General features: G+C 42.1%; 1 protein-coding gene and 1 long non-coding RNA gene across 3 annotated transcripts; both read right to left on the reverse strand.

The window, feature by feature from the left end:
* Positions 1–10848: 10848 nt before the first annotated feature.
* Positions 10849–39115, reverse strand: MYB (MYB proto-oncogene, transcription factor). Of its 2 annotated transcripts, XM_066179133.1 has the most exons (16): positions 38951–39024; positions 35225–35342; positions 33530–33601; positions 32786–32878; positions 32174–32394; positions 30416–30653; positions 29540–29620; positions 29035–29139; positions 27458–27715; positions 26050–26415; positions 24383–24525; positions 23651–23765; positions 23439–23564; positions 22654–22764; positions 21944–22051; positions 10849–12290 (listed from the first exon to the last, which is right to left on the reverse strand). In XM_066179133.1, exons 1-16 carry the CDS (start codon positions 38971–38973, stop codon positions 12174–12176), a joined length of 2295 nt encoding a protein of 764 aa, XP_066035230.1. In that variant the 5' UTR covers positions 38974–39024; the 3' UTR covers positions 10849–12173. The 2 variants fall into 2 exon arrangements, with proteins under 2 accessions (XP_066035230.1, XP_066035231.1); XM_066179134.1 differs by lacking the exon at positions 26050–26415 and having other exon boundaries at positions 38951–39115.
* A 5738-nt stretch (positions 39116–44853) lies between these two features.
* Positions 44854–54755, reverse strand: LOC136287731 (uncharacterized). Its single transcript, XR_010720284.1, has 3 exons — positions 54515–54755; positions 53618–53754; positions 44854–47364 (listed from the first exon to the last, which is right to left on the reverse strand). It is a non-coding gene; the product is annotated as an uncharacterized lncRNA (long non-coding RNA).
* Between the last annotated feature and the right edge of the window lie 1784 nt (positions 54756–56539).

The raw sequence follows: 56539 nt of genomic DNA on the forward strand, positions 1-56539 counted from the left end.
TGACATGAACAGATGCTTAATTTAGGTTGTTTTCTCAGGTTGTTGTTTTACATCGCTTCTCTACAAGCCCATGCCTTCAAAGTGCCATTAAAAAAAAAAAAGAAAAAAGAAAAAAAAAAAGAGGAAAAACCCCAGAAGTTGCTAAATGGAGATCAGTGAGTTACAGCAGCTGAAATTAACCCACATGCATATTGCAATGAAGTGTGTGGGGACTTTGGAGGAGGTAGCTGGGTTGGGTTTGTGTAATTTTATTTTGAGCTGCCTATGACCTTGTAATGCTAATCTATCTTTAAACAGTGTATATTTATGTGTATAACTTGGATAGCTGGCTACAAAATAACACTTGGTATTAAGAAAGATTAACCAAGTCTCACACGTCAGGGCATGCAGTACCCCAAAAAGAATGTCTTTGCCTCTTCTCTACCACTGCGGAAAATACTAACCTGGTTTGCAGATAGTTCTCTGCCTGTCCCTACAGCAGCAGGTACCACCACCTGTGGTGTGTGTGAGGCAGAACAGGATAATAGCTGGATGGAGGATCTTACCTGCCCTGGTACACGCACAGTGTGCTGCTGTTCCTGTGTGCAGTTTGGCCTTTCTGCCGTGCGGTGTCAATGCCACCCTTAACTTTGTGTAGGAGATCCCGCCAGTGCTCGTTTTGCACCACCACTGCCACGTGCAGTCATGGGACAACACTCTGTCCCACGTGTGCCATGCAATTAGTGAATGATCCTGTACCTGTGATTACCCAAAGGTGCAAGTGAGGTTATGCTTTCTGCTGCAGAGAAAATCAAAGTCTGTAATATCTTTGCATTAGCACAACCATTGATCTAAGAAGCTGTATCAGGTAGTCTAATAAAAATATTGCTCTCCTTGTAAACCTTGTCTGACTCTGTAGTAAATGAGTTACCTTTCCTGATAGCTGATGAGAATTTGCTTGGTGCTTGGATGGATTTCTGAACTTTCAATCCACGCCACGGAGTTTTATCTTATGTTTGGCAGAATATTGACATCATTAAGATAAATGACTCACTGTTTCACTTTGGTAGGGAGAGTTACATAAAGCACTTATTATCCTATTCATATTCCTCATTTTACATCCAGATGCATTAGGAATAGTTGATTTTGTCTTACAGAGGGTGGATTTAAGGTTATGTTTAGACTCTGCATTTTTTACCAGAGGTGCTATTTGTAAATAGGCAATTGTATGCTGTTGTGAGCTCATATTTGATATGAGTTGGATGCTATGTTGTTTTGCTGTCAGCCTTTCCCTTGGCAAAGCTTTGGGTTTGCCCATGTTGACTGGGCTTCTGTGTGGGATGGGCTGGGAATGGCATCTAAAGGCATTTGTTTTTTAGTGTGAATACAGAAATGTTCTTGGCAAGCAGGTGGTACTAGACATATCTGATGATGAGGAGAGGTTACATTATCGGATTCTCTAGTTCAGCCCTTTTTACTTTACACATTTTAGTCTCTCCTATGAAATATTAAGGTTTGTTTCTAGGCAAAAATCCTGGAACTACTAGTGTCATCCTTGCCACCCTGAGAAATGAAACCTGACCATTCATTCTTGGGTCCCAGAAGAAACTTACACAAGACATTATGTGTCATGAAATAGCTGGTTACCATACTGCAACAAAACTGTGTTCAACAGTAATAACCAAATCCACAGGAATGCACAATGCTGATTTTCAAAAGTAGAAATTACGTAATGAATCTTGACATTGACTTAACATAAACGGACTGCCATAACTTTTTGAATCCTATAATAATATCAAATGGAGGTGTCATATCACTTTCCCAGCCAAAGGTTTGTTTTGACTGTCAGAAGACAGTAGTGAACAACTATTACTTTTTTTCTTTAACTCTACTCACCTCTGAGGCTTTCCTTCATGTGGAAAAGGTGTGTGTGTCTAAGTGATAGAAACTGTATTTTCTTTCAGTCCCAAAGTACAGAGGTTTCTGAAGTACTGAAACAGTATAGAAGTGCTGAAACAGCATAAGTGTTTCTGAAGAGGTTTCAGAGATTTCATCCCTATCTTTGCTCTAGCTGCAGTTTTCTTGTAATGCTATTGAACTATTCCAGTAGCCTTAATATGATCAGATATGAATATGAGGAATAAATGCTGATCTTCATGATGAACAAGTGCCTAAAATATAAATAAATGTGGTTAGTGAAGCTTTGCCTATATTAATATGCTTGTTCACTTTACCTTAATGCAGATGGGCATTCTGCATATCTGTTCAGTAAAGGCATTTGCATCTTTTCAATTACTTTTCTTAAATGTAAACTATTGGTGTCAAATGTTGCCCATCTTTTGAATAACCAAAAGGTAAAAGTTATCATTTAAAGTATAAATTAAAAGATCATTAAGGCTTGGGAGTGCAATACTTCAAAGTTAGGGGAGTCAGAACTGAGGTTTGACACGCAATTAATTCACCCTCCCCTCACTCCCCACTTTTCTGTATATTCATTACAATACTAATCTTAATTACACAGTCACATTTATGTGTGTGTACACACTCATGCACATATTTACATCTGGCTCGTAGCCAGTAATTCCCATTGCTTCCAGCTTGCCTTTACACCCACCTTACCCTCCAACTCGTGTTGGGTAACCTTGTTCTTCCCATGCAGCAGGCACAGTGTGGAGCAGCAGGAGGGACCAAGGCAGCTCAGCTGAGCCCAGTGTCACATTTCATCGGCCCTTACAGCACAGAGCAGGGTGGCGGATGGCCAAGGGCAGCTCCTTACCCCCAGAGAGGTAGTCTGTCCTGCCCAGGAGGGGAACTGCCTAACAGAGGTGAGCCCCTGGTGCTCCTGTGCTGAGTGAAATGCTCAGAGGGCATGACTTGGTCAAGTTTATATGAATCCTCATAGGAACAAGAGTCACAAATTACACTCCTGCCTAAAATTTTGAGTTCCTGATCCACAGCAGAAAGGCAGGAGTTTTTCTTAATTGAAACCAATATAAGAATATTTAAATTGGTTAATATGGTTTGAAACCAAATGACAGTGGGGAGCCTAAATGGGTTTTTAATCACAGTATATGCAATGCAAAACAAAAAGTCAGTTAAAGTTCACAGACTCATGCTATGCTAACTAGGCCTACCAGGCAAGGAAAAACGAGTTTTCCTCAACCTTGTTCTCAGAAAGAGCTGAACTGTTTTTGCTACAACTTTTTTTTTCCTTCGACATTTCTCTTTATTTGTGTTCCGTTCTAGAGTGTGTGCTCTAGTCATTCTCCTACCTGTGGTTAGTGCTATTCAAAGAAGACACACTGTAACTGAAACTCTGAGTTCCCTCCAGCTAGTCCAGTACCACCTCCATTGTCTGAGAATCCTGAAAATAGTTAAAAATAAACATGTTTTTCAAAGTGGACAGGGCTGCCTCTCTAAAATAAGAGCAGAAATAATCTTAGCTAACAAGAGTTTGGGTTTTCATCAGAACCATGTATATGACCAACTACCCTGAAATGTGGTGATAATGCATGTAAATCTTTTTCTGCTGAAGAACATTCACCAGGTACATTTTTGGCTGAATATCAGCAATTTTGTGGTGAGGGATGATTGTGCAAGGCATATGAAGATGCAAATGGTTCAGCCTTCCCTGTGTGTAGAAGAAATATCTGACTGAAGTGTCATGTCTGGAGTACAAGTCCTGATTTTTAAAAAATCTTTAGCAGTAACTTGCTCAAGCCTAAAGTAATCAGGGCTCAGACTACTCATGTTTTGCAATATTTTTAGCAGCCAATAAGTAATCGGTGTGTCTTTTTTCACACAACCTTGGTGAACAATTCTGAAAAATAAAGCTGTGTCATAGATTACACCAGTCCCAATGAGAATGCAGCAGTTGTGCAGCCCTGAAAGCTGTGGATTGTCTGAAACTCAAACCACAGTGGGAGGCTAGACATTCACAGGATGTCCTGGAGCTTGTGATTTTTTCAGTCAAACTTTCTAAGTCCTCCTGAAGAAGATGGCTGCGACACAAGTTGACCAAGCATGTTGTCCGATCAGCATGGACAGCTGTGGCTTTAAACAATGACAGCCATTGTTAGGTCAATTTTAAAGGAGGTCCTTAAAGTTAATGTGATTATGCAAATGTTGCCCTAACTACCATGGCTGTCTTATATCCTTCACAAATGAGTGCATTGTCACTTTTCATTATGTGCATACAGTCCTGGTGGTTTGGTGGTATCATTGTATCTCTTGGAAATGGACCATGTAAAGGCCATTCACTGTTGGCACTGCATTGTGCTTTTCCCCAAGCAGACCAACCTTGACCCACAAATGAGGGTGGTAGAGATTTTCAGGCTGAAACCTGCGTGTGTTATTCACATGATTACTCCCATTGACTTGGCTGGAAACTCTTGCAGCAGGCATGGAAGAATTAGGTTAAAATAGGGTTGTGAAATCCAGTCCAGTCCACTCTAAACCCCAACGTATCTGAACCAACCTCTGACAACCTAACTTCTAAGATAAAGGTTTTGTGTTAAATCATTTGCAGCATAAATTGAAAAATTAACACATTATTCTTCGGGGGAAAACAACCCCAAACATGTCAGACAATTTCTGCGTATGATTTTTTCCGTGGTGTCTTTATGATTATTATTATTACTATTAATATGATTTTAATCATAAAATACTCTTCTACAGAAATCTGTGATCACAAATGAGGAAGCTGAGAAATCTCAGGATCTGTGTGATCTGGAAGGCGGCGGATTTCAGACGACTCATCAGTTGGGGGACATGACTGATTTCAGACTCTTGGTTGCATTGCTTTCAATGAAAACCAGTGACTTGCAGTTTCAGTTCTCATCACAGAAGATGTTCTCACAGCAATCTCTTGTTTGGATGGTTTTCTCTTTTTCTGGGTGTGGAGTCTGGTGTTTGTCTGAGTTCTGTCCTTTGCGAGCTTTTGTTCTGGTAGACAACAGACTCCATAAAGCAGGCACATGATACACAGCCTATAATAGATTCAGACTGCTGGTTGGGATTGGGGCCTGCTCAGTAAAATATCCTTCCTTTATTTCTAACAAAATACCCTATATATATATATATATAATAGAGAGATAGACAGAGAGAGAGAAAGATTTGCATGCACTTACTTAATATGAGAAAAGGTAAGGGAAAATCATCACCTCCCAGGGATGTCCTTTGCTGACTTGCAGCAGCTGCCATATGAACATAAACTTCCTCAGCAGATTCAAGGGCTTGGAAACTGCAAGGGCAGCACACTTGGTTGCTTGGTTGTGTTATTCTACATGCAACTTCTCAAAACATCCTCATCACTTTAACACTTGAACATTGCTGCAGAACTAGGGTGTCTTTGGCCATCCTGTGTGTTCAGCCAAGAGAAATCTGGTCAGTCCAAACCTATAAATGTAGCAGTTGGGCTCTCCTTCTTTCACAGAGCCTGGTTTTACTGGCAAGGTTGGATTAGGGTGTGGAAACCTGCTTTGGTGGAGCAAAAGCAGGTGAACCTGAAGCACCCTCAGCATGGTCTTCCAGAGAGTACAGGGCTGCCTTTGGGACATTAAGCCCTCTGGAAAAGTTCCTGTGCTCTAGACAAAAGTGGATTTCTGTTATTGGAATCCTTTGGAAAAAGTTAGTTATGGATGTTAAAGAGGAAAGAATAAAAGCTTGTATCACTAACAGGAAGGCAAACAAAGGTATCAAATAAATTTCCACATTCACACTGCTCAATTTGTCACATAAAAACCAAGTTGCTTCATTGATCAACTTCCAGAGAGGATGGTAATAAGTGTTTTTTGGATGTCGGACAGACAGCACAGCAAAACTTGGTAGTGACAAAAAGGAGGGTCTACTGCTGGAAGAATCCAGCATCTTATTTTAATCATCATGCCTGTTGCTTTGTGATTTCTGAGGCGAAATCGTGGTGCAGGTGTGTGTTGGGTTCAGTCCTCCCTGACCACGCTGGGTCTGGCTTTGAGATCTGAAGAGTAGCTACTGCAGCTGGCTGCAATGAAGGTTGGTACCAGAAAGCTCTGGGTTTCAGGGCAGTGATAGAGGAGTGACTATCACATCAGTTCTGTAGCTTATGACCATACAAACTGTATTTGTATTTGTTATGGGGTTTCTGTTAAAGGATATGGCCACAAATCAGAGGTTGACAAGAAAAGGATTACCGCAACCTCTTTGATTAAAGAAAAATAAGAGTGTTTCTGTGTTGATGATAGTTCAGGAGGGGAGCCTGTGTGTTGCTGCTCCTGGACTGGCACTGTGGGACCTTCACGTGGCAGCAGGAGAACTCGCCCCCTTCCTGGGCAGGTGGGAAGCTGCTATTCCTGGTGGGCCTTCCAGCCAGGAGCATATCACCTCCAGTGAAAGGCTTTTGTGTACCTCTCTGACTGGAGGATGTTACTCGAGTTACAATCAGAGGTTGCTTTTCAGAGAAGATGATCCTGAAGCTGGGGATACTGAGAGAACCATTGCGTGCGTGTGGGACTTCTGCTGAGTGGGATTGGCAGGAGCACATCAGCCATGGGCAGGGAAATGATCCATGTCTTTAGTCCTGGCCTAGTATGGGCTTGGGTTCATTGCTGTTATGGAGCCCAGAAACTTTTATCAATCCTTTTGCAGCAGTGTTTGGGCCTGAACCTCATCCAGGAGTGTGTGCCTTGGTGAAACAGAGATGTAGTGGGTAGGGGTGCAACAGGATGGCCAGTAAGAGCAGAGCAGAGCAGAAAAGGAAAGCAAAGTATTATCTCTTTATTATTTCACTGAAAGGTATTTTAGGCGTTTGACTACAGCAAACCACACCTGTTTCTTAGTTTCTTTGGTGCAAGAAGGCTTGGCTGAGCAGGTAGGAGCTCTAATCTCTTGCAGATTTCCATTTCCTAGCCAGCAGCACAGGCTACCAGCACCTTTATCTGTACAGGAAGGCTGAGCCAGCACCTCAGAGGTCTCTGCCTTAAGCTGGTAGGAACACAGATAGCAAAAACCCATCACTGAAATAGTGAGATCCTCCCTGCACCTTCAGATAACTCCTGTGCTGATGTACACTGATGAGAGAGTTAATGAAACATGAGAGAGGCAGCAGGCAGGAAAGCACACCTGCAGGCACCCTTTCAAGGCTCTCTGGGGGCTGACTGTATTGGGAGGGCCACGGCAGGCTTGCAGCTGGGCTGGCAGGAACTGGGAGATGCAGAGGTGGTCTCTATGGTTAGTGTAGAAACCTGTCTGGGGAGAGCTTCCTGAAACTTTCTTCTTCGTCCTCTACGCTTCTCTGACAGATGTGTGCACCGAGCACGTTTTGGAGCTGTGCTGATGGGTAGCGATTGAATCAAGGGGTAAAAGTTGTTTTCCCCATGAAATGAAATTTCCTTTCCTGTGAATCGAGCTAGGCTGTAAATGTGCATCTGTGCAGTCTGAGAAGTGGAGGCTGTTTTACAAAACAATTAAAAAGTCAGAAATCATTCTGGTACTCAAATGGGTTGGAAAAACGCCTTCTAGAAATGTTGTGTATCAAGAGGGATTGTAAAAAAACAAAAACAAACCCAACAACCTGGTCACCAATAATTTATGGAAAAATAATAGCAGAGGAATATATTTTGCAGCCCTTAACAATGAGCTGTTTAACCACTGCCAGCTTGCAAACACAGCTGAGGGCAGAATTTGGACCTCCCTGGTCTATCTTCATTATCTCACCTCCATCAGTCACTGAGAGCAAAAAAGTCACAAACAAGTTTATGCTGGTAGCAGGGTCTTCAGTGAAAACTGCTGAGACATCAAAGTCAAGTTCAAAGAAAAGAGGCAAACAAAGGGAACAAGTGCATTTGGTCAGGAAACATGACTTCCTTTTGAATTAAGACATTAAACTGGAGATTGAAAGATGTGACCAGTGCGTTACCTTGGCCACCCAGGCAGAACTCCACCATTGCTCCTGAGCAACGTCTGCTCTCATGACTGACTCCAGCCGTGCTAGGAAACAAGGACACAGGCAAAATGCAGATCAGTGCCTCAAAACCATTCTTTCCCAAATTGAAATATTTTTAACATGCTTCTTAAACGCAGAACAAATCAACAACCAAGAGTAAACCCCAAACCCCGACATATTTTAAATAGGTTTCTAGGAACAAGTCTTTTGTTCTGTGCTTTGCCATCACACCTGTCTCAGATCAGGAATGCGGTACAAATACAATTATATGTGGCAGGAGTAAGAGGAGGTTATGGTTATGATGTTCCCGTCACAATGTTACAGAAACATCCTTTGCCTATGTGCCTGCCTGTGTGGGCTTGAGGGAGGGCTGATTGCCATTGACTTCGCTGGCATGGATCAGAACCAAGATTGTGAATACAGAGAAAAAAACCTGGCTCTTTTGAAGGATCACTTTATGCTACAGAATATTCAATAGTGTGCTTGCTCTCTGCTTTACCTTCAGTGGATTTATTTTGGCTCCTAACTACAAAGTCTGGCTCTTTCATTCAAGCTCTATTTTTTCCCAAACCAATTCAATTTCTGGGCCTTTTTCAGTTTAGGTTTATAGCTGTCACATGGGTCAGACCTGTGGGATTTGAACCCCCAGGATTCCTTGCATAGAAGGCTGAAGAATGACAGGGAATCAGCAGGGAAACACCTCACACTCTGGTACTTTATTTTTTGCCCTGGTTCCTTTGCCTCTTCATTTTTACTTAGTGGCACATGCTGAAACGATAATTTAAATTCTTTTCAGAAATCAAAAGAATTCCCACTGACAACATTATTAAGTCATAATTACAGAAGATAAAAGGTTAATAGGAATTTGAGCCAAATATCTACTCTCCATTAAATAAGAACTTGACTGAACCTGCTTTCCTTTCATTCTGGTAGGTTACTCTAGGTTTAAATGGGTCCAGGATGGCCATCCACCTGTGTAAAGGGCCACTGCTAGATCAGGTAGCTGCCACCAAGACCATTTACATGGACCTGTCTCAGGACAGCTCTAGCCTGACTGGCTCAAGATGGAATTTGCCGGAGAGGTGGGACTCCTCTTGGGCCTCTGAAAGATGTGTATTTCACACAGAAGAAAGACAGACAGAAATGTGTACTTCAGACAGAGTAGAGCAGAGTCACACAGGGATATTTTGTGTGAGAAAGGCGTGTGGGAGGTGGCACTTTGCTGCAAAGGAAATGTAGCCACTATTGGTGGAAGGAAAATAATCAGCTTCCTGGGTCTAGCATCCAAAGAAAGCCTCTTCCTTCACCCGTGCTGGGCACCACACATATGCAGAAACACACACAAACCGGCCTGAACCTACGGAGCGTTTTGCATTTTCAGTGAAATGAGAAACGGGGAAAAGAAACATCTTCCTCTGTATTAGCTCTAAGTATGACCATCAAGAAGACAATTATTGTAGTAGTTATAAGTGTTTAAAATGGATTTTAAAGCAACTGAGGGTGCAGGGGAAAAAATGCCCACTCCTTTTTCTGGGCACCTGCAGGCTGAGCTTCCATAGTTCCCAGCACTGGGATAATGGTCTCTTTAAACTCAGCCAGGATCTGCACAGTAACCACTGGAGCCACACAAGGCAGGAGTTTTGCCTTGAAGTCCCGTTGAAAACTTGGCATTCCTTTTTCCTTTTCTTTCTTTAAAAGCTGTAGTGCATTGCCTAAGCTGTGTGGCATGCCTCAAGGCAGGCCTTTCCCTCTCCCCAGGTTGCACACCACCGAGCCCTGCAGGGCTCTCACATCTTGCACAAGCATTTTCACGGGCTGAGCCTGGCAGCCCTGGCACAGGCAGGGGATCCTGCAGACTTCCCCTTCTCCGCAATCCCCGGGGTCCTGCCTGTGGTAACCACTGAGAAGCTGCCTCGGGGCTGGCTCTCCCTGGCCCCCAGCACTGGGCGGAGAGCCCAAACCGCCCAGGAGGGGTGGATGTGAAGCACACCAAACAACTTGGAGGGGGCTACTGCAAGCACTCGTCCCTTCTCACACTGAAAGCCAAAAGCACACGAGCAGGCAACTGTGCAGAGGGTAAAAAAGGCCTTGTTGTTCCTCCTGTACTGTGCAGTGCATGGTTTGAGGGACAGCATGTGGCTTCAGCCTGGGAGGACCAGGCAGGTGCTGGGTAAGAAGCAAAAAGGACTGGAAGGCACCTTTGAGGCTCAGCACATACATGGCTGCTCTTTCACCATGGAGCTCAAGTCTGCTGTCATAAATATCAGTATGACTTTGAAGCATTTGCATCAACTTACATTTCAGCAATTTATTTTCAAGCTACTCAATAAGATGCCTTTTTTTTTTTTTCTGATAGGATGCCTTTTATTTGTTTGTTTGTTTTGTCAGGAATTGCTTTTATCTCTAACCTTCCTAGGGCTGAAAGTCCCTCAGCACGTCAGCTGTGTGAGGCTCTCGCAGGTCTGTCCAATTATTTGCTGTGAAGCACAATGCACCAGGGTTTCAAAGTAGATTCTCACCTTTGTTTTCTTAAGACAAGCATGAAAAAGGCCTGTTCTACAGTCATAAGAACTCCAGAATATTTTTCTCTTGTTCAGTTAGTTCCTGACCTGATTGTCCTTAGATGAAAAAATAAATTAGCCAGCGTTGTGTGATAAGGGCAGTTTTGCACAAAAGGTGCAGCGAGTCTCCTGCTGACTGAAGCTGACCTGGACTTTGGTGTCAATAGAGATGTGCCCTGAGACCACAACATGCTCAGTACTCACTGTTTTGTGCTGTGTTCCTTCTACTTCCTTAACAATCAATGAGAACCAAGGATTTTGAGGCTATGGTGTGCAAAACTCTATTCCTTGCTTATCTAAGTGTTCCGGGAAAAACCTTCTTGGCTTGATTATTGCCTTTAACACCACCGCCAAAAAACTGAAGACAAACAAGATTAGGAGGCCATGCAGGTTTAAGTAAAAAAGAACACACTTTATTTATCTACAAGGCAGTACATTGTTGTATAAAAAATTAAGTGCAGATAAAGCTGCACCAAATGCTATTAAGGCAGCAAAGTCAGAGGCTGTTATAAAAACACACAAAAATAAAAAAATAAAATAAAATCAGTGTTTTGCCATATCAATAAAGATCATTGTATGGCAGTACAAAGAACCATGTATTTCTAAGAATTTGATTCAGTACACAAGACCCAAGTTAGGGAACAACTAGCTAGACATGGAACAAAAGAGACAACATGAACAAGACAGTGTTCTCCCAAACGTATGAAGGTGCAATGCATGCTGTTACAAACCAATGAGAAACAAAAAAACACATCCACACAAATAAAAATCTCCCAAGAACAGTGTTCAAAAATATTGCTTATAAAAAAAAGGGGAAAAAATATAAATGATGTAAAAAAAAATTAAAACAAAAAGGTCTGAAATGCTAGTGCATAGTCAATTAGCTAACATCAACATTTGTTTTTTTTCCATATAAAGCTCTACTGCTCCTTTTACACTAGCAGCATGTCTACATGCTAAGGTCTGTAGCAGCAAAACACAGTATTCATTTGGCATTTACAAAATTAAATTACTGAATAAAAATATAATTTTTCTCATAAATCTATGTTTCATACAGTAATAATTTTTAAAGCAAGCTAATTACCCACCCCTCCAACACACAATGTATAATGGCCTAGAACCAAAACAGAAAGGAGTATTTCAAGAGGCATGGATGTTTGAGCATTCACGATCTTGATCAGCTTTCCCCTTTTGCACAGACAAGCGTTTGTAGTAATGCTTTTCACTTCAGTATTTTACACCAATTCATTTTGTTCAGTGATTTAAAATATATCTGTTTGAGTACCTGCTCTTTTATTATTAAAAAACAAAATAATAATAAAAAAAAGAAACAAACTAAACCCCACCCCTGGCTAGCACATCACTGAAATAACAATACTGGTGTATTAAGTCTGCATGATCTCAAAAAGTACAAGAAAAATTATCTTTATTATAAGACTGCACTTAAGATCATTAATTACTGATTCAAACTCAATACCTAATAATTTAGGCAAGTATCATTAAAAAAACACAAACTCTTAAGTTGGATGAAATCCAACAAGAATATATATGCTGAGTGACTAAATGCACTTTGTGCTGCTCCCAACTGTTGTACCACAACAAAGATAGGCTCTTCTCCCATTCATGAAAAGTTCTCATGCAGAGGAACAGGAATTTCCCAGAGGAGATGAAGTGTTCTCAAAACCATAATGCTTCTCTGTGTGTCGACCCTTTCACATCACCAGAGTCCGGGTGGGGAAGGTGGCCATGTATTTGCGTGCTTGATCTGGCAGAGCCATCTGATCCTCGATCTTCCCGCAGGACACTGACTCCCAGGTGTTGTTCAGATGCTAAATTAGGAGAGAGAAAGAGGTTTAGTTTGCATGCTGTGTGATTTATCCATAGTCCCAGCCAATGCTGAGCCTGCTCATAGTTAATTGTTCCATGAACAAGCAGTGGGACGTTGTCCTGTCCCCCAAGAAATTGAAATCTCAACACAATAGGCAAAAAAATGTTACCCTGACTTCTCAGTTAGTGACCACAGCAGCAGATAGACCAGATGACCTGCAGAGGGGACACCACAAGAGATCCAAACTTTCCTGCTTCTCTCTCAGACAGTGTGTTTTCTATAAGGCCATATCTATAGCCTTGCCTTTAACCCTTTAGGAAGGTCTAAACCAGAACATACTTGGCAGGCGAACTTTATGGTCAACAGAGCACAGACAGGCTACAGCCCATAGTTGAAATATTCAGTGTTGTGACCATGCACAAATTCCTGCTGAACCTCCACTCTAAAAATGCAGCTTCTCTGTCCTGGAGTTCCCTAATGGAACCTGACATCCTTGACACCACCAGCCTGACCACCGTTGCCGAGGATTCCCGCAGTCAAAGCTGCTTCCACCTGTGTGCAGCGATCAGCACCCGCCTAATAGCTCAGCTCCTCTGGCAAAGGAGAAGGAAGGGGGGCTTGACTCTCAGCAGAAACAGCTTTTTAATTATCATGTAAGCCATTTCACTTTCTGTGGTATTTATGGAGGTTGCAGACACCATTTAGTATAATGCTGAAATGAGATAAACCTATCTACAGAGGGCCGTGTGTGCTGTATTTATTTACTCACTACACATGTGAGACATTTCTCATTGCCTTGAGCTATAAACAGCAATGAAATTTCAAAGCTCCTGGAATTTACCAGGATACAAACTTTAATTTTTTTCTGTTGAACTCTCTCACTTACCCAGTGTATCTGCCTTTCCACACTGAAATTTTCCCTAAGACCTGAATAAAACTTCTATTAACATGTAGTTAGCTGTAGAAATACTCTGCATTCCAAAAATGCACACAATTGTGCTTGTGTTTCCACAAAGGGATCCCTTTTCAGTACTGCTGAATATTGAAAAGGTGTATGCTCAGGATCCACCAGTTAAGACAAGTCAGGAGAAACCTTTCTCTGTTCTCCATTGCATTCAAAAAGGATCATCTTTGCAGTGCAACCATTACATTGCTCAAAGAGATGTCCAAAGCCTTCCCAACCTCAAGGACACTGGGTGAATCATGATGAGTGGACTGCAAACCATCTGCTAAGAGCGGAACTGTCCTGGCGTGCCCGAGGCTCTTTCTGCCAACTTCTAGTTGCTAACTTCATCTTCTAGCTGTTAACTTTGCAAAAGGATCCTTACACTATTCTCTGGCCTAAATGTTTACAGAATGCCCTTCTGACTGTAAACAGTGTTATCTAAGACATACAGATAGTAAAAGGCTGGGCAACTATGAAATACAGATAATTTCACATAACATGCCCTAATCAGGGCACCAGCACAAACACAGGGACTGAGTTTCCTGCCTTGGAGGGCTTACAGTCTAAAAGGGACAAACCCAGTGAATAACTAAAGCAAGCGTGTTAGCCCTCTGCAAACTTCTGCTGGGCTTCCCCAGACATGGCTTTCTCTTCTCTGTAGAGAAGTTCCAAATGTTGCCTCTTCTCCTGGATGCCATTTTGCAAGCAAAACTGCTGAGCTTCAGTAGGAGTTCCCTTTCTGAAGGAGAAGCAGGTCAGGCCCCAAATCATTAAGTTTCTACAGTTTTTGTGGGAAAGCTGTATTTGTGAAGTGAGCAGACATGCCATACACCTCTTTTCTAGAGCTGTGTACCTTGTGCTGTGGCTCAGCTGAGGGCACATGGCAGAAAGCAGGTGTGACACACTTTCTGTGTGCCACAGACCGGCATGCAACACACCACAGCTCCTTTTACGTTTTGGTTAAACAACTTCCAGGGTAACTTTTTCAAAGACACTTACACAAGCTGGGAACCTACAAGTCCCTATTGTTCCTCAGTGGGACTCAGGCACCTGTGCTTGTGTTCTCCTGCTATTTTAGAGGTATTTGCATGAGGAACCAAATCAATGCTTGGTATAATGCCATCAGTTTTACTTAGAAGTTGGATTTGCTCTGTACGCCTCAAAAGCAGCTGATAGCTCCCGAATATCTGTAATTTCCAAAGACAAATATGCATCTAACCAGTATTTCCCTGTGATCCCCCAAAGCTTCAATGTAACAGTCAAGAAATAAGAGACCAGCAGTCCCTTAAATAACTGAAAATATGTAAGGAAAAGTCCATTTGTCACAGTATGTCAATTTCTGAAAAATACAAGTAACTTCAGGTAAGGATTGTCCCTATTTCATAAATTAGGCTTAATTGTTAGTATCTACACTGAGCTCTTTGTATTAACAGCCATGTGCTTACTAGAAAAAAAAATCTCTATCCTGATATCACCAACATCTCAGCAGGCTGCTACATGTCACTCATTCCACAGAAAGCCTGGTCTTCATCTTTAACCTGATGTCAATGTGGCAGAAGCTGCTCAGGCAGGCAGTAACCCTCTGGCCTCCCACTGGGCTTGGCTGCCCCAGGGAGCACTGGGCAGCAGATACAGCAAGCACAGGAGGACCAGCTCCACCCCTCACTTGAGCCTGCTTGAAACAACTTCAGCTTTGCTGTAGGGACAGAAAAGTTTTCATCCATGTATTATTTTTCCCAGAAAATTACACTATTTACACTTTCCCCCCCCCCTCCCTATTGTGACAAACTTATAAAAAGAGGCTAACTTTCCATCTCGGTGATGATGGTGAGAGCTCTGCTCCAGTGAAGAAAGAGGAATTGGACCCAAAGTAGTATGTTTTCTGATGCAGCATATTTACTAACACAGTTTTCCATTCTACCCTTGGGGAACTCAGATAAGATAACATTTGAGTGGGTATTTTTAATAAACATTTTCTGTCTGAAGCCCTGCCTCTCGGCAGCCAACACAAAACAAAGCACAATGCCTGTGCCTTGCCAGTCCCGCAGCGCCGTGCCAGAGGCACGTGTGAAAGTCACGCTGATATGAGCAGCTTTCCTTTCCTCCTCGGCAGGGAGTGCTGGGTCCTACAACCCAGGCAGAGTGCCTTGCCAGGCCTGGTCACACACAGCTATGGGATGTCTTGGTAAAAAGGGAAAAAAGGGATGCCACAATGCCTCCTTCCACACCAGCATGGCAGCAAGTACTGACAGGGCTCTGTTACAGGACAGTGGCAGTACCCCACAGGCAGCGGTGCTCAACAAATGTATCAAATGAAAAGAGACCCAGGCAGAAGGCTATGGGCATGCAGGAAAACAGCACAGGAACCCCAGCCAGAACACTCCTGTTGCAGAATGCTCATTGCATCCTTCTGAGCACTTGAAGGTCTAACTCTGCAAATCAATGGATGGAAAGAAGATCTTTGTAACCAGAAACCAGAAGGCCTGACCCAAACCCCAACAAAATTGATGGACATGTTTTCATTGATCCACCCAGCTTAAATTCAGTCATGTAAGAGTGAGATGTTCATTTTGGCACCTAAATTCCTAGCCAGTGGGGAGTGAAAGGGATTTCCACAGTAAATTCTTTCCACATACACAATTTTTTCATTGCCTCGCAGAGTAGGAGACTAGTTTTAATTTTGCTGTCAATTAAAAGAGTTTAAACCTTTTCAGCCAGTACTTCCACTGTATTTTTCTTTTCCAAACACAGCAGTTTCTCTCTTTAAGTTAAATTTGGGAGTGGGGGAGGAGAAGAAAGTATAATACTACAAGTTCCCATAGGATTAAATTACAGATTAATTACATGGTACAATTCCAGCTATGCCATTCCCCTGTCCCTTTTCTTCTTCTCTCTCTTTTTTTTTAACCTCAATAATCCTACCAGTACATCCTTCTCCTGGCTGCAAAACTACCTTATTTATCCTGCAATATGCCTTTGACTGCCCTCAGGCAAATGTGAACTGTAAACAAACTGTCAAAGCTGTAACTGGGATATCCAGTTAAAGCACTTTAAATAAAAACTTGGACCATCTAGAGAAAACAGACCAGAGCAAGGGAAGAAAACAATGTGGAAAGGTGCTTTTCTAACTGAACTAGTCCTTCTGCTCTTGTAGCCCAGACTGCCTTTTCATGTGCTGCCTCTATAGCTTAAGAAAGCTCCTGTGTTACAACACCTTTTGTGTTAGAAGCCAGTGCCAAAACCAAACACTGCTGCAGTCCTGCAGTGCTGAGTTTCCAAACTGATGGAAGTCTAGTAGAAATCCTCGGGCAAAGAATTGTGTTAGAAGACAGATTTTACATCTCTGCTCTGCTGGCAGGTAGTTTCAGCAACTCCAGCAAAGCTAGTGGTGTTACAAACATACCCACTAATTTAGCCAAGCTTTGCTGGTATTTAAAAATAGTTTTTAAAAAGGTAGTGTTTTTAAAATATTTTGAATGCTCAGTCTATTAGAAAGTCTCTTATCATGCTTCCCTGTTGCAAAAAGCTGGATTTCTTGCCAGCTTTCCCTTAAATTACATGGTATAGATTGTCTGCAGAATATGCCCCTGAAATGAAGGCTTGCAACAGAAATGCAGCACTCCTGAAACAGTAAAACAGTGCACTAAATAAAACAATTTCCTAGCAGAATACATATAGCTGAGTAGCATAAGACAGCATATGAATAACATGGCTTTCCATTCTGTAAGGATGCAGAACCGGCAGAAACCTATCAACACCAGACAGTAAAGACTAATTAAAAACTAAAGTGACCATAAATTAATTTTCTATCTCATTTGACAAGACAGACCACTATTTCTATCTCTGTTGCTAGCTTTCCTCTGGTGCCCAGGACAGACTTCTCCTAAACTCTGGGGCTTTCTGAGTTGCTCTGAAGTACAGCTTGCTGAATGTGAAAGAATAAGACGGTCCAACTTTTCAGCTTTTGTTATAAGCATGATACCAGAGCTAGAAAGAGCTATTTGATGGCACTTTTAAGAGCTTAACCCTGAAGTTCCTGCTCAGATAAAACTCCCGCTTGCCAAGTAAGATGAATGGAAGAGATATGGAAGTGGGCTAAGCACCTGCAACTCATACTAGGATATTCTACCCCTCTACATTCTTTTGTCCTTAAATCATTTTTTATTATTATTAATTTTTCCTTTTTTCTCCCAAAAGATCAGAATACGTTGCTGCAACTGTGACTAATGGTTAAGCTGTCACTTTTCTTCCTGAGAGACCAACACCAGCTCAGGGCAGCTGTAACTTCCAATCTGTTTGCAACCCAAATTCTGCCTACCTGGGAGGAAAACATGGAATGGCTGGCCTCTAATTTTGAACCTTCCCTGGTTCCCTCAGCTGTGGCAAGCATATCTCCTTCCTGTACACATCAGTCACTGGGGAGAGCAGGGGCAACACAGGCAAGGGAAACCCGTGGGGCTACCTTCCCTTGCTGTGCAAATCTCAAACACAGCGTGCTTCCCCCTCTCCCTTGATTAAACAAAGAAAAGTATGAGATTGCAGGACCTTCTTCCCCCAGAAAGAAGCCATGGAGGAAAAAACAGAGAAAGCCTGCGGTTGCAGGAGACCATGCTGCCTTCCTGGCCATTTTGTCTTACAACCAGCCGCAAATAAAACAACATTTCACTTTTTTAAGCGAGAAAATTAAGCTTCATGACGGTTCAAACACTTGAAAAAAAGGTTAACCAAGTAACTGTTTTAAAATCTTTTAACTTAACTCTTTGAAGAAAATAGCTACATAAACCGCTGAAAGTCAGGAAATTCGAGCTGAAATGTGTCAGTCTGTGGTTAAAAAATGGAAAGTGACAGGAGCTAGGGGTTGAAGAACATTCTCTTTAGCTTGCAGGGTTTCTACCTTGTGTTGTTTCCTTTGTTACTGGGGGAAGAAGATATCAAAGCAGTGCTATTTTCTTAAAAGGCTGCATTTCATGGTGTCTTTTGATAGCCTGCAGGGTTAGGTGGAAGGTCTGTGATTTAGCCTACTTTTCTATCTGTTAAAATGTCTATGTTAGGATAGTTTGTATTATGTACTGCTACAGAACATAATGTGAAATAAAACTTAACTTTTACATAGGAAGGGCCAGAAACAGAGGGGTTTTTATGTAACCTCTTACAAGGCAAAATGGAAGTACATGCTCAGTATAGATCATGTGTTTGTCTTGGTATTGGAGTACCTCATCCCAAAATCTTAACCCTTAGAAAAGTTCCTAGTGAGATCAAAATCTCCCTGACGTGCAACTAAGTGACAAAAATATAAGGTGCAAAAATACAGGTTTTAACTAACCCCGTGAATACAAAGTACCAGTGTCTGGGATTCGTGCAATGGAGAATAAGCCTACCCCAAGGCAACATGTGGGTTTGGTGAGAGAGACATTCCTGTTCCTGGCAGTCCGATAATACGCAATGCACAACCATGAGATTTGCCACATAGGACAGAAGAGCTGGCTGAACCTCCACAACTTACCAGAAAGATCTTACACAAAACTGCCTTTACAGTGTCTTAGGGAGACTTAACAGGGGACTGAATGAGGATAAAGCCCAAACTCTTCTTGGGTCTACGGAGGCTTCTTCTCCCTTTTCTCTAAACAACACTGACAGCACCAAACTCCAGTGGTGTTACCTGACTTCACGTGCCAAATGATGCAACATGCTGCTCCTGCTAAGTGATGGTGAATCATGTTGTGCTATCTCATATGGTCATCAGCTGCTCTTTACTAAATGGCATATGATCAGTCGTGTACCCAAAATGCAGTAAAAAATATCATTAGAGATGTGTTTGAACGTTTGCTACTCTTGCCTTCTTTGGAATTTAACAGCAAAACAATAAGTAATCAAGGATTTTGATCAGTTTATTGCTAGCCAAATATCTTTGTGTAAATGTAGTGCAAATTATTAAAACGATGGAAAACTGTGGGCTGGTAAATATACTGCCTCCGTCTTTTCTAAGTTCAAATTTGCAAGAAAATGGAATTTTAAGAACCAAGCATATTAAAAAAGCCCTAAGTTTAGTGCTGTCTTTGTTTCTCTTTTCCCTCTCCATGCACAGATCCCAAGGTGCAGAGATTGCTGTAATTCTTTCTTGGACCGAAGTCAATGAGAATTTGCCTAAGTAAGAACAGTTGGATCAGGCCCAAAATATTAACAGCAGCAATGTCAACATATGCAGACACAATTAAATTTCACCCACATGAGTTCCCTCATGCTTAATGTCTACTTTCACGGGATCAGTGGATTTAGTCCAGTATTTGTTTGTGTCCATGCATGTGTTCACGTATGAGGGCGAGATACCAAACCATAAACCAGGAAGGGCAGAAAGCAGAGGACAATAATGTGCTAAAATCTGGTCATGTACAAAATGTAATCAGTAAAAACAACAACAAGCACAAAGGCTAACGTTTTCCATGGCTTTGCCCCCTTTAGACATGCTATGCCTTAGCCATATGAGTCCATTTACACTGCGGTGGAGGAGGGGAAGCATTGGGGACAGAGCAGCAGCAGTTTCTGGTGTGAAACAGAGCCAGACTTCACATCCTTTCTGAGCTGCATGGGGCCACACTCCTCCCCTGTGACACGAAGCCAAGCAGCTTCGCCATTACTTTTAACCACGACACCAAGTCCAAACCAGAGAGTGCAGCCACTGGCAGGCAACACTGCATTGTTACAAAAAGTCTGTATTTCATTCTGAAAAAGCTGTCTGTGCTGCCATCACAGAAAACCCAAGCATCATTCTTCATTTAAGATTACATTTCAGCAGCAGAGACAACAATTTTACTTTCATACTAGTACACCGAGAAGTTGCATACTAACCATTCATTTTGGGGCTTTTTACAACCACTTTTTCTTTCAATGCAACACACTTTAAACACTGAGAGGAGTTGGGAAGTCCTTTTTAACTCAGCTCCTACTTAAGAAAAGGTCCTCTATCCAAACAATGAGCATACCTGACTTTTAACATGGTTTTCCTGAGCACGAACTGAAGAATTGAATCCAGAATGATCCACAAATTGACTCATGTAAACTTCCTGAACAAAATCAGCATGAGTGAGGACAGAAGGTTAAACAAGCCCCTTCGTTTACAGCAGCTTGTAAAGAAATTATTTTTAGATAGCAGGAAACATAACACCAGTACACCAAAGATCAAAAGATCCTATTTTACAGACCTCTCAGATCCTTCTTTTTTATTACAGCCAGAGTGCAGGCAACTACCACTAACAGGACAACACACAGCCCATGCTGTTTAGCTACCTGAAAATCTTGCCCTAAATCTGTGAAGGAGCCCAGAGTTTCGCTGGGGTCACAGTTCAGACAGGTGTCGGGATGCAGCAGGGCTGAGCTGGTGGGGACCAGCAGCCTCCTCCCACCTGCCCACCAGGGAGCTCCAGCAACTCCCTGCAAAGCTGTAGACCCAGGCTCCTTTGCCACGAGGTGGGTCTGAATTCAGCCCTTATACACTGCCCTAGACCAGGGGCAGTGGATCTGCAAACCCTTCTCTTGGCTGTCTACCACAGTGCAGCCAAGAAACACGGCTCATGAGGCAAGAGCAGGTAAACAATACTGAGTGTGAATCTTTGACCTCTACAGACACCCCCATGCCAAGGGGAGCTCTGGTCCCTGCTCTCCAAAGCTGCTTTTCATCAAATGATCCTGCAGCACAAAATACAAGCCCACTCCATGGCAAACTGTGCCGAATGGGGACATGCGTAAAATTTTACTATCTCCTTTTTTAATGCCTGCCTAGAAATGCTTAATCAAAACCAGCCTTCATTCATTACAATAAGCCCTAATGTAAATTCTGGAAAGAGGGAGGAAAGAAAGGATTAGCCATGTGGACTATCTGTCTGAAAGTCAGGAACTATGGAGTTACAATTTCCTTCCTGACAGTGACTCACCCTGGGAATGAGACATTTTCCTTTAGTTCTCCCATGTGGAGAAGGGCTACAAAATCACTTAGTCATTTACCTTGGAAATACAGAAATTATGTTTTGTTTTCTGAATGACTTGCTGTGGGTTCCACCTAAAGTACACAAGATCTGCCAAACTGGCTGCTTACGACTTTGGTGGGCTCTGGATCAGGCCCTGTGCAACAGCTCTATTTTAAAGTACAGCAAATGTCGATGTTTGTTAACACTTGGCAAAAGCACAGACACATAAACCCCAGCCTCACATCTGACTTACATTACAACAATTACACATTTAGCCTTCACTGGGGAAAGGCCATCCTGGTGCTGGGCTGAATGGGCAATACCGGCCACACCCTATGCCAGGCAGGCAGTGCTGGAGTCTCTCCTCTCACCCCCAAGGCCAGTCACAAGTTCTGACCACCACCACATCACTCAAATCTCCAAAACAGCAGTGCCACCTACAAGAAGTCTATAGAAAAAAACCCCTCTGGTTCACATTGATTCTCAATTCATCAATTTCACACTGCACCCAGCTGAGTTACATACAATATCCCCCACACAGGGATGTGCCCTGTTTAGCTTCCTGGCTCTGCTGCAGCCGCTGTGCCCCCATGCTCCAGAGCAAAGTGAGATCCTCAGCCACATTCATCTGAACATTTCATTCTTCCATATGTAAAACTGGTCTGTGAGAAAGCAATATATATATATAGAGAGATGCATATATGTATTTTTATATACAGAGGATATTTTTATCAAAAAGTCCTTTACCTGTAGAGGACTAGCTAGTGGCCTGTTTCTAGGTACTGCAACTGTCTTGTGAAAACTCTCATCATCTTCAGACACAGGCATCTTTAAAATGGAACTGGTAAGAAGATTCTGAACAGGAAAAGAAAAAAGCAAAAGGTTTTTCAGCAACTCATGAGAGCAACCTGAATTGAAATGCACTGTTAGTAAACTCAGCTTGAGCGCAGAAGTTGCTACACTGGGCACAGCCACAGATGAGGAGCAGACCTCAGGTTGGTGTCCCTGGGACTCGGGTTTGCAGGAGCATTGCCCTGTGCAAAGGTTTTCCATCCAGCGAAAATCCCAGGTTCAAGAATAACAGTAACACTGAATAGCTACTGTGCTCATGCAAGGTCTCCTTTGGAAAAACCAAGAGAGAGTCTCTCTTTCTCTTTCACCAGTTTTTAACTCCATGATCTAGTCATTTCTATATACAGGTGCAGGCATCCTTCAAGTGTAGGCTCTTCAAAGTCTGTGGGCTGCAAAATGACAGCAGCTTCTGCAACCTTCTATAGGCATCAGAGTGATAATTAAGAGTAGCATTTTGGTTTTTATGCTTAGTAAAGGAAAATTATAAGGAAATAAGGAATAAAGCCTACTTGTGAAGAAAATCAGAAAAAACTCTCTTACATTTAAGAATCGAACAGAGATGTAAAACAAAGAATTCCTTTGATGGTGTGAAAATTTATACTTACTGGCATATCTTCCATAGTAGACCCAGGTGTAAAGAGCTGAGTGTTCAGGTTTTCTCCTTCCCAGTGATTTGAGCAAAAAAAATTTCCAGCTTTATCTGTTGGGGACTCCACCTGAAAGCAGAAAAAGCATGATTCAACCACCACATAACTGACCAGGAGAATTCTGTCAGTTGATTAACAAATTGAACAAATCTTCTTCACAGAGATGAATAATGCATGTTTACAAGAACATCTTTTACAGCAGCCTTGCTCTTTGCAGAAGACAGAAGTTCAAGGTTCTCCAAAAAATCCCCATCTAATAAAACTTTGAATACTTGCACTCAGTGCTCTGTCAGTATTCAGGAGTTTAATCCCCTAGAAAGGATTGAGAATATATGTATTTTTAGAACTTTAGCGACAAAGTAATATAATGCAATGTCCTCAAATGTTCAGGTTTCTAAGTCACTCCATGGAGCTTGGTCCCCATGGGGTTCTTCTATACTTTTCACCAATATTTGAAAGATTCAATCCAAATTCATGTCTAATTTTTCTTTTCTTTTTAAGTTTCAAACGAAAACTGCATTAGATCGGCCCAAGCAAACCCCTGCTGAAAACAGCAGAAAGACTTCTATGGAAATCAATGGGAGATGAATTAGACATGCCTAGTGTACTATATGGAACCGACACTAAGATCTTGGGGCTCACATGAAAGAAAAACAGAAAGCTATTTAACAGAAAAGGCATTGCTATAAGTTTCTCAGCAAAGAGTTCTGAATTAAATTGCCTCAGGTAAGTTTGAGATTTACCTCTTGTTTGATTTTCTTCAGCAAAGGGGGTCCACTTTCATGTAGCCCAGCCACTATTGCAGATTCCTCCGACTCCTGCTTGATAACATCCTGCAGATCTTCTACAAGATGAGTTGGAGTTTGAGGCTGAAAGAAAGAAACGTTATATCCAAGTCCCAGAACATCCCTCTGCACAAATATCAAAGCAACTTTTATCATTGTTTCCTTCTTACCAGCATCTTCAAAGGACCATATTTGATTTCCTGAGCTGCAAGTGCGTTTTTGAATGGAGTGGGTGTTCTTGGAGAGCTTTCTAATATCGACCTCTTGATTGCTGGAGTCCTGAAACTTTAAAAAGAAGGAAAGGAACTTTAAAGGAACATGCTTGGAAATACTACCTCTTCACAGAAATGCGTGCATACAGGCAGTATTGTTGTAAGACTTTGGAAAATATTTCCCTGCAATCCTATAATCTATTTTGCTTTTACAGCAGAACATCTATTTGACTGCGATACGGTGTAATGACTTTATTTTAAAAACTGGTGAACCTATAAGTACGGTTTAATAGCCTACCTCAACAGTCATAAAGTGGAAGTTTTACTCCCAGCTAAGAAAAATCTGAATGTGTGAGCAAACAGTTCTGTAGGAAGCACAGAATTGTAGAATGGTTTAGGCTGGAACAGTCCTTAAAGATCATCTAGTTCCAAACACCCTGCCAAAGTCACACCCTGCCACACCTTCCAAGAGATCAGGTCACCCAGGGCTTCATCCAGGGATAGGCCATTCACAACTTGTCTGGCCAGCCTGCTCCAGTTCCTCACCACCCTCCCAGTAAAGAATTCTTTCCTTGTATCTAACCCAAACCCACCCTCTTACAGCCTAATGCATATGCTGATCCAGCACTTCAGCTGCATGCAGATGTAAAGAAATGGACCCTCATGAGCTCGACAAGACAGCAGACTTACACATGGTTTTCCTTCTGAGCCTTGAAAGCCTGGTCCCTGTGGAACGGGGTGGTAACTGCCATCTTATGGCCACATACCGGCGTGGAGGTAAGCGCAGGGGTGTCCAGGTTCAAGTTTTCGTGATTGGACGAAGTGTTCAAGAACTGCACGTGTGGAAAGAAGAAAATTAACAGGAACGCCCAGCTAACATGGCTGGCTTCTTAAGCTGACATTATTGAACAAAAGAAAAATAAACATTTTTCTTCTGGTTGACATGAGTCACTCTCCTGAACCTATGATGCTAGTACGGGTATGTGGGCTACCTGACAACACTGTGAAAAAACACTAAATGATTTGGCTCAGGAAGCTAGAGAGGGAAATTCTAAAGGAAATGTCACTCTGTTCCAATGAGAAACAATTTCCACCACTTTCAGAGCCTCATTTGGGCTTTCTCCAAACAAGTTTTAATTAAGACCAGCGTGCCCAAGAAACTGGGTAAAAGTGAGCAAGGAATGTTTCAGAAATAAACCCACAGGAAACAGGGTTAAATTCCACAAATATTTACATGGGGCATCTAAGGGCTTTTAGGGCAGTAAATAAAGTGTTTATGTCAGGAAAATAAATTTCCTATCATCTCTCTCAAAAGAAAGTACTTAATTTGCAGAGCATGCAATGAAAGCTGCCACCTGTGATGGGTGTGTGGAATGCTTTGGAATGGAAACAGCTGACTGAAAAAGAGGCAGCACTATTTGTTTGGATAAAATTGCTCTTGCATGTGTTCTACCTAGTAACCTAAAATATTGTTTCTATGTCTAGTGTCTACAAATCTGTGAGCATACTGTTATCCTTTATTCTGACAACAATTCAATGTATTCTCTTCTAAACTCAATCTGCCACTTTATAAAAATATGGCATGTAAGAAAATCAGGCTTTCACTGGAAAAATGACATATGATTAAAATAGCTAATAGATAATGGGAAATACAGGGGCAAATCATTACATGAAATCTTCTATTATCCTTCATGAAATAGCGTTTCTTTCACATCAAAGACTAAAGCAAACCAACACAGACAAACAAAAAATCCAAAACACTTTAAAATAGTGCTACAGCTGTGAAACAAAGCAACCATCATCATGAATTTGAAAGTGCATGCCAGGCCATTTTAACAGGCCGTTTTCCTCCTCATTCCTATTCCACTCCAACTCTCATGGCCTTGGCAGAGGATGGCAAGTCTGATTTGAATTTTCTGGTTGTTGTCAGTTTGTCTCACAACCCGAATGCTATTTAAATGCAGTTTGGGGTTTTCTAGGTCAATGAATCATACTTCAAGTGGACAGAGATGGAAAGTATCACAGGTGATCAGAAATGTTAAATTCTAGTAGCTGGAGTTAGCAGGAAGAGTAAAGCAAGGAGTCACACTCCCCTACAAAAAAGACCCCAAAAGGCAAAAAACCAAGACACAAAAAAACCAAGCCCCACGTATGAATTTAAAAGACAAGAACAGTTAGCTTGCTGATTAACTAAACTCAGTGGTGAAGACTAAGAGCAGTGAGAAGATTCAAACACGGAGTGAAATCAACAAGCACAACGGTAATTAGTCATTTGTTCCAAAGGATTAGTTTCTAAATTGTTAAGAGTGGGGTGACTTTTGAGAATTAGTAACATCTGTGCAGAAGTCGTGATCTACCTGTGAGGGAGAGAAGGGCAGGCTTTTGACAGGGGAGTGCTTAGGAGGAGTTGAGCTGCTGACGTCAGCTAGGACCAAGGCGCTACCGTGGCCACTTTCTAAGGGGCTGCAGTGCCCTCTCCTTCTGCGAAGAAGGACCCACGGAGCTGCACTGCCCTGTGAGGCAGATGAGGTCTTTGGTGAGCCAAGAGAGCCCTGACTCGACATGACTTTGCCCAAATTTGTGGCGGACTGTCCTTGAGGTCTACAAGCACTGGCCCCTCTTTGCTGAAGCTGCGCGACTGTGCCTGAGGGAGCTCTGCTAGCCGAAGAGTCTGTGTCTTCAAAGAATTCAAAACTGCTGAGATCACCCCATGATGAAGGATCCTGAAACAACGTGGGAGGCACGGAGCTATAAGACAGTGTATAGTGCCACCTCATGAAAATACAGCGCTAGGATATGCCTGTAACCAACAACAACAACAAAGTCTTTCCCAGTTCAGTTCAGCCTGACCCTGTTCATGGGAGCAGCAACACTGTGAACACAATCTGTGTTTTCAATACATACCTTGATCTTATCAAACTGTCTGACAGCCTAGCAGAGTTGCTGGCAACTGAGTCCCTAACGAATGAGTCAAATTATGTCCTTACTATTTGCTTGCCCAGTGTTTTCTGCTTGGTATGATGATGGTGCCTTTTGTTACAAAAAAATGTGTGCTGTAGACCAAGACTGGCCTCCTCCTAACATGCAATGCTGCTCTGGATGTGCTGAAAGGGAAATGATACTGTATGAAGCAGACACCTCTGTTTCTGAAGGAGGTTCCCACCAACAAACTAATTCAATGTGCTACTTCTTTACATGTAGCATCCCAGAGACTGCAGAGAGAACAGGTCCATGTCAATGTCAGTCAGATACTTGACATTTAAATGTGTGTTTACAGTCCTTCACATATGCCAGGGCAAGCTCCTTAAGCTTTGAGAAGCAGCTATTGAGGCTGCAACTAAAAATTCTCCGCAATGATGCAGATACATGAGCGGCCGCACAGAAACCTATGGCATGTATTGCTTCAAATATCAATAAATATCATCTCATTGTTTAAAATTTTTCACGGTATCTCTGATTTTATTTTAAGGAGACTTAAAATTGAGAGATTGTTTCAAGCTCCTACTGTGCAGCTTGTCAAAACTCACACTGCCATTCTAAGATGTAGCAGGAAAGGGAGACACCCACAAAAACACATGCATCCATGCTTGAGGGCTTCATTTACCACCAGCTGCGTTTTGTCATGTCAGAAGATAAGCTTGAGATCCTGGAGCAACTCGAAGTTACTCGGGAAAAAACCAACAACTACATTTAGGAAAATCCCAGTTCCTCACCCCTTACTCCTTGACCATGCAGAAATCCACCTAAGGCGGCAAGTCTACTTACGGAGTCTATTAACTGGAGTGTTTCAGCAAATTCTAAGAGATTCTTAACATTATCCAGGATGTTGCTCTGGTGAACAATCATGCACCGTGCAGGGGATGCACTTTCCTCAGGTAAGCAACCGTGATCCACCGGTGGAGATGGAGTACAGTGGTGATGCTCCCCCAAACAGGAAACAGGTGCACTGTCACCACTGGTCCTGGTACTGTCAGCAATTGCGGTGCTGTGCCAGCCGGGGTAGTTTGATGTGTGGTTCTGTGTCTAAAGGAAGAAGAAGAAGAAAAGAAAGAAGAATAGGGAGGGGGGAAAGGCAGAAGGAACTTAGCAATGAAGTTGCACAAGGCGTCAGATGCCACTGGAGGAAAGATAAAAGTAGTTGCATCATCATCTAAAACTCATGCCTATGAAACAATTGTCAAGATGTTTCCTTTCCTCAGTGCAAGATCTTGTTTTAAGTAATACTGGCATTGTATTTGTTATCCCAAAGTTACCTCATAATTTACTTCCAGGATTATAGGCACATGTCAATACTAGTACGTAATCAATTCATTCTTTGTTACTCCAAGTGCTCAAAAAGTGTCTGCAAGTCCTTTTCTGTAAGAAGCAAGAAACGGCAGGATTTCCCTACTGAGCGCTCAGCACTGTAGGCTACAAGTTTTTAGAGTTAGAGTTGCTTTTGTCTGCTTATCTCCTTTTCTTCTGCTATCCCTGTCTAATGCTACAGCTTACGCCAATGCAATGAAGAGGCTGTCAAATCAACGTGGTTAGGAAAGCAGAAGAACAAATTAACAGAAGTTTCTTTCCAGTGTGATCATGCAACAGAAGAAATTGCAAAACATTAACTAAAGTTAAAAAGTGGCCAAACTAACGTATCATGCATGCAGTTCTTTTACTATTAATTTAAATATTACCAAAAAAAAAAAAAACTGCTGGCTATCACCTATCTTCAAAAATGATTTTGGGATTCTTGGCTTTGGCGACGGTGTTAAGTGGTTACACAAGGGTTTTCACACATTACCATCCAATGGCATATATAACAAGTATGAGAATTCAGTAATAGCCAGCACTTGCTCCACGCATGCAGTTATGAAGAATCTAACATTATTTGGAGGAGTAAAACAAATTCTCAAACATGCATCAAGCCTGAAGCTTACGAAGTGTATAAAACGCAGCTGAAGGAAAGAATACAACAGAGAAGAAAAATCTATGCACAGGCACTACATTTTCATCATATGAACCATTGCACACCTTCAGAAACATAGATCCCGTTATTGATTAAAGGTCTGTAGGATTTTCAATTTTTGTACAATCATCTTGTTTCCAATATTACGTCATGCTACAGAGCCCAATCCTGCTCCCACTTTGCAAAGTAAGATACCTGCAAAATTTTTGGATTTGTTTTTCAATAAAAGAATTTTTGAAGCAGATACAGATTATATATGTGCTATGTTTCATCCTTTTAAAATGGAAATATAGAGCCTTGATTAGTACTGAAGGCAGAGGGGGAGTAAAAAGTTAAAAAGACAAGCACTGGGGTAAGGCTGCTATCCCTCCATCCAAGCACACGGTGACAATCTTACTGGTAATGCCTGCTGCCCTTTCAGTTCATTCTCAGTCGACATTAGTAGCAACTCTAATTCCTTTATTCGCTTTTCTTTCTCAGGGTCTTCATCATTATAGTGTCTCTGAAATTAAGAGTTAAGGGAAAAGAAAAGATAAAGGTCTGATAGGATGTAGCAACTAAAATGCTCATGGCTTGCCGACCTGTGGTTATAACAGCCAAATTAGATTCAAAGATGAAACAAATGTCAATTGTGTTTTCCACTACCAAAGTCTCTGCTGAATTTCAGTATAGACATTTGAAATGGAGAAAGTGAAAGCCATCACACCAGATGTCAACTATTTCATTTTAAATCCACTTCAGAAGGAGCAATTATTAGCCATGTGAGAACTCCCCGACCTTCCCCATTTTCTCTTTTCACCACACTTAATACATTAAAACATTTCCTTAATGTACGATGTCTGCATTTTAGTTAATCAAATATTTAAGAAATTGACTCTTGAAATGAGGTTCAAGTTATCTACCTGGATAGCTGCAGCAGCTGGCTGAGGTACATTGACAATATTTACATGCAGTGCTACTGGATAAGGGATCTGACCAGGAACCTAGGTCAAAAAAACAAAAATTGATTATTTCAATCATTTTATCTGCTTGCATTGTCAATTTGTGTTAAACATACTTTGGTTGTAGGTACTTAAATTTGTAGTCTGGAGAGATGAAATAGCAAAAAAACGTAAAAATGTTTACAAAAAAAGCAATCGGGTTTTTAGAAATATGACAGCGAGCATTAGAGAGGAAGAAAGAAAATTCATATATGAAATATTTACCCTTCCTTAACGAAAAAAGATGAATAATTTATAGACACATTTGTAAGGATTTTCTAAATTGAACTGAAAAAGCAAAAGATGCAGTTTATTATCATCTAAAACTCTACAATGCAACTGTCTGAAGGAGGAGCCTGTTTCATTATTAATCATTATTAGAAAAGAAATCTGATTAAAAATAATACTTGTTCACTTGGTTTTGACAGGCAACCCACAAACAGGATAATACTAAAGAGAACCTGGGAGATTTTGACATGGAGCACAGAATTTACCAGATTCAACTGATATTCAAGAAATTTAATATTCACAGCTCTAAGAAATATATTAACGGCTCCCAGGGCCTCAAACCCGCTGTACCTGGTTCCATCACCTGAATGCCACCAGTTTGAAATGTACTTATTTTTACCACTGAACAAAGTAAAGGTCAAAGAAATCCTCATATGACATCAAACATATCCAAGTCCACCCAGACAAAGAAAATCCTTCATGTTGGAACCAGGCATGGCTAAACTGCACCCATCTATCCAAGGAGGAAAAGCAAGCACCCGCACCATGCTCCTGTGTTCAGGCACTCACGTTCTGTGGCTCAGGGATGTGGTAGTAGGGGTAGTCACTGCTCAGCGGGGGCTGGCTGGCCACCGGCAGCTGGGCAGGTGGCGACGGGTTGTGAGCAAAGGCCATCAAGTGGTTGTTCTTCTGAAAGCCAGCAGCTGCTGAGGAGTGGCAGGCTTTGGATGACTCCTGCAGGTAGCCCTCCTGCTCAACCTTTCGGCGCATGGTGGAGTTCCAGTGGTTCTTGATAGCATTATCAGTTCTACAACAGAAATACAGATGTTCGAGGAGTTTCAAAAACAACCATTTCCAATTCAGACAGGTCAATGGGCAGGGAACTGCTGTTGGCATTTCTGTTAAAACCCTGAGCTCTTCTCTGACCTTCCTCCTACCCCCTTCACCACAAATGCTACTCCCAACTTCTCAGGAAAGATGCTCAGTATAAAAGTTAGGGAAAAAGAAAAATGGGCTACGGTTGTTTACATAATTTTTAAAGCAATCTCTCATTACTGAGATCCTCAAATTGTAAGAAATTGCTAACTTCATCTTCACCTCATTCTCATGAAGTGAGGAGATAACAAAGGCTAACATCCCTTTGAGGCTATCCTAAAGGAATGCCAACATCATCTTCCTATATCTTAATATTTCAGTGGAGTCTGATTGTGTCTCATCGCTGGAAAGAAAGACTGTGGAGAACAGCTGTGAATAGACTAACTTCCAAGCAACTTTCCAGCTGGTCACCTAGAAAACAACAATACCACCAAGCTGTACACACAAACTCAGTAAACAAAACTGTTGGGATTTTTCTCAGATGCAGAAAAACTGAGATTCAAATCCTTACATATATGAGTCAGGAAAAGCAAACTTGCCAAGTTTGTGAGATTTTAAGAGTACGCTTTAAAACAGCTCTGCTATTTGGAAAACATCACCACTGCATGGTATCATTCAAAGTAGTATCTGTGATGTGTGGAAGCTACAAAAATATTTCCAAGGGTTAATTCCTTTCATGTTATCTTCTAGAAGGTGAATGCAGCCCAGGGAATGACTGTTTAAAAGGCCATCATGATCTTGGGCCTTATATTTAGGTCTGGAAGATGTTTTATCAAATAGCAGGAAGAAAAGTAGGAAGGGAAAGCTCTCCCTTGCTTACATTATTTGCCTGCCCCCATTTTGAGTCACTTTTAATCACAGCAAATAAGACACTGAATCTTTGAGGTTATGTACAAGCTGTACAAAAGCTTTCAGTGAGACAAGTATTTCCAGGACCAGAGTTTGAGGAAAAAACTTCTCCTGTTTTACACATGGTTTTTAAACAAATCAAAATAATCTGATGATTCAAGAGCAATTACAAAAGTTGAAGAAGCCTTCTCTTAAATAATTTTGAATAAACAGACTGGATTTCATGTTGAAGGCATACCCTTAGCTGAATGTAAATTATGTTCTACTTGCAGAGCTTGATCATTCCCTGTTAAATTGATTTAAATTTTGAGAGTCATCACAGGCACAAATAAGACTGCACAGACATTTAGGAAACTCTTAAGGTCTTGCTCCACTTACTGGCTTTTTTTACCAATGGCAAACATTAAAAGTCTGTAAAAATAGCGTACTGTTGCATATACTGACCAAACAGTGAAGTTCCCCACAGAGAAAAATGCACATTGGTGTCCCAGGTTTTGATTCCAAAATGTTTTCGATTTATACAGAGCAGCCTGAGGTGACCAAAACGGCCTGCTCAGACCACAGATTTTTCCTTTTTTAAGAGCTAAAAGCATATGTCATTACCGTCCAGGCAGCAACTTTGCAATTTCTGCCCATCTGTTTCCCAGCCTCTTGTGTGCCTGGTAAATAATTCTATCTTCCTCTTCTGTCCAGGAGGTTTTCTTCACTTCTGGATTCAAATGGTTGTGCCACCTCTCCCTGCACTGTTTTCCAATCCTTCCCTTCAAATGCTTAGCAATGATCGACCAGCGCTTCGGACCGTATTTCTGCACGAGCTCTATTACCTTCAAAGAGGGACATAAAAACGGCCTGTATTTAATGATGCATCATGAATCGGTGATTTTTTTTTCCCGTGGTGGAGCAATATTTTCAACAACATTTCTCAAAACTGCCACAGTAAAACTAATAGCAATTAAGGTTTCCACTTCCCATTCATATTTTTACCCAAAAGGAAAAATCTGGTAATAGTTAAGGCATTTCTAGACTACAATTCTACATTACAGTGCTGTAAAGCAACAGTAGTTTATCTGCATAGCAAACTTAGAAAGCACTACACAAATACAATCTGCCTCTGGCCATAATAATGTGGAGACCACCAAAGTTTCTGAGAGTTTTGCCCCAACACCTGAAATCTCCTAGTAAGGCATTAATCAGACAGAAAGGAAAACTGATTACCCTTTGATCCTCCTCTTTAGTCCACGGACCTTTAATAAGTTCTGGGTTTAGTACCTTCTGCCATCGGTGCTGGCACTGAACATCTGTCCGATTCTAGTGAAATACACAAAGTGGATAATTCTTTAGACAAGATGAAAGTAGAGTGAGAATGTCCTTATTTACATACATTTGTTTCGATATATTTCACTGCCAACTAAGACTACTAAACAACACAGGGTGATACAGTAAGTCTGAGAAGGTGGCCAACTATCAATTTGCTCACAGAATAGATAAGATTTCCATCACTTCTGCATTGAGGACTCCATCACCAAAACTACACAAACTTCATCTTTCCGATCTGCACAGTAGCTGGCATGCTTTCACTTGCAGTATTTCAGCAACAGCCAAAGTTTTCACAAAGCAATTATCTTCAAAATCATACTTACAATTCACCAGTCACTTTTTTTCCACTGTGCTGAGACATTTTGTTTCATTGTCACATTGACCACCTACTGTGCAAGTCCCCACCATCCCCCATTTTTGCATGTTTGATTTTTTCCAACCCTTTCTGAGAAGTAAAGTGAAAAATAAATGTAAGGGTTTCAACAGTAATCTAATTAAATTTCCAAAGACTCCACTTGTGGCAGTTTGATATCTCCCCGAAAAGGTAACTATAAAGCAACCAATCCCCTTCCCCTTTATTAAGGAAACCCCTCAATAAAGAGCTGCTACTAAGCCTGGAAACAGAAACCAATATCCACTTACAGGAAGGAAATTGGCAATGACTTTCCAGTCTTCTGTGCCATTCTGCTCCACAAGCTTCTTCAGCTTCTCATCCTGAATCATAAAATTCCCCGCCCCCCCCCAGATATAATTAATATTGCAATATCTTATAATTCAAACGATTTTTAAAATTCATTCTTGTTGCTTCTTATGCATCTGCTTCTGCTTTCTGAGTGTAAAAGAGGGTGGTCTGTAGACTTCTCATGCTTTTAATTACCTAAAGCAGAAGATTTTTTTACTCCTTTGGATTTTGGTAGGTTCTTTACTGCGCTGTAGGAGAAAGACTGACTTCTGTGCAGTTCTTCGACTCACAATCTACATTCCCATTTTACTCATCAAAGCACTGCAACTGTTATTCTTGGACTGGATTTACAGCAGGAAATGGGTGTTCAGATGCCAAGCATCAGAATAACCTTAAAATTCAGTAACACTCAGGCACTCAGCTGCCTGGGGACCTCTGAAAATCACAGCCTTAAGCTTTCTATGTCTTGCAAGTAATAGGAGTTCCAGTGATTTCCTCATGGCCTATCCACCTACAATAAATGCACAATAAAACTAACAGCTCCTTTTTGCTCCTGCTCTCTGTGAGGGAGTTTTGCATACTTGTAAATAGCAAAACATTTGGACCAATCTTTTTAATGATAAGGCCAGAAATATAGACCCTAAAGACAAAAGAAACCAATGGTCTGTACTGGGAAAGATCGAGACAGTGTAAAACAAACCAGAAATGCTCCAAGAAATAAGAGGAGAAGAGTAGCCCTCTCCTACCCCAGTTAGCACCTCCCAATATGCTCCCAGTTCATGCCACAGGACCATGGCCACTGGACTTCATGGCCATCCTTTCCTCCCTGGCCACATCACAACCACATCCACCTTTGTAAGGGCAGACTATGCTTTAAATAAATAAATAAAAGGCTTTCAAGGGGTGACCGGCCACTGTTTTTACATCAATACACATTGCTAGAGAAGAGAAAGTCAAAACATAACTCAAGAACTGTATGAATATATTCCACAACAAACTCAAACCAGTTAAATGGCCAAAGGAGATCCACCTGGCAAAGGAGTTTGATACCACAATTTTCCCAGAAAGTCAGCACAAGGGTATCACGACTAAAACACATTCTGACCTTGAAAAGTAAAATAAATCTTGAATGCTGGATTTCTCTCCGCCAGCTTTTACTTTATTTCCTCGGAATCATAACAGCACAATTAAAGTGCAAAATTCCAGCGGTACGGAAGGACTGCAGCAGTTTCTGCCACAGTTGTGTAGCTGCTGTGGGACACTGAACACAGATCGGTTCTTGCATAGCAACAGTTTCCAAACAGAGAGAGGCAAGTAGCAACAATGAAGTACTACTACAAGTGAATGGGAACCCGCTTCTCCAACAGGGATTACACAGAGGTTCACACCTCACATACTGTAACACAGAGCTTGGTGAAAATTAAAAAGTTGCCTTTATACATTTTATTTAAAAGGTAACAACTATGCTCAAAGTTAAAAAAAAACCACTAAATGTAGCTAGCGGGTCAAAAAAGTTGTCCTCAGATATGGGACTGTCACTGAAGTAAATTTGCAGATTAGCAATATGTGAAGAACATGAAGCAACTGGGAGAAGAATGTGATCCATGCTGTCTCTTATCTTTCTACATGCAGGAGAGGAATAAACTTGGATTTACCTCTTCACGGGTCCACCTGGTTTTCCCTAAGTGACGTTTTCCAGTCTTAGGAAGCAGACCATCATAATCGTGATCATACACCTCAACATCTTCATCATCATCATCACTACTATATATACTGCAAAAGGAAACACAGTGAGACAGAGTGGAGCATGAGGACTTGAGCTACTTAATTACAAAACACAAAAAACCCCCCACTACAATCCTTACAAAGGTTACACAGATAAAAGTTCTAAAACTTGCACAACAAGATTTTGTTCTGCATTCTGTTGTTCTAGTATTCTGAACTGGTTCTGCTGTTTTTGGTATCCACAGATACAAGCAAAGGGCTGGCAACCTTCGTATTACTGTGCATGTTTAGACCTGCTCCTAATGTTAGATCAGTGGTGAATTACACATTTGGCAAACTTTCAACCAATGAGGGTTTCAAATTAAAACACAATGTTTGGGACAATAAAGACAACTAGAGGCTGTGTCCAGTACATGAGTACATGTTTAAGATCTTTAACTCATGCCATACATTCTGAAAAAAAGTTAGTGTTTCTGTATGTTTAATGCAGCAGTTATACTGTTTGAAAATATAACAGACTGTGTAGCTAGACAAAAAGCTAAACAATAACCTTGTTTGAGAAAACATTTATGGATCCTATATGAGAAAGCACAAGTTTTTACAATTAAGTGAAGACAGCAAGTGGTAGCATTAACATTCAATAAGCTCTAATAAAAAATATGCCCTCCATTTATGGGTTTGGACAGATAAGGACAAGTTTGTTTAATATCCTGCAACCAACAAATGAATGACTGAACCCTTCTATAGTCTCCATTTCTATAACTTTATTACCTCTAACATATTTCTAAATCCCTCATACTGTTTTTGAAACACTCTGCTCACCTAATTCATGACTAAGGGATTTCCCCAGAGGCTATCTATGGGTAAAAAGGACTCCATGACTCTTTTCACAAACAGTACTTGCTCTACCTAGCTAACTAAATCTAAAAGGGTGTTTTGCAAGATGTGCCTTTCTGGTGGACAATATTTTACTTCTAACTTTTAAGGTATGAGCAGCACTTCTGATACTTCAGCTAGAAGATGCTAGCCACGAGTGTTAAAAAGGAGTCAGTGTCATTAAGATTAAAAACTGTGATATATCTGGTGGTATGGCATGCCATGGTGTGTTAAAAAGTATGACTAAGACATTAAAATAAAGTTATTTTGTAATAAAATTATCAGGTGCTGTTTATGCTGTTAACCTGTTTTCAGGAGATTACTTTAAATTAAGTTGCATGGTGACTGTCAAGATGCAAACACCTCCAAAATACAAGCTGCTGAACATACATTCTTTAAAACTACTGGGCTAATCACACTCGACATCTTCCACACTGTTTTCTGGCCTGTGTCATGGGCCATGAAAGAACATGCTTACATGCTACATGTAAAAAGTTTTCACAGCTTGCTGTGATGTGCGTAGTCTTCCTGCAGCCTCTGCCGGGCGCCTCTGACTCACCCACCCAGCCCATCGCTGCCCCTCAACTCGTCCCCACTGCGCTGCAGTCCTGCAGCCCCACGGTTCACTCCCTATTCCCCAGACCCTGTATCCACTGGGAGTAAGCCCCGACGGCTGCTCCCAGTCCGCACGCACCCCTCGCTGGCAGCTGGAGCCTCCCGTGCCTGAGCAAAAGCTCCCACGCTCCAGCTGCCACAAGCGCGGCTCCTTCCCCAGCCGCCGCTTAAAGCAGATTCACTTTTCTCAGTGACACACAGAGACAGCTGCGCAGCTGCCCATATGCCAAAGGAAGTTTTGTGGCACAGTTTCCAAGTATCATTTTGAAAACGAGTTTCCCGTAGACGGCAACCAGCAGGTACGCATCCATCGGCAGCGTTTCCTGCGCGGCGGTGCGGGCCGGGCACCGCAGGGAAATGCCGCTCTGCAGCAGCAGCACAGCATCAGCGGCCAGCACGTTAAAGGACTTCAGTGCGGGGCCAGTTCTGTAACAGGGTTATTTAAATGACTGGGGCCTCGCTGGCATCGCAGAACCGAGCAAACTTCACTGTACTACCCGCGTTCTCCAGCAGGAGAAAAGCGCCCGGGGATTCCGGGACGCTCGGTGGTTTCTTCAGTCAACAGGGCCCTCAGCGGTGCTCTAAAACTTTATTTTGCACCTCCAGCCGCAGTCCCGAAGCCTTCCCCCGGGCGGCTCGGCACGGCACAGCGCTCCGCCCGGCCGGGACAGCGGGCGTCTCCTGGCCGCACATCAGCGCTGCGCTGCTCGCCGAGGCAGCCGGCTTGTGCAACGACACACGGGGAAAAGAACGGGGGGAAAAAAAGGGGGGGGGGGGGGGGGGGGAGGTAGAGGGAAAAAAAAAAAAAAAAAAAAAAAAAAAAAAGAGGTGTAGAGGAAATGACTCGCTGCTATTACCGTGATTGAGGGAATTCGGGCACCAGCCCCGCCGGGCAGAGCCCGCGCCCGCTCCAGCCGGCGCCGTGCCCGTGGATCAGGCGAACACCGCACCGTGCCGCCCCGGCCTCCCAGCCCCGAGCGGCGGACGTGTCCCTGCGGGAGGCGCCCGCGAGGCAACCGTAGCTGTCCCTCTCTCTCTCTCTCTCTCTCTCGAGAGAGAGAGAGAGACGGGCCGGGTGATTCACCACCAGCCCTAGCGACAGCCCCGCTCTGACACTGAAAGTACAGCCCGGCGCTCGCCCAGCGGCTCGCCGCCTCCTCCCGCACTGCAAGCTCCTCTTCCTTAGAAAGAGCCCACCAAGCCCCAGTCCCACCGGACGGGGACGGCGCCCGGGTAGCGACAGACAAGGCTGCGACCTTCTCCCCTGTCACAGCCAGCCAAAGGGGAGGGGAGGAGGGGAGGATGCCGGGCTGCAAAGAGAAAGAGAAAAAAGCCTCCACGTGTCCGACCCGCCGTCCCCGGTTAATTAGACAACAACCCCGCTCTGCGCGCCCGCCCGGCAGCACGGACGCGGCCACGCGGCGCTGCCGCCCCGTCCAGTCCGCCGCCTCCGGGGCACCGCCGCCCCCGGCCCCTGACGCGGCGTGGCAGGGATCGCCCTGGACCGGGTGCGCGGCCGGCGGGCGGGCATGGGTGACAGCTCCGGCCAAGCGCTCCGCCGGACCCGCAGCCCCCCGACCGCGCTGCCGCACTCCGGCATGTGCCGAGTAGTGTGTACCGGCAAAAAGCTACGCCCCGCAGGCGAGAGTCGCGCTTCCAAGGGCGAAAGGGTCGCAGGAATAAAGGAAAAAAAAAAAAAAAAAAGTCGAGAGAGTGAACCGAGTTCCCGCACCCGCCGCCCACCTGCCGCCTTACTCGGCCGGGAATGAATGAATGAATGGGACGGGACGCGCTACCTGCCGCCACCGAGCCCTCCAGACATTGTCCCGCCTTGCGGCTGCGGGGCACGCAGCTCCGTCGGGTTCCGCGCTGGCTGCTGCGGGCGGCGAGCACCGGCCCCCCGCAGGCGCGCAGCGTGGGGCCCGAGCGCCCCGGCACCGGCGGCTCCGCAGCGCGTCCCGCTGGGCTGCGGCTCCTCCGGCGCCTCCGAAGGAGGGGAGCGCCTCGGCACCGGGGGCGGAGTAGACCAGGTGCACGGAGGACGGGGGGCTGCCCGCTCGTCCGAGCCGGTCTCCTGTTGCCGCTTTCCCTCTCTCCCGTCCCGCGCCCCGTGTGACAGGCGCGGGGCGCAGACGGCCGCTCTCCGCCCGCAGACAGCGGGTTACCTGTGCCGGGGTCTCCGGGACATCCTCGCACCGGCCGCTGGGGGAGGAGGACGGGGGAGACCGAGCCCGCGCCCGCCGCCGCACCCTGCTGCCGGGCTGCGCCTGGGCGCTCCGCCGCCGCGCACGGGAGTGCCGAGGAGCCGCGGGAGGAGGAGGAGGAAACAGGTTGAGATTAAAGAGTAAACTCTGTAAACAGAGATGCCATCAAACAAAGGGCCCTTGGACACTCCCCCTCCCGCCAAATCTGGCGCCCCTTGAGTGCGCAGGCGCCTGGCGGGCCCCGGCAGCGGCGGCGGGGCGCGGGGCGGGCGGACCGGGGCCGCGCGCCCCACGGCGCCCTCCGGCCCCGCCCATCCCGCGCGGCAGCGGCGGGAGTCCCCGCGCCAGCGCCGCCGCCGCTCCCGCCCCGCCGGCCCTCGACGGCGCGTCCGCAGTCCCCCGTGCCCGCGCCCCGCGGCTGCCGCTGATGGAGCTGTCGGGGCGGGGGGCAGGCCCTCTCCCCCGTGCAGGGCGGGTGGGGAAGGCGAGCTTCGCCACGGGGCGAGAACTCTCGGGCGAGACCCCGCGACCACCCCCCGGCCCACGCAGGTGCCTCCCGCCGACGGGGGAGGGGGGCCTCGGCGGGTGCACCTGCTCGGCTCCCTGCGTGGCGTGCGGGCTGCAGCGGCTGCAGCCCTCGGGGGGCAAACAACCCCCGCTGGCAATAGAAAAGGAACTCGCAGGGGCCCGGGGCTGCCCGGGTCTTGACTGTGGTTGCCTGGCCGCGGGGGATTTCTGCTATAGTTCCCCTTGCTGCTGCCCGGCGGTGGATGCTGCCTGCCGCCGCGGCGGCGGGAGGGGCGGCGGGTGTCCGATGAGCTCCAGAGAACACGTTTTTTGATACAGAAATGAGTCAGGATGTGAAAAATGGCGAAACATGCAAAGTTCCCAGGCAGCGCTGCTGCTTGAAAAATCATGGCTTTGCAGCGGTTTCGGCGCACTCGCCCTTTCCTCAAAGGCCCGCGGCTCATCAATGAGCCGCCGACGGGCCGGGCCGGGCCGGGGCGGGGCCGCTGCCCGAGGGCCGTAGCGGGCTGCGAGGCGGGGCGCGCCGTGGCCGTGCGCTGGGCACAGCCCGCGGGCAGCCCCGCACCGCCGCGCCGCGCCGCTCTGCTCCCGGGGCCTCCCGCGGAACGCGGGCCACCCGCCCGGGCAGCGCGGGGATGGACACGCAGCTGGGGCGGTCTCCCCGAGCGGACGCATCTCTTCTTGGGATCACACCTCGTGCTAAATTAGCCGGAGGGTGCACGGCGTTCCTGTTTTGCCCTACCCAAGCCTCCGGTAGGAGGTGCCGTGCCTGCCGGGCTCTGTTTGCCTACCTGTAAAATGGGTCTGCTGCACCGGGGACTGGTGTTAGTGCAGAGTGAAGGGGCTCTGTACAGTGCCATGTCTGCAAAGCATTTCTTTGCGAGGAAGTGGTAATGCTAATTATTAGCCATATTAATGCTAATCTGGAAAATTGGAGACTAATTCAACTCAGTTCTACACCTTTGTATAAAATGCCTTTTGGCATCAGCAGAGAACAAGGGTTCTCATATCCATTGGATTTTTAAGTTGTTTTCTAGTTTGGGTTTGTTTTTGTTTTTTGGGTTTGTTTGGGTTTTTTTCCCAGTAAATATGTATTTGGGCAATGAAGGAAGTCAGGAGGCCAGAGAAAATACAGAAAGATGTCTTAGTGTCCACAGTGTTGCCAGGTGTTTGGGATGTTACTGTTGCAAAACCGAAACTGATGCTAAGCCACGGGAGTTTAGATTTTGTGTGTATAAAATGTTCCTGAACCCTTTACAGAAAGTTATTTAGAAATAAGAGAGTTTTCTGAGTACTGCTCCAACAGTGAGTGTTGCTTACATACACAGAAGGCCCAGATGGGCCTGTCATCAGTGCAGCTGTAAGGATATGACAGGATTCACTGGATCTACTGTTAAGGATATATGCTACTTCTCTGGGACTGAAAATGCATGTTTCACTGAAGCGGTGTGGTCATTTTGCCTGTAGTATCCCAGGGAGGTACAAACAAAATTGTGCAAGGTTATCTCTTCCTTCTTCTGCAGGAAACACTTTTCCCTTATTGATTTTTGCAAATATTTCAGTGTTAACTGAGATAAATCCAACATCTTCCTGATTTGGATGTAAATTTGCTGAATAAATGCAAAGAATGTCTATTATTGTTCTCAAGAGAGTTGTTAATATGCACAATTTTCTTCTGACAGTTTTTTTGCAAGACTACATTTCTTTTCCAGTGATTCTGAAGAAACATTTCTTCATCCCAGATAAAAAAAAAAAGAGAATCTACTACATTTGGTTTATAAGATTACATAAAACTGCAAATAAAACTAATCTTACTGTGTTCAAAACAGAGAGGGGAAATGACACCTTTGCTCCAGGTTTAAAGATCAATCTTCTAAAAATCACTCTGCATATTATAAACCCCACTAAAATCAGTAAGGTGTGTGCATGCACTCCACTGATGTTGCTTCATTCTTAATGTTCAAAATTTAGCTAGAAACAAGCCACAACTCTACCGTTTTGCTTTATTTCTCTAGCATCTGTAGCCTAGGGGACTTTGGTGTGTGAGGGTTCTTTATAATGTATTCTTGCCAAAGCCCAAAAGAAAAAGAAATCCCCCTTCTACATCTCAACTTAGGTATCATATGCTGTAAATGTGAAGTAGCAGACTTCTTCTTACATTACCCTTCCAACTTCATTAATTAGTGATGTTTCTGAGCCTATTTATAGTAATTGCATCAACTGACAACATAATTGTAAACAGTGTAACTGCACGTTCTGGAGGTTTTTTTTTTTTACTTACACAAATTATATAAGTAATTTAATAAAAGTAATTATATAAATGGTAAGTACAAGTTGAATTACTTGATTTCCTGCACCTAAACATAAACCTCCAGATGAAGTTTAAAAGCACGTGGAGAAAGTTTCAAGAATACTGGTTAAGCATCAAATCTGAGCTATGTTTTCTTCTTCCTTACTGTTTTCCTGTTGTGATCTGCTGTTTAGCTGGCATGACTGGGGCTGAGTATTGCCAATGTCAGTTAACTAGGCATAACGAAATAGAAAAGGAATTATGAAGGAAGTTCAGCTGTGAGAAGAACAGTAAGTCTGAACACCACCAGGATTTTCCAAATGTACGGGAGATAGTTGTATACATTTTCTTCGGACTTTGGAAAAATCTCAGCATCAGTTTCTACCTATGTGTTCCTATTTTTTCTGCATTTGTCACAGAATCTGCAAGGAATACTGTGTAGTGAGTGTCTAACAACTTGTATGATCACATGTGTTTTTCTTATATCAAAAGTCTTATAAATTGCCTCCCCTTCCTCTGGTGCAAATATATCTTAGAATTCAAGAAGCATTTTTATAAATGTATGTTTATGTGCGCTTTTTTGTTTACTTTCTGCATTTCTTTCAGCCTGTGTATCATAAAACAACAAGCAACTTTCACTTTTTTAGTTTCACTTTTAGACTGTAGTTACGGTACAGTTTCAAATGCAGCTGTGGTATTTTTATAATTGAACATCAGGTGAATTTTGGTATTTTGGCAAGAAATGTTTTTAATAAATATTGTTAACACATCTGAATCAAAATAAAAATGTATGTTTTTCTCTGATGTAGACTTCCTCACAAGTTCCTCATAAAAGGAGATAAGAAGATTGATTAAAAGTTTGGGGGAAGGAGGCAGGAGGCCAGGGCTTAATGCCTCTTTTGTTATGTATCAAGTAATCTAGAGCCAGATATTTCACCACATTCCCCTACCTGTGGATACAAATTATGTCCAACAGTGTGCATTAACATTTTTGTTCCAATAACCTGTTCAGTGTGTGAGAGCCAGGCTGGTGTCTTCCTGAGGGACATCTGCCTCAGAGGTAGATGGATATGTTACCACCCAGATTTGCATGCATGCCGGAAATCCAAGAATGGCAAACACTTAGGTGTGAGTGGCAACCACCTCCCCTGCTGAAAATGGACATAGCCTGGTCCTGGGTAAGGCCTAAACAGATGGCAACAGATGTGGGCCAGCAGGAGATGCAGCTACCTCCACACCATCATACTCACGTTTTCTTGCAGCCAGGCTGGAAAGCCAGAGACAGGGTAGGAAGCTGACTGGAAACTTTTAGCAGCTGGCAACAAGATCTCTAATAGGATATGCATCCCTGTGCTTAAAGAAGAAGTGCTCTTCTGGCTCCTACTCCAGCAGTGTAGATGGTGTAGCCTAGATGTTTAAGTCTGTACCTCTGGTTTCTGCACATGCAAGTTTAGAGCCCTCCAGACCACTGTTACCCTGATTACAGCAGAGCACCTACGCTGAAAATCCAGTGTGTTCTGGTGTACAACAGAAATAAGATAGCAGCGGTTCAGACTTGCCAGTTGATTGCATGATATCTTTTTCTTTATTCATTTTGAAAGTATAGTTGACCTTAGGTCAAGTAGCAATAAGAATTCAATGATAAGGTGAAACTGAATCAATTGAAATTTTATAGAACTTGATGAAATTAGGATCTTGAGTGAGGGAGCAAAGGTAAACCTTGCACTCTTCAGCAGAGGCTCTTTTTTTGTGGTAAACCCTCTTTGTTTGTGTATGGCTTGGAAGGATAGTAATGCCTGAGGCCTTCCAACTGCAAAAATAGCTTACTATAGGAACTGAACATATGTTGTACAAAAGCTGTTTTTTCATTTGTTCTGAAACAGCACGGTACAGTGGGTGCAAAAGGAGGCTTGGGGCAAGTGGCCCCAGATCTTTGGACACAGCAGAGCCCCGTGTCCAGTTGGCTTCCCAAGCATGGGGGGCTCAGTGGTGTTCCAAGTGCAGGGCCTCCTCTGAAAACTAGCCTTTCTGTGTAATGCCCTACATCCTCACACAGAACAATCTAATTTATTTTTAAATGCAGTACTAGCAATAAGAAGCATTCACTGCACATATTGCAGTTTCATCTTTTTAACCTGCAGCAGAGCACTGACATGCAAAATGATAGAAAATTTACGATATGATGGGGTATTGACTTTGTATGTTACCAGAGTACCTGGAGAAAAACAGCTTTTCCAACTACTTTCATCACACATGAGACTATGTGATTTCTTGACTTTATTTTACTGCTAGCAACTACCACTTGAAAGGCCATAATGATGTTTATTTATTTTTTTATATAAATATGATGTGATAAAAATATTAGACAAATTTAATTAATAACAGAGGAGAGGACAAATAAGTGTAAACATAGGCAAATAAACTTATTTCCTTAAATGATTCCTTTAAGCATACTAATATGTCAAGGAACAGCAATATGCATTTCAAAATGATGAAGTAAACCCTATTCACAAAAGAAGTGATTTGCTCTATGTACATGTTTACCTACAAGGGTGTGGTTACTATAATGTATGCCTGGCTGGCAAGCAGAGAGGCTTTTGTTCCATGCTTGCTTTTAAAAGTGTCCTCTGAGGGAGGTGCAGCTTTGCACCAGTTTGGCAGAGAATTCCATCTGTTCCTTCTCTCCCATTTTTGCTCTTGTAAATGCAAAGCAACTCTGGCAAAGTTTCTTAAGGTTCTATAGATATACCTGGCTGTACCTGAAAGCAGAGCTTAATCTATAAACTGTAGCAGTGTAGTTGACAGTAAACATGTGCGCATGGATTTAGCCATTTATTTGTGCAATGTACAACATAGCAAGGTCCTACAGACACCAACTGCTTACATTTAGCCTTTTTTCACTGTCATGCAGCTGGAAAGGCCTAGTTCCCCATTAAAGCAGTCTTTCTTCCCTCTTGTTCTATTGACTTGATAAATTGGAAGGAAATACAAGATGATTAACCCCAGCTTAAATAAAAACACAGACAGACTCTTGTCAAGTCCATTGTCTCTAAAATTCTTTTATTTCTTCTATTACTGGAAGATATGTAAAGGAGATTTGTCTACTTCTGTGGTTCTAACTCACTGGTTGCAGTCATTTCTTGCATGTTTTCTTTTAGATGTTAACCCATGATTAATTTCATTTTTTAGATTAGTGATGGACACTTACATTTCTCACACAAAGCCCTATTTCCCATGTACAAAAATATTATGTATTTCATATGATTATAACCTTGCCCCTTTCAGACCTTCTCCCATCATTTAACTGTCTGAATACTGTGGAGTCAATCTCTTCTTTTTCCACTCTCCTGCACACTTACTCTATGGCTGGGGCAGACTACTGTAGGCTAGCTACTAAAGCTTTTCGTTTTCACCATATCTGTTTTGCATCCTCAGGCCCTATGTCACTCCTTTCTGTATTAGTCAGTAGGAGGTGCCAAAATATTGGCAAGAAAAGCAATTTTTTCAGGCCAAGACAGAATTAATCACCTCCATTTCTGTATCTTGCAGCCCTTGTTACTCACTGCTGTTGAAGAGGTAGTCAAATTATGTTTGCAGTAAAGTTGTGTATACAAATACAGCAGTGCTCCTTCCTCTCTCCCTTGTGCCCATAAGGAAGGCAATGCCTTGTGCTGCCATTTTATTCCATTAAGTTACTCCTATATCACACTAAGCAAGACCAAGTGGTTGGAGAGGTGATTGCTATCACTTAGATAACTCTGAAGCAATCACTATGTTATTACTAAGTATTTGTGTCCAAGTTTGGGTGTGCAGTTTGAAAATGTGTTCACCAAATATTTTTTAACAATAATTCTTCAAACTGCATGTTTACTTGCACTGTTTTTTCAGTGCTGAAAATAACTTCTGTGACCTGCAAAAATATTTCCCAAGGTATCTTGTAAACATCAATTGACAATATCAAGGAACTTGTGGTTTAAGAGCTCAACCAAATAGGGAAAGAATAGTCAAAAGTATTGAAAAAGCTTGTGCTCATCTTCTTGAAGAGAGGGCATCTCAGCAGAGCTGGGTGCTTAGTTTTCTTTAGGGATTTGAGCCTTCATAGGGTTTACATGGCAAAATTAGCTGGAAAATTATCCTCGGTAGCCAATTATAAGATGGGGATGGTTTAGTGGACCCATAAAGAAAGTGATTAGAACACCATGTCTGTGGCCAGAGTGACTTGCTGGCAGTGCTTGGCTTTGGGTCCTCTGCTGTGCAGTAACTACAGAGATAAATTGTGAAAATGAAATCAGCTTTGAAAGACAGGTGTCAAAGTGGAATTTTCTGTGCTTTCCTTTACTTCTCCCTTTAGTGAAACCTGGTGAGTTATATAGAAAATGATACTTGGAAGACTCTTTCATACATTTCTTATTTAGATGACCTGTTCTTTTTCTGTGCACTCTCTCACACGTGTAAAAGAAGCCATTGACTTTTGCATTCACTCTTCCAGTGCTTTCATTACGTTCATCACTAATGACTGCACTTTTTGGATGATGGTGTTTCTATCCCTATTCTTTAATGTTTTATTACTTCTGTTTTGTGCTTCCCATATGTTTCCAGGGAGAATTCCCTTCTTTCTTTTACTTGTCTTGTTTCTGCTTGCTCTTTCTGTGTATGCCAATTAATAATGAAGGCTATGCCTGTGCTTCCCCTCCCTATGGCACAATGTGGTTTTCTCTAGCTCTCACTTTTTGTGAAAAGTAGGCCATCTACTGTTGCTTTCTAGTATGGATTACAGATCCCCCAGCAAATGGCCATGCCATGCATATAGCTCCAAACGGGACTTCACAAGTGCCTATTCTCCTGTTTATGGACACTTCTTATTTTGAAGTCATATTGTGATAAATTAGTTTCAACAGCAAACTGAAATCTTTTTTTTTTTTTTTTTTTTTTTTTTACTTTTTTGAATAGTAACCAATATAATTGGTTCATGTTCATCTGCCATAAACCACTTTTTGAAAAAATTTTGTAATCTAAATAATATTCAGTGTTCTGGTTTGCTAATCTAAAACTTTCCCTCAAATGAACATTTTTCTTAGTTATGCAACCTTTCCCCTTTCCCATCCCTACTGAAGTTAGAGTGCAAGAAATGACCACCTATTGATTTAGGCAGCTATTAGTGACAGTTTTTGTCAGTTTAGCACATCTTTGTTGTGGGTTTGGTTTTTTGGGGGGGGGTTGGTTTTTTTTTTTTTTTTTTTTTTTTTTTTTTTTTTTTTTTTTTTTTTTTTTCCAGTGTGGTTTTGAACAGAAAAGTGACTTTTAAAAATTGAATCTTGGTAGCACACATTCTCCATATGTCTTCTGAGTCATATCTGCATAGTACACTGATGAAAACAAGCTCTGGTGTTGTCAGCACTGTAAAACACAAAGAGCCTTGAAAGGGGAGCTGGTCCATCATCTGGCTATTATACCACCAGGTCTGCAGTTGGGTTCTGATTCCTCAGCTACTTTTGGAGATGATACTCTTTAAACTCTTTAGACTAGCAGAGAGGCAGTCTTCCACTGGGTGCAATTGCTGTGCAAAAGAAAAGGAAAAATAAAGTAGGTAAAGGTACTTTTACTATCTCTGAGAATTAAAAAATTAGGTAGACCCCTAGTGCTTTGTGGGTAGAAATATAAGACAAGTGGAGACAACTCACTTTTCTTAAAAAAAACAATTAGGGAACCAGCTAAATTGCTGAGGGGTTCATATGAATAAATAAAGCATCTGTCCTTACTGATCTGTCACTTGTCAGATGTAGTTTTAATTTGATAAGGAGGCCAATAACTGCTTATGGCCCTGCTCTCTGCTTAAATACAACTGGAGAGCCGGACTCAGGTCTTAGGGTGAGGCACTAGAACTCAGCAATGGCAACACACCAGCTAAGTGCCACTATGGAGCTGTGACAAATGACATTTCAATAGACACGTAGTAGCTATCTGATTACACTGGAAGGGGCATTAAAATTAACTTCAGATGCCCTAAATCTCAGTGTGGTAAGCTAACACATAGGCACAAATTCTCTCTTCCCAGGAGCCAGTGCCTTCTAGAGGTGGAGAATGAAGTTGAAGGCATTTACTCTGTGTTAGAAGAAATCTAAGTACAGAGGAGTTTGGACAGAACTGAGAAAGATTTTTAATGTTTCCAGTATAAATGATTAAGTATTCAATGACCATGCCTAAATGGTCCATCTTTGGTTTTCAGACTTAGCCAAATGAATGTCATGAGCTTATCACAGGAGCTGCTTCTTCAGACTGCATTAAACAGAGACATAAATCCCATACCAGTTCATACCATTCAAATTAAATACATTTGACTGAAGCAAATATGTATTAAACCTATTTTTACAGTATCAGAGGTTGCTTTGGTGTCAAATCATGTGATTTTTTTTTTAACCTCAGACTCTTCGCAAGAAATACAGTCAGTGTTGCTGTTTCTGTTAAATATACAGTTTCAGGTACTCCTGATAATAACAGACCAGCATTTTTTGTAGAAAAGTACTCACGTGATTTTGCTGAAACAATTTGGTTTTGCTCCTTACCTAAATTCTCATCTAAATGTTTCAGAAACAGCTGGACATTGTCAACATGGCCTGTACAGCCTCTATCTTCTGTAAATAGTAGGTAGATATGTAGAGCTTCTTCTAGCATCAGTCACTGAGATGGCAAGTGCTTCTCTGTGAAGTCTGTTTTGTTTAGCTGACATAACAGAAGCTGATCTGTAAGCAACTGTGCCAGGGAAGGATCATCTTGTCTGCACATTTCTTCCAGTCTCTGCCTTTGCTTCAGGATATTGAGGGCTGGTGATAATGCAGTAGAAATTATATCTTGCCAAAAAAAGCTTTGAAACTTTGCCCTATAAACCCTGGCCTTTTTTTTTTTTTTTAAATTTTTTTTTTTCCAGTAATAGTTCCTCTGGAATTCCCCAGTAAGAAGACATACTCTTAACCTTCCTAGTGACATTTTAGTTGTACTTGACAATCACACAGTTCATAAGTGTTTTGGCTAATATTCTAGCCCAACTGGCTATTTCTCTCCCTCTAGCACACAAAGATTGATATCCACCCTTCTAGTCTGTGTCAGACAAAGCTAGTATTATCAGAAAATCACCTTTTTTTTTCCACTGTCTTACTAAAGTGTCAGAATTCAGAGATTCTCATGCTTTTTTTACATGCTGCAAGCCACTCTAGAAATAGTGAGTTTTTCAGCAGTTTCTGAAGGCCTCAGGGCCATCCTGTCTTCTATTTTCAGCTTCCTCTCCAGGTTTTAGGGATTACCCTATATCTAGAAAAAATGTACCTTTTTTTTTTTTTTTTTGCTTGTAGTTAGCAATTCACTACTGTTTGAAAAGGCAGGCATGTCTGTTTACTCTAATCTTTAAGGTACTGGCCAGGCAAATGTAGTTCTGTTGGTTTTGACTTTCTCAAAGATCAATGGCCTGTAGAGTTCCCTGACCCTCTGGTGTCTCTGCTTTCTTCCACAGCATAAATATATTAAGATTTTTTTTTTCCCTCTAGCTGGGTGACAGGTTGGGATATCCATTGTTATCAAATCTTTCCACAAGCAAAGTTTTGGAGTAATTTACCCTAATACTGTATTAACAGAAATTTGTGGAAAGAGTGAGTCATAAAAGCTGCACATGATTTCATTTAAGAGAAGAAGGAAGGAAGGAAGGAAGGAAGGAAGGAAGGAAGGAAGGAAGGAAGGAAGGAAGGAAGGAAGGAAGGAAGGAAGGAAGGAAGGAAGGAAGAAAGAAAGAAAGAAAGAAAGAAAGAAAGAAAGAAAGAAAGAAAGAAAGAAAGAAAGAAAGAAAGAAAGAAAGAAAGAAAGAGAAAAGGAAAACGAAAGAGAAAGAGAAAGAGAAAGAGAAAGAGAAAGAGAAAGAGAAAGAGAAAGAGAAAGAGAAAGAGAAAGAGAAAGAGAAAGAGAAAGAGAAAGAGAAAGAGAAAGAGAAAGAAAGAGGACCATTTTACTTTTACGTGGAAAAGACCAGTACCATTCTTTGTGTTACAAGAAACATTTACAGGGAATTTGGTAAATTACACAATTATTTTTAATGGGTGTTGGAAAGGCCCTGTCATTCTGTATTCCTTTCCCTTCTGGTACAGATGACCTGACTGCACAGAATGACCTCAGGGTTACTGTAGTCAGCAGTGAAACTCACAAAAGATGCATTTGTAGAATAAATGTCTTCCACTGGTCTCATACCACAAAACAGCACAAAACCCACCAGCTGCTTCCCTTTGCATGAGGAAAATGCTGTCCACTTGCAGTGATCTTCTCCATGTTGAGAAATGAGATATGATCACTGCACCACTGCTGCATCACTCTTCAGTTTTTCTTCATTCTTGACACTTTCAAAAGATCCACATTCTGCAGATGTACCCTTTACTTCTGTAACAGCTGCATTGGTATGACACTACAGGTTAACAGACTGCAAACCTCCGTCTGTCCTGTGCAAGGCATCTCAACCAACAGCCCTAATGTGTTGTCTCCTCTGGAAGCTGCCCTTTCCCTTCCAGTTTTCCTGCTGAGCTACTGAGGGCAACACTGGCTTATTTTAACTTGGATTGATGATGAAGATGATTGTATACTAGCTCTGACAGTATAAATACCAAGTCTGTTTTAAAACTCCTTGTGCCTGCCACGAAGTAGGAAACCTGCTTTCCAGGGTTCATCACACTTAGTGACATAAGTAACAGCCTGAGAAGAATGGCTCTGCATGATCCTCCTGGGTGCTTTTTGTTCAGCACACAACTGAAAAATGATCCTTCCTCTGTCATTTCTTACATTTTGCATTTCTAGCACATCTGTGATCAGCATCATTCTTTAAGTACTGCCTATTTTTTTGATCACATCTGCTTGCTACACTTTTCTGTATTCTTTTAGTAACTGCAAATGCTTTTGTAGCGTCTGTCTCAAATAGTTTGTTAAATGGCCAACTTCGTATTTCTTAGGATCATCTCAGTGATGTTCCTTGAGTGCCAGTGGCATGTGACTAGAAAGCCATCCACCAATCCTTTTTAGAAATAACAATTACTAAGTTAGTCTAAAATTTAATTACTTTCACAGTTATATCTTAGCAAGCACTTTGCACTATCCCTTTGGCTGTGTTACTATCTCATAAAGTTTATTTCGACATTAAGCTATAGCTAAGTTTCTTGGTACTTTCAAGGCTTTCATATTTTATTTTCTTTTTTCCCCCCTCCCTCCTTGATTAGGAAAGCTATGATTGGCAAACCAATATTGTCTTTCTACACTTTTGCAAATTGATGGATCTCTCCCCCACATCTAACTGTCAGTATAAAAACTTGGTAGCTGCCTGTGAGAACTCCTTCTATTTTGGCTATTCTGTAGCTTCATCAGCATTTTAGTGCTTCAGAGTACTAATGCCAGACTTAGATTTTCATCTTTCCCAAAGCTAAGGTTGTTTATCTTGAAATTACACTGGAAAACAAGTGAAAGCAGAGTGAAATACGGCATGAAGCATATTCTTTTTGTTCCATCTGACTCATATTAATTTAGCTCTAACTATCCATTTGGGATAAAATTTATATAAATGACATATATTAATTATTTGTACTTCATCAGTTTAACTGAAAATGTTATTTTTAAACTATATCATTTTTCATAGAGACAAAACTCACTGGTGATACACAAATAGTACTATTAACTTGCCTTTAAATTTCCTAGCTACATACACTTCTTGATGTACTGAGTTAGTAAACTCTACAATCTGAAGCTCTTGGAGAAGTTACTAGATAATTATTAGAGATAATACATGGCTGACCTCAGTGTTTATTGATTAGCTGCTTCATTCCTGTATTGAGGTTTGGGCATAAAAACAACAGTTTTTGTCAAGCTCTATTAGACTGGCAAAGATGGAAAGTGAGCATAAGAAATCAGTGAGAGGAAGTAAAAGTATAAAGTAGTTTAAGGAACAGGTTGTTAGATATTGATAGAAAAAGATGTCTACAAATATAAGTATATACATCAATTTAGGCAGAATTCAGACTTACTCAGATGCAACCCTTAATCTGGTTCTTGAACAGGCTTTTTGTGTGTCATATTCCTGCTCCTGTTCGTAGCAGAGTCAAAAGAATTTTTCTATTCATCTAAATGAGAAAAGGACAAAGCCCAGAACACAACGCAACATGTGAAGGTCAGTCCCAGGTGTAATGACTGCAAGAGCAGTGGCCAGCAGAAATTCACACAGGCACAACTTCCTCAGGTGCTCAAGTGTAAACTTGGAGCTGCTGAGGTCACGTGACAGAGCTTAAGAGAAAAGGATTGCATGCTGCAATTGATGTGCTACACGATCTAAAACATATAATCTATCTTCAGGTCCAGCTTAAGGACTCTTGCAAGGGTTAATAACATTTCCATTCTTTAGAGGACATTGCAAAAGTTTAATGCATTAAAGTTCATGACAGTCACTGAAATTATTGTGATATAAATCAAATGGAAAATTGCTGAAGCAAAAGAATTCGGAGAGATATCTTTTAAGACTCTAAAAACTCTTTTAAAACAGTTTTTTTGGCTTCACTTTCTTTTTTTTTCCACATAGTGGAAGTCAACAGATACATAAATTTTTTTCTGATATCTACAGATTTTTATTGCACAGTATTTAGGCAATTTTCTAAAAGGAAAGTAGTATTTCTGCCTTTTTTAAAAGTCTTCCACATCTCTGGCCTGAGAAAGTTCAGCCTGTGTTCTTCTGTCAGGTACCAAGGTCTGTTTCATTCTGCAACACAATGCAACATGAAGGGTAATGGTACCACCTGCCACCCATCCATGTGAGACCTAACTAAATATGGTGGGACTTCCTTCATCTAGATCATTCCAAACTAATTTTTTTTCCTTTAAGCTTAACCACCATAAATGCCTAAACTATTTGTGAGAAAAACTTCCTTGTTGATTTTTAATATTCTTATCTCTCTGTTGAGGCTTGAGAGATTTCAAAACATGGGGAGGCCCTCTAACAAGGGCACATCTGATTCAGAAAAGAAAGCAAATAAAAATTTGCATGAAAATAATGTTCCTTTTAAACAGCAGAGACAAACATGCCATACAATAGTTGTTTCCTACTCTTACAAAACATCAGTTCTCAGAGCCTCCGTTACAAATGATAATGGCAATAGTAATGTGGGTCCTTATCTGAGACCTGCTGAAGTCAGTTAAGGGCCTTCCATTGATTGCAGGGAATATTAGATCAGGCCCTTTCAGAAGGTATTTTGGTCAACTCTTTTTCAACCGTTATTTCACATTGGAGAAATGGGGTTTATCTCCCTTCTGCACTCTGGGCCTCTATCAGCAGAGTGACATCCAAGTGAGGGATCCAAGCACAAGAAAAGTCCAGGCTGTCCCGGTGGTGAAGTACAGAGGGTGTGGTTTAAAGAGTCTCAACACAATGACACAATGAGAGAGAAAGGGAGAGTGAAACAAAATAAATCATAGAGCAAGACTGGAAGACAAAGAGGCAGAAAAGTATAAAAGCAGATTTTTCTTCAGCTTTTCTACCAAAAATAGTCCAGTCGTGTTAAGACGTGAACAGGTGGGAAAGTACAGCTTTGCAGCTTTAAAATTCTACATTGTTTTTCATCTGTAACACAAAAGAGAGTTTGAAAAAAGTGAAAAACGTTCCAGCAGGTTTTGGAGCAGGAAGGAAATCATGCCAAATTATTGCTGATGTTCAGTCTTTACAGGTGTGCTTTCTTCTTAACCTTGATGGGAAATCCCCACTTTTAATCTCCTACAATGTAGCAGAATGACTATAAGTAACTTCCTACCTGGTGTCCTTTTCTTCTGCTTTTCAAACCAGTGAGGCATCAGGAATTAAGACCCTGCAGGTTACGGCATATGGTTGAAATCATATCAGCTTGCACAGCATCTCTGGCAGTAGGGTTCTGGAGGCATGCTGGCAGCCCTGTGCAAGGAAATATTTAGCAGAGCAGGGGCCAGCTTGAGCTGTTTGTTATGGTTTGGTCTTCCTCTGAGTACTTGCCCCCACACTTCCCAGTAAAATTTTCTTACCTCTTGCAGGGTGTTGCATTTCAGTAGGGAAGTGTAGGTGTGAGGAGAATTTGTTCTGTATTATTTCAAAATAAAGATGATTCATGGGGAAAAAGACCTTTGACACCATATCCTATCATATCCTGTCACCATCATGCAAACAGAACTAGATACTAATACCACTGTTGCACATTTTATTGTTCAAAAAACCAAAATGACAAAAAATGAAAGGACAAGCATGACCCAAATGTATAATTTTCCTAAGATCATCAGATTCTTTTAAAATATTGAAAAATTATCAGAAGACACTGTTAAAACACAAATATTCCACAAGATTTTATTTAATTTTAAGTAGTTTGAATCTTATGACCACTATCAGCTTCCATATATTATTTTATTTTTCTTGTGCTATTTAATGTTTATTTGATTTGTATTTTAAGTTTTTAAAACTTTTACATTAGTGTTACTATGATATCTGTATTCTGTTAAACATTAGAGAGAAAAACAACACTTTATGCTTCTAAGTTGACAACATGTAGCAGAACCATTTCAATGTATAGTCTTTTGATACAGTTGCTTTTATGTTTTTCCAGAAACCTTTTGGATTTTTTTTTAAAGCATATTGCAATATTTTGACACTTTGCCCCAAATTTGAAAATGCAGTTTCTTCTTACCTAGCGCTAAGCTGATCATCAGCATCATTCTTTTCTCAGTTTTCATGGAGTGCATTTGAAATCAGATATTCTTGTCCATGCCCATTCCCACCCTGATCGCAGAGCCATAAAACCAACACAAGTCTTCTTCCCTGTGCATTCACCCAAGCACCTGGGACTAGAGATGAGACACAATTCCCCTCCTGTAGGAGCAGAGACTCTGGGATCCTGATAAACCTAGAGAGTTGGAAAAAAACAGGGCCACATCTTATTCCAATCTTTTTATTAAGATACGTCTTTTTTTTTTTTTTTTTTTTTTTTTTTTTTTTGTGATTTATTAATATAAAGGACAGAATGGGAGATGAATACATTTGTAATAATTTTGCAAGCATACACAAGAAAATATGTACCTCAGAATATTTGCTGCAATTTACATGTACATTGCTGCTTCTGTATGTGCAATGAAAACATAAAGAATGCCACCGTAATTTAGAAAATGTGAATTGTTGAAGAGATTATTACAAATAGACATAAATATTCCATTAATTTTATTTTTAATCATTATTGGTTTTCACTGTTTTTTGTGCTCGATAAAGTATTATAAATTAAATATTTGACTAGAGAAAATTAAGCAACAAGTCAGAACAAGCCTTGAGAAAAAAAGTTCATTCATTACTCTTGATCAATTCCCATATCTTTAGAATTTTACTGTGATGAGAGATATAATTAAACAATTTTCAACAAAGGCCTGATCCAAAACTTGTGAAAGGTAGTATGTACCATCACAATTTCATTAAAATTAATTGGCAAGTCTCCTTCATTAGAAGGAGCAAGATTTTGAGCATGGTAACTTGCCTGAGTTTTGAAAACTGAAGCTTTATGTTTTGAGATTAAAATTCCTGTTCATACAAGAACAGCCTATAAAAAGTAATGAATGGAAAGTAGGGTGGGAATCTTGAAGTGCTTGTTCAATTAAACAAGGAAAAAATAATGTTAATTACTGATTTTTGTAATACTTTGGCAAGAAATTGCAAAAATGGTCGATCATTTCAGTTTTCACATTCTGTATATTGATAAATTAAACTGATGTTCAGATTAAATATTAGAAAAATATTTTTTCACCAAAAGAGTGGTCAGGCACTGGAATAGATTGCCCAGGGAGGTGGTGGAGTCACTATCTCTGCAGGTGTTCAAGAGGTATCTGGATGTGGCACTTGGGGGTATGGTTTAGGGATGATTATGGTGGTGCTGGGTTGATGGTTGAACTAGATGATCTTGAATGTCTCTTCCAGCCTTGAGCATTCTGTAAACCGGCAGAGCGTTCTATACTAACTATTGCAGCTTTATCTATCATAGCATTAGCTAGAACCTCAAGGCCTAAATTAAATCTTGCCACATACTGAAAACAAAGTATATTTCAGAATACAACAGAGTATTTCAGTTTGAAAAAAAAATCAAATATTTAACTTCTCCTGCTGGTTTGTGATGAAACGAAGTGTTGATATCTCAAAGCTGTTCAGGGAGTGACACTAAGTTGCACACTGGTGGCCACTTTCTGCAGTCACTTGCATGGCTTACCACTCCTTTGTCTTGCAGTCAGTGGAAATTTTGCCATTGAGTAAAATAGGATGGCAGCATTTCTCTTCACCTCACCACCACCTTTTTCCTCTTGCATCCCCACAACTCTCTAATTTTATATGGCTGAAGCCATTTAATCTCTGACAGACCATTGTGGGCTCAGTCCAGCTGATTATGTGCCACATGGACTTTTTGCGATCAAAGTGCCTCCATTTCAGGGAGAGCTGTCTAATCGCAATGCCTCTCACAGCCCCATTTCTCTGTGATCAAAGTCTGTTCCTCTGATGTGATTTTGAGCTAATTGTGACCAGCTAGGAGGAAGGAGAAAAGAGGAAGGACGTTGGTGCGGTTATGGTGTTAGCCAGAGCCTCTGGGGATGAAGGTGTGTTTTCCTGTTCTGCCACAAATGACTGTCGTGGCTTCAGGCAAATGACTCGAGGTAGTATACAGGTCCCTAAAATGTTGCTT

Source organism: Chamaea fasciata, unplaced genomic scaffold (assembly GCF_029207755.1).
Source record: "Chamaea fasciata isolate MVZ Bird 193981 ecotype frontalis unplaced genomic scaffold, bChaFas1.0.hap1 SCAF_3, whole genome shotgun sequence".
In the NCBI taxonomy this organism is placed as follows: domain Eukaryota; kingdom Metazoa; phylum Chordata; class Aves; order Passeriformes; family Sylviidae; genus Chamaea; species Chamaea fasciata.

Bases quoted from the DNA above. Each gene is read 5' to 3' on its own strand.
- MYB (XM_066179133.1), bottom strand. From the start codon at position 38,973: ATGTCCCGGAGACCCCGGCACAG. The intron at 32,879-33,529 runs GTAAGTGGATAT...GTATTTCACTAG, and splicing joins TCATTGCCAATTTCCTTCCT to AATCGGACAGATGTTCAGTG. The intron at 30,654-32,173 runs GTAATGACATAT...TTTCTGTTGTAG, and splicing joins GCAAAGTTGCTGCCTGGACG to AACTGATAATGCTATCAAGA.